The 52173-nt window shown below is 50.9% G+C and overlaps 1 protein-coding gene across 1 annotated transcript; it reads left to right on the top strand.

Annotated features, from left to right (window-relative positions):
* The first annotated feature begins 11457 nt into the window (after positions 1 to 11457).
* ELAVL1 (ELAV like RNA binding protein 1) lies at positions 11458 to 51794 on the top strand. The gene is made up of 6 exons (XM_082621362.1): positions 11458 to 11620; positions 25925 to 26112; positions 34888 to 34991; positions 38859 to 39012; positions 43682 to 43907; positions 46682 to 51794. The coding sequence occupies exons 2-6, from the start codon at positions 25941 to 25943 to the stop codon at positions 47004 to 47006; spliced, it is 981 nt and encodes a 326-aa protein (XP_082477488.1). The 5' UTR covers positions 11458 to 11620; positions 25925 to 25940; the 3' UTR covers positions 47007 to 51794.
* The last annotated feature ends 379 nt before the right edge of the window (positions 51795 to 52173 follow it).

Below are 52173 nucleotides of genomic sequence, written 5' to 3'. Positions count from 1 at the left end.
ACTCAAGACGTATGGCTATAAAAATGAGATGTTTTCTCCTAGGGAGGAGGGGAAAAGAATTGGTCCAGGACATGTTGAAGAATGTGGGAAGCCTTTCAAAGTCAACTACGTGAAGCAAGGATTAGGGCTTTTCAGTCTTTACGTGCGTAACTTTTTTTTAAAAAATTCGGTCAGAAAAAGTGATCATTTTGTCTGTTTCTCCATCTCAGTGTTCTAAGCCTGAGAAGGTCTGGTCCACCCAAGCCCTGACTCCTGGTATTCTCTTACAGTCACGGAGGGCAGAAGTCCTAAAATAAAGGTGTCAGCAGGGCTGGTTCCTTCTGGAGGCTCTAGGGGAGAATGGGCTTCCTTGCCTTTTCCAGTTTCCAGCAGCCGCCTGCATCCCTTGGCTCCTGGCCGCTTCCTCCATCTTGAAAGCCAGCAGTATAGCATCTTCAAATCTCTCTCTGACCTCTGCTTCTGTTATCACATCTCCTTCTCAGACCCAGACCCTCCTGCCTCCCTGTCATAAGGACCACCACGATTGACGCTGGGGCCGCTGCATAATCCAGGATCATCTCCTATCTCCAGGTGTGATTAACTTAATCACACTTGCAAAGTCCCTTTTGCTGTGTAAGGTCACATATCCCCAGGTTCTGGGGGTCGGGATGCAGACATCTTGCAGGAAGGGCATTATTTGGCCTACCACAGCACCCATGGGGGTCAACCTCCTGGGGGGGCGGGGAACACTCCTGGGGGCAAGTGATATGTAGACTCAGTTCTGGAAGATGGCAGGTAGGGAGGGGGATGGGGGGCAGAGAGTTCCAGGTAGAGGGAATAGGGCACATAAAACAGCAGGCTCCCTGAATACCTGACCTGGATGTGACCTGAGGGCCCTTAACATCAGCACAGGAACCTGGTTGAGGGGACAGCTGCCCAAGTCCGGAGAGATATTTGGCTGTCACAGTTGGGGTGGGGAGGTGGGGGGCCAGAGATGCTGCTACACATACTGCAATACACGGGGTTCTGTCTCCACCAGGAAGAATCCTCTGGCCCTAACATCAGCGGGAAGCCCTACTGCGGCCACTTTCTGGCCCTGTCTCTCCAAACCCAGAGGGGCTTCTCCTCTTCTCTCCACATGGAGGGTTTCTGCTCAGCAACCTGTGGCCCGTCTGCCCCTACCCCACCTTTCTGGGGAAAAGCTGTTTCTACTTCCTCCTGACCCTTGGCCCGCCCCAGAACAGAAAGCCTGTGTGTGGGCTGAAGGCTGATACCTCTGGAATGTGAGGCCCTGGGAGCAGACAGAGCTGAGTAGTGCTTTCTCCCTGAGCCCTGCTCCGCAGCCCCACCCCAGGCCTGACCCACTCTGACCTCTGGGTCCCTGCGCACCGGGAAGGTGTGCTAAGGACGCTGCATCTGTCATTGGACGGGGGACAATCTAGTTCACCCACGGGACACTAGAGAGCAGGTGACAGGGCTTGTGACAGGAGGGGTGAGTTGGGGCAGGGGATCCCCCCTCCAGCTCCTTGTTACCGCCACCCTGCAGGGCTCAGGTCGGTGATGTCCCTCAAATACGGGCCCCTTGAGTCCGACGGGTCTTCCTTGGGTCTGGGCAGGAGTGGGTGCCCATCTCACCCGCTGAGGATGGGACCCCTGTTGAGTTGGGGGGACGGAGTCGGGTGGGCTCTGCCGCGACATGTTTGAAACCGGGCTGGTGTCTTACTGCCGTTGGCCCTTGAGAGCAAGCTGGCTTCTGGTTCATTAGATCAGCAGACCTTTGACACCTACTGGGTGCCAGGCTCCGTGCTGGCCGCTGGGGGTGATAAGGCCAGCAGTTCCCTCAAAGAGCCCGCAGAGGCTGGGGAGGGCAGGGCTCTCATTCTGCTGACGGCTTAACCAAGAGCCAAACCCTGTGCCGGCGCCCCATCTCCCAAGGTGGTGTGGGAACAGAGGGACTGCATTTCTGGGGGGAGGGATGAGGGGGTGGGAGGAAGGGGCGGGGGTGGGAGGAAGGAGGGCTGCGGTGATCTGGGTAGAGGAAGCCCCGGCGCAACTGCACAACGGCCCGGGGAAAAGGGGGAGGCGAGCATTCAGTGGGACTTCCCTGGGTTGAGCCCAGGAAAACCGCTGCTCCTGGAGCGGAGGGCTGGTTTGGGGTGACAGCCCACCTCTCCCACCACCACTGGCTCCTGCCCCTGCTGTGGCTAGCCTTTGGGCATTTCCACGTGGCCCCTGGCTGTGTCAGAGCCCCTAAGGTATGGCTCCCCATCCACCCACTGGAGCCCCAGGGCTGCTCCATCCACCAGAGAATGCGGAACCCAAACCCCAGAATCCCCTTGACCTATGGAAGGCTGGGCAGTGCCTGTGTGTGATGAGGGCCACCTGAGCTCCCCTGCCCACACCCAGTGGGCTGTGGCAGAATGACATGCTCCCCCAGTGTTATGAGCTGGATTGTGTCCCCCTCCCCCAAATTCATGTTGAAGCCTTAGCCCCCAGGACGTCAGAATATGACTGTCTTTGCATTTAGGGTTTTTTTTTTTGGTGGTATGCGGGCCTCTCACTATTGTGGCCTCTCCCGTTGCGGAGCACAGGCTCCGGACGCGCAGGCTCAGCAGCCATGGCTAATGGGCCCAGCCGCTCCACGGCATGTGGGATCTTCCCGGACCGGGGCACGAACCCGCATCCCCTGCATCGGCAGGCGGACTTTGCGCCACCAGGGAAGCCCCCCCCCTTTTTTTTTTATAAATGTATTTATTTATTAATTATTTTTGGCCGTGCTGGGTCTTTGTTGCTGTGCGCGGGCTTCTCATTGAGGTGGCTTCTCTTGGTGCAGAGCACGGGTTCTAGGCGCACAGGCTTCAGTAGTTGTGGCTCATGGGCTTAGTTGCTCTGTGGCATGTGGGATCTTCCCGGACCAGGGCTCGAACCTGTGTCCCCTGCATTGGCAGGCAGATTCTTAACCACTGCGCCACCAGGGAAGTCCCTGCATTTAGGGTCTTTAAAGAAGTCTTAGAGTTAAAAATGAGTACAGGGTGGACCCTAATCCAATATGCAGTCATATGTGTGTCCTTATAAAATCGGGAAATTAGGACACACACAGATGCACAGAGGGAAGACCACGTGAGGACACAGGGAGAAGACGGCCGTCTGCAAGCCAAGGAGAAAGGCTTCCGAATGAAACCAACCTTGACCCTGGACTTCTCGCCTCCAGAACTGTGAGGAAATGTGTTTCTGTTGTTTAAGCCCCCAGCCTGTGCTTTCTTTTGGCAGCCCTAGTGAACTCACACACCCAGGATGCACCTGAGTAAGGTGGCAGCCCATTGGGTGCCTAGGGATGTGTGTGGGGGGACAAAGATGAAGATGGACCCTTTCTCCATGGCCTTGGTTTCCTCCTCCCCCCGTGTGAACCTGAAGCCATCACTTTAACTGCACCACAGAGGATGCCTGCTTCCCTTCATCCTCGAGCATCTTAAGCCGCTGGACCCTGGCTGGGTGGAGGAGTGGAAATAACACCCCACAGATGCTACCACGAACCCACGACCCTCCACCCCAGCTGGGTTGTCCTTCCCCAGAGTGGTCCATGAAAACCACCCCCCGGCCCCTCCCCTCTGCCCAGCTCCCACGCCCACCCCTGAGTTATCTGCATCCTGCTCAGTCCTTCCTCCTGCCCATCCAGCAGTACCCAACTCACAGGCTTATGATGAGGATTAAACTCCGTCCCCATAGTGCTCAGCCCACGCCTGAGAGGCACTCTTAATCCACGTGGTTGCAGGGCTCCTGCCCATCATTTCTAGAGGATGTGCGATTCCCCAAGCCAGCTGCGTCACTGGGCGTCTAGATCACTGCCAACCTTTTACTCATTGAAAGGAGTTGCCCGGTAGCCTAGTGGTTAGGACTTTGGGCTTTCACTGCCATGGCCTGGGTTCAATCCCTACTCATTAAAGGCTGTAAGAATAGCCCTTCCACTGGGGGCTCAGGACACTTTTCAGTGGTTTCACCAAAGGGTGAGACTATGACCCCTGTAAGATGCTGGGTAAGTATCTTCCAAAGGTTTTGGAATTTTCTGATTATCACGGCCACCACCCTGAGGAAAGCCAGTGTCTGGGTCCCGGCAGCCCTGGAATGATCTTAACCAGCCTGCACCCGAGGGCCACTCTGGGGTTTGTTGACTCTCCCACCCCCCACCACCACCCCCGTGAATTGTCTGTTTCTGATCTTTGCTCCTTTGGTTCTTATCAATTTGCGTGAGCTTTTAACAGCTGATAACACACCTGGCTTTTCCTCTGGCGCAACTTGCTCTTAACTATGTACGATCAGAGGTTAGCACGTGTGGAGCACTCCGAGACATGCCACCGGCTGTGCTTTTGGACCTTTCGTCTGGGGAGCTGGGTGGTTTGAGGGTTTCCTGCTACATGGAATGTGGGAGTTGCCAGGGTGGGGCAGAGGCCTGTAATGGGAACACCCACCCTTGGTTGCACTTGCCCGGCACATCAGGACAGGTGGGAGGCACCCTGGCAAATCCACGGGCCCCTGGCCTGCTTCCCATGGGAGGCTGGACGAGGAACAGGGCTGGAGAATGATCACAGCCAGGTGAGCCAACGACTGACAGGCACGCAGCCTCCATCTCATTTACAAAGAAAAGATTTGGGAAAACAGCCTGGCAGTTCCTCAAAAAGTTAAACAAAGTTATTCTGTCATCCAGCCACTCCACTCCTAGGTATCTACCCAAGAGAAATGAAAACATATGTTCATACAAACACTTGTCCATAAACGTTCACAGCAGCATGATTCACTAAAGCCAAAAGGTGGAAACAGCCCAGAAAACATCCATTGATGGATGAATGGACCAACAAAATGTGGTCCATCCAGACAGTGGAATACTACACAGTCCTAAAAATGAATGAAGTACTAAATCACACTACAGCACAGATGAACTTTGAAGACACGATGCTCAGGGAAAGAAGCCAGGCACAATAGGCCACATACTGTATGATTCCATTTATATGAAGTGATCAGAACAGGCAAATCCATGGAGTCAGAAAGTAGATTAATGGTTGCCAGGGGCTGGGGGAGGGACTGCTAATGGGCATGGGGTTCCTTCTTGGAGTGATGAAAATGTGCTGGAATGAGATAGTGTGAATATACTAGAAACCACTGAATTTCTGCTTAATTTTTTTTTTTAAGCAGCACTGCAAAAAGCCCAGCAGAGACATGTAAAACATCTAGAGACAGAGCGAGAAGGAGAACCTGTATGGCGTGAAAAAGAACAGCTGGGTTTTTAAAAAAAAAACCCAGAAATCTTAAAAATGGAAAAAAAAAAAAAGTGACACAGCGGTTACTACCTGGTCACTGGCAGAAATGGGGAGGGTGACATGGCGGAAGTGAAAGTGATCACTGTCAATAACACGGTGACCCTCAGAATCAAAGCTGTGGGGCCTGTTCTAACCTTTGACCCAGTGTGAGATAAAACGCAAAATGCCACTGCTGTTCTTGCCGGAAGGTCACCCGAGTGGAAGGGGCATGGGTCAGGTCCAGAAAGGTAATTCTGGAAACCAACACTCGCCACGTTCACTCAGGTCAGTGACCCACGTGATCTCATGCTGGGGCATTTGGGGACCTCGCTTCTCAGACGAGTTGGGGAGCCCTTCCTGCTCTCCCGGGCACTAAGCATAGAATTTCCTTTATGGGCCTGCGCCACAACGGTTGTCCCAGGCATCATCTGCTCTGCTTGGGGCCTGCTCTACGTGTGTCCCTGGTGCCCCGTTTTTTCCAAATAAGCACACGGAGGCTCGGGGAGGTTATCAGTACAGCAGTTCCTGGACGAAAGCCCTGTGCTTCTGTGCCCGCTCCAGGGCCAGGCTCTTACGATGAGAAATGTGTACAAGTAGGAAGCACGGGTGACCCACACCCGGAAGGAGCCAGCGCCTGTGGCGACCCACTCTTCCAACACTGAAGTAATCAGGGCCATGAGCTCCAAAGGGTTGCCCACCCAAAAATAAACTCAACCGTCCAGGGAAAAGTCAATACAGCTTTCTGGTTTTCTAAATAACTCACCTATTCAGCACTTGCGATGGAATCAGGTTGAAGTCGGGCCCCAAAGAGCTCAAGTGCCAGAAGGTTCTTTGGGCTCGACCAGGCTGCTCGGCTTCTGTCCTCAGGGTGGGTGCTCGGCTTCAATGCCTCGGCTCTGTTTGGGGGCTGACCAGTGAACGGCACCCCTGACATTTAAACCTATTGTTTTGGCCATGCTGCGCAGCCTGCAGGATCTCAGCTCCCCGACCAGGGATCAAACCTGTGCCCCCTGCAGTGGAAACGCTGAGCCCTAACCACTGGACCGCCAGGGAGTTCCCTAAACCCATTTCTTATGTCCCCAAGATACCCACACACACACACTCTGAGCCCTGTAAGTGGTCCAGATGTCATGGCTTCCCCATCGCTGTGCCTAATGACTCGGGCCACCACCTTCTCCACACGTGACTGTCACTAAGTCCCAGAGATCCCACCTCTAAGACATCTGGAGTCCTCCTCCTCTCCATATCCCGCCCCATGCCTGCTTTGACAGCTCTCCCGAGGGGTTTTCTTGACAGACTTCCTCTTTTGAAGAGTGCACACCCCGCTTGCCTCTGGGTCCCTTCCTTCTAACAAATAAGCAAAGAATCATGTTAAGTGTCTCATTTAAAATTCTCTTTGGCTGAAAGACAAATTCTTTTAGGTGCCCCCTGCCTATGGCAGGTATATCAGGGTCCTGTGGCTGCTACAGTAAATAACCACAACCTTGGTGGCTTAAAACAAGACACATTTATTATCTTACAGTCCTGGAGGTCAGAAGTCCAAAGTTAGTCTTACCGGGCTAAAATCAAGGTGCTTGCGGGTCTGCGGTCCTTCTGGAGGTGCTAGGAGAGAATCTGTTTCCCTGCCTTTTCTGGCTTCTAGAGGCTGTCTGCATTCCTTGGCACATGGCCACTTCCTCCATCTTCAAAGATGTCGATGGCATCACTGCTTATAGTACTGTTGTATCTCCTTCTCTGCCCCTCCTGCCTCCCTCTGATAAGGACTCTTGTGATGACACTGGTCTCATACAGATAATCCAGGGTCACCTGCCCATCTCCAGATCCTTAATCCCATCTGCAAAGTCCCTCTTGCCAGGTCAGGGAACATCTTCACAGGTCCAGGAGACCGGGATATGGACCGCTTGTGGGGTGGTTATTCTGCCCACCACAGCAAGACCAAGCTACTTTTTCTGAAAAGGGCCCCAGGGTAAATATTTTAGCCTTTGTGGGCCATCTGATCCCTGTTGCCAAGATTGGCTACACAATTTATAGAGCCCGGTGCCAGATAAAAACATGGGGCTCCTCATTCATAGATTAGGAATTTCAGAACAGTGACAGCAGAAGTGCAGGGCCCTGTGTCACTGCATCGTTTACGTGGCCAGAAAGTGGGCCCTGCCTGAGCAAGTCCACCTCTGCTCCTGCAGCCTGAAAGCAGCCACCAGCAACACGTGTGGCCGTGTTACCATCAAACTTGATGGATGCTGAAACTGCACTTCATGTAATTTTCCCATGTCACAAAATGCTATTCTTCTTTTGTTTTTTTCCAGCCATTTAAAAATGTAGGGACTTCCCGGGGGGCCCAGTGGTTAAGAATCCGCCTGCCAATGCAGGGGACACGGGTTTGATCCCTGGTCAGGGAAGATCCCACATGCCGCAGAGCAACTAAGCCCGTGTGCCACAACTACTGAGCCTGCGCTCTAGAGCCCGTGAGCCACAACTACTGAGCCCTCATGCCACAACTACTGAAGCCCGCACGCCTAGAGCTCGTGCTCTACAACAAGAGAAGCCACCGCAATGAGAAACACGCCCACCATACAAAGAGTAGCCCCAGCTCTGCGCATCTAGTGAAAGCCTGGGTGCGGCAACAGAGACCCAACGCAGCCAAAAATAAATAAATAAGACAAACAAATTTATTTAAAAAAAATAATAAAAAGTGTAAAAATCGTTTGTAGCTCACAGGCTGTACAAAAAAAAAGGCGTGGGTGGAATCGGGCTGTAGTCTGCCGGCTCCTGGTCTGATGGATAAAATCCCACCTTCCCTGCCTGAGTCTCTAGGGCCCTTTGCAGCTGGAGACAGACACCTCTCCAGTCCCATCTCACCGTCCTCGTTCCTCATGACCTGCATTTGGTGTGTCCCACCGCTCCCTGCTCCCGAACCACGCTCGGGAACAAAAGCTATGCCTCTGCTCTGGCTGGTCCCTCTATGTGGAAGCCCCACTTCCCACATCCTCTGGCTGGTAGACCCTTGCTCCTGCTGTCCTCTGGCCCAGACGCTGCCCTCATGAGAGGTGGTGCTCTGTGCCTGGCCCTCGTCACACTAACTGGGTTTATGTGTCTACATGTCCTCTTCTCCCTTGCAGCAGTGATGTCCTCAAGAGCAGGACCCCAAGCTGAGTCATCTTTCTGTCTCCTGATCTCATGGACCCTCAGAGCATGTGCTTAGAGAGATAACAAGAATAACCTGGGGACTTCCCTGCAAGTCCAGTGGTTAGGACTCGGCACTCAGTGCTTTGACTGCCAAGGGCTGGAATTCGTTCCCTGGTCGGGGAACTAGGATCCCACGAGCTGTGCAGCATGGCAAAAGAAAAAAAAAATAGATTGGATAAACTAATAAATGGGGGGAAGAAGAGGTAAGTCTTTCATGCAGAAGAATTCCATATAACTTAAGTAGATATCCACCCTTGAGAAGGGGAACAGACATCTCCACTCTCTGTGTGGGCTGCATGTAGTGACTACCTTCCAAAGGAAAGGGGGGAAAAGTGACTTTATAGTGGAGAAACCTGACAAATACTAACTCTGCCAGGTGATGAAAGCCAATATCAACATGCATAAATAAAGTTGATAGTATGTATCCTTGATATGATGTAATAAGGATGGCACTTTACCTCTTTGATCTTCCTCTCCCAAACCCATCATCCCAGTATTACCACGAGAAAAATACCAGACAAATGCCAACAGAGGGACATCCTACCAAATATTTGACCAGCCCTTCTCAGAACCATCAAGACCATCAAAAACAAGGAAAGTTGGAGAACCTGCCAAAGCCAAGAGGAGCCTAAAGAGACAGGACAACTAAGAGAATAGATTTTGGGACTTCCCTGGTGGTCCAGCAGTTAAGACTCTGCACTCCCAATGCAGGCGGTCCGGGTTCAATCCCTGGTCAGGGAACGAGATCCCGCATGCTGCAAGCTGCAATGAAGATCCCGCGTGCCGCAACTCAGACCCAGTGCAGCCAGATAAATAAATTTTTTTTTAAAGGGATTTTTTTTTTTGGCCGCACCATGGGGTATGTGGGGTTTTAGTTCCTCAACCAGGGATCGAACCCATGCCCACTGCCCGGGTTCTTAACCACTGGACCTCCAGGGAAGTCCCAAGAATAGATCTTAAAAAGTTCTCATCACAAGGGGAAAAAAAATTGTAACTATGTGTGGTGATGGAGGTTAATCATTAACCAAACTTATTGTGATCATTTTGCAATATAGACATGTATCAAATCATTATGTTGTATACATAAAACTAATGCAATGTTGTATGTCAATTATATCTCTTTTTAGAGAGAGAAGACAACTAAATGTAATGTGGTATCCTAGATGAGATTCTGGAAGAGAAAAAGGACATTAGGTAAAAGCAAAGGAAATCTAAACACACATGAACTGTGGTTGAAATAATGTATTGATATTGGTACATTAAGTATAACAAATGTATCATACTAATGAAAGATGTTACAAACAGGGGAAACTGGGTATGGGGAAAATGGCAACCCTGTATCTTCTATGCAATATTTCCGCAAATCTGAAATTCTTCTAAGAAATAAAGTCTATTAATGATAGCAAGGATAAAGCACAGATGAATGAATGAAAGACTACATTATTCATCATGGTGACAGTGACTATACTCCCCTCTCACAGAGATATTGTAAGGACTCCATAGAACCCACATAAAGCATTAGCACACAGTACAAGCTCAACTCAGAGCACTGGACTCATCAACATTCTACTAAATCTATGCCATCCACTCTGGGAGCCACGAGCTCTAGGTGACCAAATTTAAATTAAGTAAAAATTAAGCACATTAAAAACTCAGTTCTTCAGTGCCACCAGCCACATGTCAAGGGCCCAAAAGCCACATGGAGCTAGTGGCTATTAAATTAGGCAGTGCTGATAAAAAACAAAACAAAACATGCCCATCATCACAGAGAGTTCTACTGGACAAACACTGCACAAAACAATAAATGACATGATTATTGGTTCAGTGTTCTTGACTCCTTGGGGTCCTTCTGCAAATCCTATCTTCTCAACCTTCCTGACAGCCCTCTTTCAAAGTGCAACCTCCACACCCCACCCTTGCCCTATGTCCAATTTACTTTTCAGTCTTACCACTTTTCACCACTTGGTGTGGAATCCACTTGATTTCTTTCCTGCCTCCCCATCTAGCTCTGCATGGTGCGATGCAGTAGCCGCTATCAGTTGTGGCTGTTGAGCCCTTGAAACGTAGCCAGTCTAACTTCAGATGGGCTGTGAGTGTAAAAGGCATACCAGATTTCAAAGGCATGAAAAGAAAAGAGAATGTAAAAAGATCTCATACCTTTTTATATTGGTTACACGCTGAAATAACATTTTGGACGTAAATTGGATTAAATAAAACACATGATTAAAATTAACATCACCTGTTTCTCTCTCTCTCTTCCTCTCTCTTTTTTTTTCCTTTAGTATGGCTACGAGAAATTTTAAATTATGCACGTGGGTAACATTTGTGGTTCGCTTACATTTCTCATGGACAGCGCCAGTCTAGAATGTCAGCCAAATAGAGGCAGGTATTTTTGTCTTTTCACTGTCCATACAGTGACTGGCACATAGTAGGCGCTCAATTAAATTTTAACGAATGGATGTTAGGCAGAGCCTCTGGAAACCCGCTAGCTCTAATAATCAACACTGATGGAACACTGATCACGTCCCAGGCCCCACCTCCTCACTACATCTGATAAGGAAACTGAGGCCCGGCGAGGTGACGTCAGCTCATGCCCAACGGCACGTAGTGCGGAAACGTCGGGGCCGGGATTCGAACCCGGGTTCTGTCCCCAGAGCCCTGGCGTCCTTACCGTTCCTACCTCGCAGGGTGGTGACGGCGGCCGCCGCGGCGGCGGGACAGACAGGAGCGAGACCCACAGCATGCCCTCGACAAGGGGCATGGCTCTTCGGCCACCGCCTTCCATCGGCCTCCGTGGGCCAGGCCCCAGCCAGCCCCCTCCGCGGCCATCGCTGGCCACCCGCGTCTCTGCCTGCCGCCGAGCCCTTCTCAGGCGGCGCCAGACGGAAGTCCCGCCCCCGCCGTGCGCCCCGGTTCGCCTCGACAGCAACGCGGGCCAATGAGGAGCGCGCCGTGGCGGACGCCGGCCAATGGGCGCGCGCGCCGGGGGGGCGTGTCCGGGCCGTGGTCCGGAGCGGGTCGTGCGCGCTGAGGAGGAGTCGCCGCTGCCGTTGCCGTCGCCGCCGCTGCCGCCACCGCTACCGAGGCCGAGCGGAGCCGTTAGCGCCGCGTCGCCGCCGCCCGCCCGCCCCGGAGCAGACCCGGGCCCGCCCGCCCGCTTCCAGGTGAGGCGGGGGCCTTTGGCGGCGCCCGACTGGGTAGGCCGCGGCAGGCCTGAGCTCGCCTGGCCGGGCCGCGGGCGCTCGCGGGCCTGCACCGGTCTAGGCCCAGGCCGCGCTGGGCCGGGAGGGGACGCGCGCGGGCCTTGGCGAGCGGGCTGGGGCCGGCCGGTGTGGGCGCCGGCGACAGGCCCCGGGCCGGATTCCAAGGCCACCGGGAGGGCCGGGATGGGGGGCATGGCGTGGGCACGCGCCTGGCGGCCGGGTTCCGAGGCCGGGCCCGAGTAGCCTTGCAGGCCGGGTATCCGGGGGCGGGAGAGCGAAGCCAGAGGCGAGGGAGTGGGGTGGGCGTCTTCTGCGCGCAGAGGTCACGGCCCACGGGCTCGCTACCCCGGGAAATCCTACACATTCTTTTGTGGTCGTTGTCAGAGGACCGCGGCCGATCTGAGGTCCTCCTAGAAGTGTGCAAACCCTTCAGTATGTATGAGAGTTCTAGAAAAAAAATTTTTTTTGAACGCCATCTCTAACAAACAATTTTTGGGGCGTGGGACGTTTGGATTTGTAAAGTGTGTGTGTGTGTGTGTGTGTGTGTGTGTGTGTGGAAAACACAGACTGCACGCAATTGAACAATGGGGGATGGATGCTCTTCCTTTTCCGGCGTCCTTTGCTGCTAGGCTTATTAAAATGGGTTCTGATACCTATCGTGTGTAGGGCAGGTGGGGAAGGACTTCTGCAGGTGCTGCCCCTGGAGGAATAGAGCACACACACACACCCCCTTGCTGAAAGTATTCATGGGGGATCCGGATAGCCAACGCTCCAGAAGTGGGACGATGGGGAGGAGGATTCACTAGAGAAGGGTTTCTCAGCCTTGGCACTACTGACATTTTGGGTCTGATCATTCTTGGTTTGGGGTGGGGGGAGCTGTCCTGTGTGTTGTAGGATGTTGGGTGTCATCCCTGGCCTCTACTCACTAGACGCCAGCAGTGTCCTCATCCTCCAGTTGTGAAGATCAAAAATATCTGCAGACGTTGCCCAAAGTATCACACACATACACACTCACACGTGTGAGAACCACCACTGGACTAAATGATCTTCCACTAAAAGGTCCCCTAGCCCCATCTCTGATACCTTGGAATCCAGTGCTCCCGAGACGTTGAACAAACTCAACTGTGGGAGCCTTAGTTTTCTTATCTGTAAAATGGGATGGATGAGAATATTGCCGTGCAGATTTAAGGGTGTGGGAAGCCCCTTGCATCGTGCGTGACCTATGCCTGGTAGACACTGAATTTATAATGTTATGAGTAGTCGACAGTAATATTTAGTGGGGATTTACTGTGTGCTTTCTACTCACAGATGTTTATCTCCAGCCCTGGAGATAGGTGCTGTGTGTTGTAATTTCCATTTTAGGGACAAAGAAACTGAGGTTTCGATGGGTCACTTAATGAGACCAGTCTCACACAGGAAAGTGGCTGATGGCAGGATTTGAACTCAGGCCCTCTGACTCAGAGTCCTTACTCTTTTTTAACTACTGGGGTTTACTGTTCTTATAATCCCAGGGTCTGGGGGACCCCGAGAGACATTCCATTCAATTGTCATTGAGCATTTTCAGTGTGCAAAGCTCTGCGGTGGGGTCTGTTATAAAATTCTGCGACTTCAAGAAGAAGAAGCCAAGATATAAGAACATCTCAAAATGTGGAAATAAATCACGTTTATGTTGAAGCACTTGGTTTTGAGGAGGCGGAGTTTCAGGTTGGATGTGTTCAATCTGAGGTCATGGGGCAGCAAGTGGAAAATGAGAGAATTATGAAAATTCCATCTTCCTAATGCCTTGCTTTTGCCTCTCTCACTCCCGCCTCCCATCTCTATCATCTTTCCACTCTCCAGCAAGAGCTGTCTTTTTAAATGCAGATCTGATTATGTTACTCCCAATTAAGAGTCTTTGGGTAGAAAAAAAATTTTTTTTTTAACCTCTTTAGGTGGCTTAAAAGCTAAAGTTTGGGGTCCCAGGTCTTGCACTTTCTAACGCTCCCCTCCTTTCTGAGTTCACCTGCACATAGGCCCTAAACTCTGACACTCTCTGCGTGTTGCCCCCACTGCTTGGAATGCCGTTTTCCTCCACCTAGAGATCTCTTTCTCATGCTGTGTGGCCCAGGTCAGAGCTCACTCACCATTTGAAGCCTCCCCTGACTGCCACTCTTTCTCTACCCACGCTGGAGTCAACTGTTACCTCGCCTGTGTCCCCATCTCATTCAATGGAATCAAATTAAATGCCGAATGGTGAAAGAAGTGCAGTTACCTCCTTTCACCCCTAGGTGGCAGTAGTGAAGCAGCGAGGCCGACCTGAGATTTTGGGTCAGGGGAAGACCAGAGGAAACCAGCCTAGGGAAGGGAAGTTAGTCTTGCTTCCCACCTTTAACCAACTCTCTCCGCTCCGCTACTGTGTCCCAGGTCCTGTACTAGGCTCTGGGGAGGCACTGGTGATTGCGATGTGTGCATAGATCGTTTTAGCCCACTCTGTTGAGTGTGGTGATTCTTATGCGCTGCCTGATGGAAGCACAGAAACTGTTAACCTAGCCTTGGTGGGCAAAGGAGATCACAGAATGCTTCCCAGAGGAGGTGAAACGTGAGGAGAGGAGTTAGCAAGGCCAAGACTGTGGGGAAGGGCTTGGCAGGAGACTGGGACAGCATCCGCAAAGGCACGGAGGTGGGAACATCTAGGTTTGTTCAGGGAACCACATGGGGTCTGGTATCTCAGAGGTAAGAAAGGTGAAGTGAGGGGCGGCAAGAGGACTCGCACAGCTGGTGTGCAGAGGGCTTGGCTGTTGGCCTGTGGGCCAGGCCAAGGGTGTCTGTTGGACAGTTTCAGTCCACAAAGTGAAGGGGTCAGTTCTGCACGTTGGAGGGGGATATTGCTGAAGGCCAGCAAACCATTGAGGAGGTGATTACTTTCCCATAAAGCAGAAAAGTCGCTAATATGACCCAGGGCTGTAGTGGTCGGGAGAGAGAGGGGGTGGGTTGGAGACATGGTTAGGGGGTAAAGGACACAGGGCTCAGTGGGTGTTTAGCTGTGGGACGTGAGCTAGAGAAAACATGGTTGGATGATTCTGGGTCCCTGCCTGAGTGCCTGGCAGATGGATACAGTCACTCTGTTAAGAGAAACAGAGAAGGCAGGAGAAAGAGCAGTTTAGAATGTAGACGTGGACAAAACAGCACATCACTCGAGTAGGGTGTGCGTACGTGGATATACAGACAGGAAGAGGGAAGGTGGCAGAAGGTACTGCCTGTGTCCATATGTGTTGACGGTACTTGCTCATATGATCACTGTCCATCCTCACTTGACCCAGGGCCTTCCGTGTACTGGCCAAGTCAGTGAGCACAGCTTTATAGACTGAGCGCACGTAACCTTACTGCTTGCTCATTGTTGTGGGGAACGGGGAGAAGTGGAAGAAATTGCCTCCTCGAGGAATTTACACCCTGAATTTGGGGAGAAAAGACATAGATGTGTGAGATTAAAGTAATGAAAGGAGGAAGCCGTGGGTGGTGACAGCATCGAGACTATTGAAAGAAATGATTGTCCGTTGCTTGGGTTTTGTTCTTGATGAAAGAGCCGGTGTCCAAACTGGTCGCTGTGACCAGAGAGGCCTAGGCAACAGTTTCCAGGTGCGGCCAGCAGCCCGAGTGAGTAAGAAATGAGGCGAGCGCAAACAGGTCCGGAAGCCTGAGGGGACCAGTTTGGGCAAGCAAAGGGTCAAGAAGGTGGACTTGGAGATAAATCTAGAAAAGTATACCATGGTCAGGTGGTAGAGGGTTTCTGGGCACAGTCAAGAGGTGAGCTCAGAAGATCGCTTTTCTGAGTGAGAGGTAAGGATGGACAGACCAGTCAGAGGCTTTTGCGGTACTGAGATGGTCTGGTACTGGCCTGAATTTGGGGGTTGGGACTGGGATTGCTTCTTTATCTTATAAACACTGCCTTGCTCGTGCTGGCACGTGGTCACACTCCTTGTGTGCTGGGCAAAGGAAGAGTTAGAAAGGAGCTCAGAAGTGACTGGATGCAGCTACCCATCAGACAGGCATTCATGCCAGAGGAAAGATTTACAGGAGAGGGAACAGTCCAGAGCAACCCAGTGGCAAGACTGATGTCACCACGAACAGAAATGGGGAGACAGAAGGAATAGGAGTGATCTGGAGGGAGAAGACCAAATGACTCTCAGTTCGAAATAATCGTGTGGCGGGGAGACCAGTTAGGAGTCAGTCTAGTCAAGAGGTGACAGGGACCTGAACAAGGATGATGGCAGTGAGATGGAGGGAGAGTGAGACATCTTAGGTGTAAAACTGGCAGAACTTGGTGCTTACTTAGGTTTGGGGGATGGACAGAGGTGGCCTCGGGGACAAGTGCATGCGTGTGCCACCAAATGAAGTAATTTGAGGGAGGAGGAGGTTTGAAGAGGGGGGCGAGGACAGGCGGAGAGGAGATGAGGGTGTTTGCAGCTGGAAGTGGGGAGGGCAGGGAGACACGCGCTCACCTTTATTTTGTTGATAAAGAGTAGGGGGACAAGACTTGAATAAGGTTGATATCTTTGGTGAACAGATAAGGAGGTCCGCTCATTCGTCCAAGGTTATGTGTGAGACTGATGAGTGATTGAGCAGGACTACCAGCAAGATCTTCCACGTTCCATGGGGCGCTGCGCTCGTGGGCCCAGGCTGGTAGAACCGCATGTGGCTTCCATGGAACCCAGGCCCATTAGAAATGGCCTCAAAGGTGTGGATCGGTTCCAGGGTCCCAAGGGGAAAGAGTCAAAATGTTCTTTAGTAAACCTGAGGTGAGTGGTGAGGTGGGCACTCACCAAGTGTCGGGAAGTGTGCTGAGAGCTGCAGAGCAGTGGGTAACACCCCAGTTTGCAGGCAAGGAAACGGAAGCTCAGGGAAAGGAAGTGACGTCCCCACAGTGGTTCGGCTGATTAGCTGTAGAGTTAGTGTTGGAACTCAGGTCTGTCAAAGCCCGTGGGTTTTTCCTGCTGTGCCATGTTGCTTTGCAGTTCCCTGTGAGAGCCCTGGAGGGCCCTTGACCAGCCAGAAAGAAGCCAGGACTCGTAGCAGGGCTCTGGGTCTGATCAGGTCCCCTTGGGACCCATGGGGCACTTTGACTGGGCCAGACACCGGGCTGCACCGATGGGCACCTGCTCTGCCCCTCCCCTGGGCTTCTCAGGCTGGCAGGCGTGGAGTTGCTGTGACTTAGATGAGCTGCCCCCACTGGGCCTCTTTCCCCTCTGTGGGCGGTGGGAAGGGACGAGTAAGGAAACGTGGACTGAGTCGACCTGAATGAGCCCTCACCTTGCGTAGCAGTTATAATTGGGTCAGGTGGTGCCTTCAGTTTCTTTCTGGCACCACGTGTTTCTTGGGTGACCTTGCATTCCTAAGACTTTTACCTTGAACAGCTCAGGACTATACACCTGGAAAGAACTGCAGAAATAATTGAGTCCAAGCCCTGTCGTAGGATGTGTGAAGTGTCAGGGTTGAGCCTGAGGTTATATTTGACTGTTCTAGTTTTGTTCTGGCCCAAGTAGTTTAGAAAGCCTGCTCTGTGACTATGAAATGAGACAGATTCTCAGGGGTGCCTGATGGAATCCGGTCTTGGTCCTTTACATACGTACCATCTACACATGTTTTTATGTCGTTTATATTTATATATATACATACACACGTACACATACAGAGATATCGTATCTGTTCCTTATATACATAGCAGGTATACTACTGATGTGAAAAACATCTCTGAAGTCACACAGACAACCAGGATTGTTTAAAATAGTGCAGTAGGGCTGAAAACCCTCGGAGATCATCCTAACAGAACTTCTGCATGGTATATCTGTTACCAGAAACATTTCCAAATCAGCAGGAATTGCTTTGCTAAACTAAGTTTCCCTTTTGCTCCCTGCAGTTGACTTTGATTCTGTGGGTTGGGATGGGATGGGATGATTCTAAAAAAGTAAGGTACTAAGTGTATTAATAGATTGTCAGTACAATTTCCAGCCACCCTTCTTTAATGTAAAAGAATGCACCAAATACACATGATTCCCAGGTGAGTCTGAGATCCTGTGTCTGTCCCCCTCTCCTGTGTGTACCTGCATGATGCACCTACATTTTGCCGGGTACCTTGGATTTACCTGGGGACCCTTGGCCTTGAAGCCTTGGGCCCCGAGGCTTTTGCCAGTGCTGTGGGTGAAAAGCAACTAATTACGAGTTGGAGTGATTCATGCAATAATAAAGGTTCACACCAGTGGTATACGAGCACTGAGAACTAGAGCAACCAAGCGTCCTGGGAGACTCTTTAAAGACAAGTGAGGAGGTGGTGGAGACGGCGGGCAGTCCCTGCCAAGGGAGCAGCCATAACAAAGGCACAGGAAGATGAAGGTCTGCGGAGTGCTGGGGGAGCTCAAGTGAGGGGAGAAGGGGGACAAGCAGGGGCCATCGCAAAGGGCCTGGTGTTTCATCCTTGAAAGACTGCTCTGTAGCCACAGCTCAAGGCCTGGCCCTGCCACTGATTAACAGTGTGAGTACTGCCCCTGAGCAAAGTCATGTAACCTCTGAGCCTCAGCAGGTGGTGACCCCACTGACAGGGAGAGCTGGGGGAGGGACTAGCTTGATGGGGCTGAGTGCGACGACCTGGAGGAGTCCACAGGACTGCCACGCGGAGAGACACGCTGAGTGAGAGGTGACCAGAGGTGGCCATGACTGGGAGTCATTGATTGTCAGGCAGATGCCAAGGCCAGGTCGTAGTTGGTACTTGTGGGAACAGAGCTGGTTTGGCCCTGGATCAGATATGCAGGTTTGGAAAGGTCAGGGGAAGGGGCCTGGTTGGCAGGGTGGCACTGAAGCACCGAGAAACTGTGCTCTTGGTGTTTGGGTTCTTCATTGTTGCCAGTTGATCAAGAATGGGGCCCGCAGCGGGCGGCTCAGCCTTGGCTGGGCCCGTCAGTCATGAGGAGTCAGCATGCCGAGGAGCAGGGCAGTCGTGCAGAAGCTTCACTTTTTAAATCTTTTAAAATTTACTTTTTAATCCAGTTTTTGGTGTAGAGTTGAGTTTTGATAAATGAGTAGAGTCATGTGACCACCACCATGATCGTGATATTGGAAAATTTTATCGCCCTGGAAACAAAAATATTTCCTCATGCTCCCCCTGTGTAGTCAACCCTTCCCCTGCTCCCTGCACCCGGCAACCACTGATCTATCCCTGTGGTTTTGCCTTTTCCAGAATGGAATCATGCAGTAGCCTTGAGTCTGGTTTCTTTCATTGAGCAAAATGTATTTGAGATTCATACAAATTGCGTGAATAGTAGTACCTTTATATTGCTGACTAGTATTCCATTGTATGGTGTGCTATAGTTTATCCACTGAAGGTTTGAGGGACATTTGGGTTGTTCCAGTTTTTGGTGATTATGAAGAAAGCTGCTCTGCATGTAAATCAAAGAAGTTAAGACACCACCTCACACCATACACAAAAATAAATAAAGACTAAATAAATAAATAAAGACTAAATAAATAAAGACTAAATAAATAAATAAATAAATAAAATATTAGACATGGCACCATAAAACTCCTAGAAGAGAACATAGGCAAAACATTCTCTGACATAAATTGTACCAGTGTTTTCTTAGGTTAGTCTCCCAAGGCAATAGAAATAAAAGCAAAAATAAACAAGTGGGACCTAGTCAAACTTATAAGCTTTTGCACAGCAAAGGAAACCATAAACAAAATGAAAAAGACAACCTACAGACTGGGAGAGAATGTTTGCAAACAATGCTGCCGACAGGGCTTACTTTCCAGAATATACAAACAGCTTATACAACTCAATAACAAAGAAACAACTCAATTGAAACATGGGCAGAAGACCTAAGTAGACATTTCTCCAAAGAAGACATACAGATGGGCAATAGGCATATGAAAAGGTGCTCAACATCGCTAATTATTAGAGAAATGCAAATCAAAACTACAATGAGGTAGCACCTTACACTACTCAGAATGGCCATCATCAAAAACTCTACACATGGGACTTCCCTGGTGGTGCAGTGGTTAAGGATCCACCTGCCAATGCAGGGGACACAGATTCGAGCCCTGGTCCAGGAAGATCCCACATGCCGCGGAGCAACTAAGCCCTTGCGCCACAACTACTGAACCTGCACTCTAGAGCCTGTGAGCCACAACTACTGAAGCCCACGTGCTTAGAGCCTGTGCTCCGCAACAAGAGAAGCCACCGCAATGAGAAGCCCACGCACCGCAGCAAAGCGTAGCCCCCGCTCACCGCAACTAGAGAAAGCCTGCGTGCAGCAATGAAGACCCAACGCAGCCATAAATTAATTAATTAACTTAAAATATATATATTAAAAAAAAACTCTACACATAATAAATGCTGGAGAGGGTGTGGTGAAAAAGGAACCCTCCTACACTATTGGTGGGAATGTAAATGGGTACAGCCACTTTGGAGAACAGTATGGAGGTTCCTCGGAAAACCTAAAAACAGAGTTACCATATGATCCAGCAGTCCCACTCCTGGGCATATATCCAGACAAAACTCTAATTCAAAAAGACATGCACCCCTATGTTCATAGCAGCACTATTTACAATAGACAAGATATGGAAACAACCTAAATGTCCATTGACAGATGAATGGATACAGAAGATGTGGTACATGTATACAATGGAATACTACTAAGCCATAAAAAAGAATGAAATAATGTCTTTGCAGCTACATGGATGGACCTAGAGATTATCATACTAAATGAAGTAAGTCAGAAAGAGCAAGACAAATATCATATAATATCACTTATACGTGGAATCCAAAATACGGCATGGGGACTTCCCTGGTGGCACAGTGGTTAAGAATCCGCCTGCCAATGCAGAGGACACGGGTTTGAGCCCTGGTCTGGGAAGATCCTACATGTGGCTAAGCCTGTGCGCCACAACTACTGAGCCTGCACTGTAGAGCCCACGAGCCACAACTACTGAAACCTAGAGCCTGTGCTCCGCAACAAGAGAAGCCACCGCAATGAGAAGACTGCGCGCCGCAATGAAGAGTAGCCCCCGCTCGCCGCAACTAGAGAAAGACCGTGCGCAGCAGTGAAGACCCAGTGCAGCCAAAACCAAATAAATAAATAAATTTTTTAAAATGATAAAATATGGCATAAATGAACCTATCTACAAAACAGAAACAGACGTACAGACATAGAGAACAGACTGTGGTTGCCAAGCGGGAGGGGAGGGATGGAGTGGGAGTTTGGGACTAGCAGATGCAAACTATTATATAGAGAATGGATAAACAAGGTCCTACTGTATAGCACAGGGAAATTATATTCAATATCCTGTAATAAACCATAATGGAAAAGACTATGAAAAAGAATAAATAAATAATAAAAACCGAGTGTTAAAAAAATGCATAGGGCTTCCCTGGTGGCGCAGTGGTTGGGAGTCCGCCTGCCGATGCAAGGGACACAGGTTCATGCCCCGGTCCAGGAAGATCCGCATGCCGCGGAGCGGCTGGGCCCGTGAGCCATGGCCGCTGAGCCTGTGCGTCCGGAGCCTGTGCTCCGCAACGGGAGAGGCCACAACAGTGAGAGGCCCGCGTACCGCAAAAAAAAAAAAAAGAAAAAAAAATTCATAAAGTTGCTATAAACGGTATTGCATAGGTTTTTATATGAACAAAACTATTTCTCCTACGTGAGGACTAGGAAAAGGTTGCTGGGTCATATGGTAAGAGTATGTTTAGGCATAAGAAAGTGCCAGTCTGTTTCCCACAGTGGCTGTAACGTTTTGTTTTTTGTTTTTGGGGTTTTTGTTTTGCGGTACGCGGGCCTCTCACTGCTGTGGCCTCTCCCGTTTCGGAGCACAGGCTCTGGACGCACAGGCTCAGCGGCCATGGTTCACGGGCCCAGCCACTCCGCGGCATGGGGGATCTTCCCAGACCGGGGCACGAACCGGTGTCGCATGCATTGGCAGGCGGACTCTCAACCACGGCGCCACCAGGGAAGCCCTGCTGTAACGTTTTTACATTTCCACCAGCAGTACATGAAAGTTCTAGTTTCTCCACATCCTCACCAGAACTTGATATTGTCTGTTTTGTCGTCATTTGCTTGCTTGCTTGCTTGCTTGCTTGGTTTTAGGCCTCCTAGACGGGTAGTGGTATTTCGATGTGGTTCGTTTGTTTGTTGGCAGCACCGCACATCTTGCAGAATCTTAGTTCGCTGACCAGGGATTGAACCCGTCCCTCGGCAATGAAAGTGTGGAGTCCTAACCACTAGAGCACCAGGGAATTCCCTTGATGTGGTTTTACTTTGCGTTTTCCTAATAACTGATAATGTTGAGCAACTTTTCATGTGTTTATTTGCCATGCATGTATCTTCTTTGGCTCAGTATCTGTTTACATCTTTTGCCATTTTAAAATCGGGTTGTTTGTTTTCTTATTGTTAAGTTTCAAAGGTTTTTAAAAAAAATATGTTCTGGATACAAGTCCTTTTTCAGATATGTGATTTGAATATTTTCTTCCAGTCTGTGGATTATAGTTTTCCTAGCAGTGTCATTTGCAAGAGCAGAAGTTTTAAATTTTGATGATATCCAGTTTATCAATTTCTTTTAAATGAATTTGGCTTCTGGCATGGTATCTAAGAACTCTTTGCCTCACCTGGTGTCGCAGAGATTTTCTCCAAGAAATTTTTCTGTTTTTTACATTTTAGAACAAAGGTCGGCACACTTTTTCTGTAAAGAGCCAGATGGTAAATATTTTCAGCTTTGTGAACCATATGGTCTCTGTCACAACTACTCAGCTCTGTCACTGGAGTGCAAAAGCTGCCATAGACAATTCATAAACAAATGAGAGTAGCTGTGTGCTAATAAAACTTTATTTATGAAAACAGGAGGTGGGCTGAACAAATTTGGCCTGCAGGCCATGGTTTGCCAACCACTGTTCTAGGAAGCTAACTTTTTACCAGGCATAGAGGACACCCCACTCTGGATAACGAGAATGGGGTAATTACTGCCCAGTTTATCTTCCATGAAAGCAGGGCGAGGGAAAAGGCAGAAGAGTGGATGCCTAACTCAGAACAAGAGTGAAGAGAGAGGGGGATAAAGGAAAAAAAGAGGAAGGAGGAAGAAAAATGTTTGAGTCACATTTTGAGCAAACTTCAGCGTGCATTAGAATTCTTTAGAGTTAACCCTTGTACTTTGGTTCGGGCTTCAACAAATGTTTTTGTTTGTTTGTTTGTTTTTGAGCTAATGATCTATCTTAAAGTCTCATGGCCACAGAAGGTTTAATAGATTTGTGGAGTTTTTCCTTATTAAACCCGTTAATGCCATGCTTTCTACTGAAAATTGTTATTTATTAACCATCCCCCACTAATAACATACTTAGATTGTGTCCAGCACTTTACCAGCCATGGGGTCGGTGTGTTCCTCGCACATATTTTCCTGCATATATATGATTATTTCTGTAGAGCAGTTTCCTACAGCTCTCAGTCAGAGGGTAGCATTCACATTAAACATTTTGATAGGACCTGCCATGTTATCCTTCCAAAAGGTTGTACCATGTCACACTCATATCGATGGTGAATAAGGGTGTTTTTTCCCCCTTATCCTTACTTACACTGGGTTTTATCCATCCTGGATTGTATTCCATCTGACTGACACAAAGTAGCATCTCTTTTTATTTTGCATTTTCCTCATTGTTTGTGACATGAGCTTCTTTTCATGGCTTATTAGCTCTATGAATTGCCAGCATCTATTAATTGCAGCTCATGTATTTTGTCCACTTCTCTGCTAGTGATATGTGGGTTTTTTCTTTTTAATTTGCAGATGCCCCAAATCAACTTTTCTCAACCTCAGCAGTACTGACACTTTGGATTAGATAATTCTTGGTTGGGGCTGTCCTGTCCTGTGCTTTATGGAGTATTTAACAGCATCTCTGGCCTCTACCCACTAGATGCTAGCGGCCCAGCACCACCCCCCAGTCCTGATAGCCACAGTGTCTCCAGACACTGCCCCTGTCCCAGGGGCTGGGGGGCGGGGAGGTGGGCAGAATCACCCCATGTGAGAACCGCAGCTCTAAATAGGATGATAGAGAGCAGGCATTTTCTCCCAGTCTGCTGCTTGTCTGTGTGTGATGCGTTTGCCGTCCAGAAGTTTTTAACCTTATGAAGTCTAAGTTTACGATCTTTCCTTATATGGCCCTTGATGCTGAAATATTTTATAAAGAGCAGGAAGCATAGAACATTTTCAAATAAATAAAAGAAATACTGGGAGACTGGACTAATTCTGCATGTTGTGTACGGTCTGAAGCAAGTGATAGGGTGGGAAGGTAGAGAAGACCTGAATGTCTCCACCAGGAAACAGGGAACCAGACCTGATTCCTCTTTGCTTCTTGATTCGGGGCAGGTGGGAAATCCTGTGCAGGAGATGTGTTCAGGTTTCTATATAACCGCTGGCAAGGCTATTTTTAGAGGAGGCTAAATGCTCCTGACACTGGGCACTGGGTTTTTTGTTGTTCTTGTTGTTGTTGTTTTGGCTGCTCTGGGTCTTTGTTGCTGTGCGTGGGCTTTCTCTAGTTGCGGCGAGCGGGGGCTACTCTGCTGCAGTGCGCAGGCTTCTCATCGCGGTGGCTTCTCTTGTTGTGGAGCACGGGCTCTAGGTGTGCGGGCTTCAGTAGTTGTGGCTCGCGGGCTCTAGAGCACAGGCTCAGTAGTTGTGGCTCACTGGGCTTCATTGCTCCGCGGCATGTGGGATCTTCCCAGACCAGGGCTTGAACCCGTGTCGCCTGCATTGACAGGTGGATTCTTAACCACTGTGCCCCCCGGAAGCCCTGGGCACTGGGTTTTGAAGCATAAAATCAGGACTGGGCAGTAGGAATCTGGAGAAAGGAGTGGGCTGCTCCCCTGTAACCTACCCCGACTGATGGGCAACAGGGCCTTTTTCTCAGTGATGACATTTCAGCCCCACGGGGTGCCTACTTCTTTAGAGGCAGAGACACAGGACATCTTGGACGAGGCAGCCACAAAGCAGTGCCTGTGAGCAAAACCTAGAGTGAGTGGCGCCTCCAGAAGAGTGGTCTTGAGCTGACTCTAGTCCGAAGCCATCACTGTGCTCGGGCATTTGTCAGTGAAAGTAAAGATTTGTGCAGGCGGCTAAAGGTATTCCAGAGCCTGCCAGCTTTGGAGACCAAGCTCCTCTAACAGGAAGAGAAATCTTAACCTCTTTCTTGGCTCAGTTGCTCTGTCTTGGGAATAAAGGGGCGCAGAGGACCATTACCTGCCTGCTAGAGTACAGACGTGGTGCCTGGGTGGGGTGCTCAGGTGCACCTCGCAGGCTCCTCTGGGTACAGCTGCATCAGTAGTGCACATGGAGATGAGAGAAAGCAGTCAGAGATCTTTGGAACGTTCTCAAGACAACCCACTTTTCCCAGAGGCTTGAACTGTGGTGCTGGAATTGTTTGTAGGTTTGTTTCTTTAAAGCCCTCTTGGTAAGTGGAAATGGTTGGACTTGGGCTTGTTTTATTTTTGTTTCGGTAGACGTTATTTTTAGAGCAGTTTTAGGTTTACAGAAAGATGGCGAAGAAAGTCCAGAGTGAGTTTCCATAAACCCCTCCTCCAACACAAAGTTTCCCCTATTATTAAATCTTGCCTTCGTGTGATATTTTGTTGTAATTGATGAGCTATTGTTATTACACGCTAGCTAAAGCCCAGGGTTTGCCTTAGAGGTTACTCTTCATGTTATATGTTCTGTGGGGTTGGACAAATGACATGTATCCACCATTACACCCTCATACAGAATGGTGTCACTGCCCTGTAAAACCCCCTGTGCCCTGCCTATTCACCCTCCCCCCCCCCACAACTCCTGGCAACTACTCATCTTTTTGCTGTCTCTCTAGTTTTGCCTTTTCCACAATGTCGTATAACTGAGACCCTCTAGTATGTAGCCTTTCAAGCTCTTCTTTCACTCAGCAGTGTGCATGTAAGGTTCCCCCATGCCTTTGTGGCTTCCTAGCTCCTTTCTTTTTGGCACTGAATAACACTCCATTGTGTGCATGTACCAGACAACTGGCGTGTGTTTCTCCATTCACCTACTGAAGGGCATCTTGGCTGCTTCCAGTTTGGGGGAAGTTATGAATAAAGCTGCTATAAACATCCACATGCAGGTTTTTGTGTGGACATAAGTTGAACTTCTAGTGTTGAAAAGAAAAATGTCTAAATGCAACACAGTCACGAGCGTTGCCTTAATATCCTGCATTATGAACATTTGGGATTTACTTCCCCTTTTTTTTTTCCCCTGCAGATTAAAAAAAAATACAATGTCTAATGGTTATGAAGACCACATGGCTGAAGACTGCAGGGATGATATTGGGAGAACAAATTTGATTGTCAACTACCTCCCTCAGAACATGACCCAGGATGAGTTACGAAGTTTGTTCAGCAGTATTGGTGAAGTTGAATCTGCAAAACTTATTCGGGATAAAGTAGCAGGTAAAGAAACAAGAGCCGTTTTTGTGAAGGGGGTACGTGTGGCCATCCTGCTAAGCACTGTCTTCTTTGCCTGTGACCCTGTAGTGCTCCTCAGCCAGGAAGAGCCACAGCCTTGAAATGATAGCTGTGAAGTTTCATTTTTAACTCAACTCTGTTTTGCCCCCACCCAGGTGTAAGATTGGACGTAGGTTCCCCAAAGAGAAAAATCCATCATAAGATGGAGAGCATATACAAAACACAACGGTGGGAGGGGAGGGAAAATGAAGAGACAGGAGAACAGGGGCACTCTGAGAGCTGGAAGGGGCATGGTGCCACGTGTAGAAGGGACTCTGGCCAGCGCCCTGCCCAGGGCAGGCCCAGGCAGGTCCACCCTGTCTTCCCAGGCTCATATACAAGATCAGGCCCGCAGCAGAACACTGAGTCCCCTGTGGGCTGTCCTTCGTTAGGTTTGGGCCACCCTGACTGTCTGCTGTTGTGCTATCAACTTAACATCTGAAACTGAGGTTGCACTCTCAGGGGGGCTTGAGCAGGGCAGTGGGTCATGGGCGGGCTGTGGGGTTGGCAGGCTGGCTCAGAGCCCCACCCTCCCACCCCGTCTCAGTGTCCCCATCCATGAAGTGGGGATGGTGGCTCCTACATCGTGATGCTGCCAGCTGCCTAAAGGTTTGCACAAGGCCCGGTGCCTGGTAAGGCCCTCCCTACAGAGAGGCCTCTGTTCTGAGAGCATGGTTTCAGGGGCTCTGGAGGAAAACATGGGGAGACCAGGTGCTCCGAAGCACTTCTTCCTTTCTTTTCTCCCCAGGGAGGAACGTTTTAGGGAGCCCTCCTCCTCCTCTCTCTCTTCCCCTCTTCCCTCCTCCTCCTCTTCTTCCTCCTCTCTGCATAACTGTGCTGAGGAATGGCCAGTCCTCTCAGGAGGGCTCTGGCTGCCACTCTGGCTTGTGGGACCAGGATTCCCTACACTGAAAAATAATTTCAAAGTCAAAAGCCGTATTTATTATAGAAATGTAATATTTTATTGTATTTCAATTTACATTAAAGTAGAGTAATATTATTGAACCCCATGTACCCATCATCCTGCTTCATGGACTTTCAGCCTTTGCCAATAACGTGAAGATGCCTGTACCTGAGGTGATTCCTGTAGAGGCTGGCTGACTACTATACAGGGAGTTGGTTCATCAGAACGGGACTTTGAACTCAAAAGTCCTTTAAGGACCCTTCCAATTCTGAGAGTCTGCAATGTAATAAATGTCTTCAAAATAGAATCTTTAGATAATACACAAAATTGAAGTGTTGGAATGTTCTAGAAGCCACACTCTCTCCAGTTCCAGGAGACCATCCTGAATAAGAGAGTCCTTGTTCAGAGGGGTTTGAAATTCTCCTGCACTGCTACTAAGTCTTTCCTTTCTCCTTTTGTGTTCTGGTGGAAGGGAATTTTCAGTCCTGTTGATATTCCTGACTTCTTTGTCTGTTGGCTTGTTGTGGTTTTCAAAGGAATGTGAGCTATGTTAATAGGAACACCTAGATTTGGCAAGATCAGTCCGGAGAGAACTGGTTTTGAGAACCAGCGAAAGCAGCAAAAGCGTAATTTGGAAATTATTTCAGTACAGAAATAGTCCTTTTCTGCTCTCCGGGCAAAGTTGAGTGTAATGCACCAGGAGTTGTGGAGTGGGTGGGCCTGGGTTTGTATTTCAGCTCTGCATCTTGCTAGCAGTTCTTTAAACTGAATGAACTTGACTTTATGGAAAACTTACTGCATTCACTTTTCTCTTCCTGCCACCGGTGTGTGAAAACTAATTAGAGGCTGGTCCCGGGCTGTGGCCTCACATCTCACTCCCTTTTGTCCTTTATTACACCGCTCTGCTGAAACCCCGGACTCGGTTATGTTCGTCTGACTGCTTTCTCCTGGCCTGGCTCAGGTGCCCACCCCAGAGAGAGTCTCGCACCCCAGCAGACAGGCACCCCGTCTGATCAAACCCCCAACCGAGTTCACAACACGGGCATCCCCGTGGCACAGCAGCCACTTCAGCGCATTTTCTCCCCTGAGGCCCCCTTTCCTCTCACATGATGACCGCTTCCTACTTCACAGTGAAAATAACAGCTGTCTCACCTCTGTGCTGGATCCCTTCCCTTCTTGGCATCCCAGGAACCTCAAGTTATGCAAGTACCCACTTTCCTGGTGGGTCTTTCCAGGATCACCTGCCAGCATTCAAACACGCTCCAGCCTCTGCGCTCTTTAAGAGATGCCCGGACTCCCTCTAGCTCAGGGTTTCTCCGCTTGAGCACTGTTGACGTTTGGAACTAGATAACTCTTGTGGGAGGGCCGTCCTGTACATTGCAGGCTGTTGAGCAGCATCCCTGGCCTCCACCCAGTAGATACGCCAGGGGCACCTTCTGAGTTGTGAAAACCAAAAAATGTTCCCAGATGTTGCCATGTCCCTGGGGAGCAGAATCGCCCCCAACTGAGGAGCTGCTCTAGCTGATGTCCTCCCTCTCCTCCCAATCACAGAGCCATCTCCTCTGTCTCTTCCTTTTGGAAGCTTCCTCTTCCCTCGGGTCCATGAACCTGGCTTTCTCCTACCTCTGAGGCTTCCCTCTGTCTCTCTTGCAGCTCCTTCCCAGCCGCTGACCTAGGCAGTCCTCCGCTTATTCCCATGCCCCCTCTTCTTTCTAAGCCAACCCTCGGGTCAGCGGATGCACACCCACAGCTTAGCTGGACATTCAGTTTGGCCACCTCTCTTTCAACCAGAAAGTTCTCCCGAGCTCTAGGCCCTTCAGCCTCTCAGTGTTTCCCAAACTGACCTTGACTCTCCCACAGCCAACTCCTTATTTCCCAGGGTCCCCATCTTAGCAGATGGCACCACTGTCCACTCAGTGGCTCCAGTCAGAAGTCTAAGCATGAGCTTTGACGTGTGTCCCTGACACTCGTCCTTCTGGTTGCTTCCATCCTTTTTCCTCCATCTCCTCTGCCACCGTCTTAGACCAGGCCACATGGTCTTCTGCCTGCCCTGTTGCTTTAGGCTCTTAACTGGCCAGCCATGCTTCCTCCAGCCCATTCTCCCAACTGCGGCAAAGGAATCTCTTTTTAACATACCAGATGTACCCTGTCACTCACCTGCTTTAAAAGCCTTCACTTCCTGGGCCCCGTTTGCTTTAGGATGTCTTTCCTGGCCTGATTTACTCGGCGTTAGATGATCTTCTCTGGGTCCCCACAGCAATCAGGCAGACCTGCAACGTGGATTTCCACACTGCACTGGGGTTGCAACTTTCTGGTCCAGTAGGTCCTTATGGTTCTCGGAGGCGAGGACCCTATTGTATTCCCAGATGTAGCCAGAGTCAGTGTTTGTTGAGTGAATGAATGAGTAGATCTAGGGATTGGGGGAGAATGCAGATCAGCATGGACATTCATTCATTCAGCAAATATTTATTGAGTGCCGACCATGGGCCAAGCACCAGTGATAGGAGGAAGCGGGGACACCATGGTGGCTGGGATGCTGAGAATGTTTGATGTGCTGGCCTCGAGATTCAGAGTGTTTCTGGCCAGCCAGTCCCCCCTGTGGGAGACATGCATTTGTTGATGCCTGTTCCATCCACAGTCACTACCTGGCCTTACTGTGCAGCCCTGCCCTGCTCTCTGTCCTGGTGTCTAGCCCCTCCTCGGATGACATATGGCCCACGTGGGACCATGAGCCAGCCTCTACCTTGCTGCATTACATCATGCTGACCACTTGGTCCCCAGGCTCCAGCCTACCTGCTCAGCTTCTGTCTCATCGCCTTGCACCTCTGGTCAGGATAAAGCCTATACCCTGGCCTGCAGCTCCCAAGTCTCCTTGAGACCCTGTCCCCTTCTTCCCCAGCCACCGCACCCCCCCCATTCACCCTCCTCTTGGGCTAGACTGAGCTGCTTGTCATTTCCCAGACACACCCTGCTCTCACACTCTTGTGATTTCTCCAGTACTCTTCCCGCTGCAGGGATGCCCTTCCACACCTACCCAGCTGACTACTTTTTTTCTTAATGCGAATCACCTCTGTTCCTTTTAGAAAAAAATTTAACATGAGACAAGCAGGAAGAAAAGTTTAAGGTACCCGTAATCCCACAACTGTTAGCTTTTTGGTTCACGTCCGTCCAGAGCGTTTTCTTTACATATTTATGGTTGTGAGCAGCCATGTGCTTTTACAAAAATGGGCTCGCACCTCCCAAGCTGTGTGGGAAACTTTTCTTCCTGTATCTGTGAACATTTTTCCCTGTCACTGAACACAGCTGTCTCATGGTCACAGGGGTTGCGTGGTATTCTGTTGCATGCAGGTTCTGAGTTTACAACAGGTTGTAACTGTTTTTCCATAGTTACAAGCCCGGTTGAGATAAATATCGTGGCACAAATCTTTACTCACTGGTTATTTCTGTAGGAAGTCTTCCTAGAAATGAACCGGCAGAGGGGAGAGAGTGTAGTTTCTAAAAGCTCTTGACCCTTATTGCCAACTGGCCCTCCAGGGGTCTGCGGTTCACCCTCTGCTCGGCCCTGCCATCCCCTAGGCCAGGCAGGGTTTCTCACCTCTTAAGTGAAAAATGACATCTGATCTTGGTGGCAGTTTGCATTTCTAGTAAAGTTCATCTGTTCTGGCTGTTTGTACTCTTCTTTTATAAAAGGACTCTTGTCCTTTGCCCATCTTCTTTCCTTTGGGGACATTTGCTACTTCTTATTTATTGCCTAATTAATTCACTCATCCCCCCCAAGACCCAGTATCTCTCCATCAGTGATGTCTTCCCTTGAGCCCCGTGGACCTTTAGAGAAAGGACTCACGTTGCAGAGGAGGGCCTCGTCCACGGGGCGCTCACCTTCCTCAGCTGTGCACCCCAGGTCAGTGTGAGGAACACTAAGGGATTAAAACATTATGTCTGGCTGCTCTGGTCCACGAAAGCAAGGCGAAATGCCATGGAATCGTCTCTTAGTCTTAACCCTTGTCTAAAGAGAGAGCAAGATGTTTGGCAATGCAAGAGCACTGGCCCAGGGGTCACCCAGCCAGGCATGCAGAGTGCCCCTTGTGGAGACAGCCTTGCCTTCTCCAGGGCAGCGGCTCCCGGGTGCCAGCCCTTGGCCAGCCACAGCACCTGGGGACTGGGAGAAGTGCCTCTCAGGCCCCAGTCAGACCCACTGAGTCGGCCAGTCTGGGGTGTTTGAACCTTTCTGGAGGGAGGGCAACGCCGGTGCTGGGCATAGTCAGAACCAGAGCTGAGAAGCAGTGCCCTTCCTACGGTGCAGGGAAGTGAGAGCTGGGGGGCGCTGGCCTCATACATCCCTAGACCAGGCCCAGGGTTTATTCATCCTCTGTCCCCGTCCTTCTTTCCCTCATCTCTTGCTCCTCCACCCTCCACCATATCTCCCATCCTGGGCTCTGGTTGCCCCCACCCCTGACCCTGGCAGGCCTCGACCTCCTCAAGCCCCAGCGGCCTGTACAGGATCCACGCACTGACCGGGCTTGTGCCTGAGCACCACCCCCCTGCTCCCCCACCAGACCTCAGACCCCCCTCATTCAGGGCTGGTCTTCCATCGCCCCTAAAGCAGGAGGGGGGCAGCAGCTGACCTGCCTTCAAGGCACTGACTGCAGCGGGCCTGCTGCTTCTAGGGGGCAGGATCATCAATTAGGGGCTTGGAAGTGTGGATCCCGACGCCTGGGCTGAGGAGGGCCCTGGGGAGCTGCATCATTACCCCGTGTGGCTTGTGGCCCCTGTTAGAGAAACAGTAACTTGGGAAGTGAGGGCCTTCCCGCAGGCACCTGCTCTGAGCACAGCCTGTTAAGTGGGGGCTCTTCTGCATAAGCACGGGGAGCCCCGCTCCTGTCGTGCACTTCCAGTGACCGTTCTCAACCTGGGCTCTGAATTGGAATCATTGGGAAGCTTTAAAAACTTCTGAAGCTGTCCCCACTCCTGCCTCGCCCACCCCCATTCTGATGTCATTGGTCGGGACGTGGCCTGGGCAGTGATAGTTTTTAGCAGCCGCCCTGGTGATTCTAACAAGCGGTTAGAGTTGAGAGCAGTTGGTTTATAGTGAAGGAAAGGGTGGAGGTGGGCACTCAGCACTGTGTGTTAACGCTTTAGTCACCGGCCTCATCCAGTGGATGAAACCAGGGGCTCCCCTTCATTCCTCACCCGCCTTCCCTCTTGGCGCACACAGCTGCCTACCACAGAGAGTAGAACACACTGGAGGACAAGAGCCGGTCCCAGCCTGAGATTGCTGGCGCTTTAGGGACCTCAGCCCCACTGGAGCTCCCTGCTGCGTCAGCGATTCTGCAGGTCCTCTTGGTGACTCTTCCATCGCCACCCCTGCCCGGGCGCGTGGCCCCCGTCTCACACCTGTCTTCCCTGGACCATCTTGTGAGTCCCTCTCACACCACCACGGAGATTCTCCTTGTAGCACCTGTGTATGGTTTTGTTTTTTGGTTTCTTGCTTTGTTATCTGACTCACGCAGTGGGATGTGTTTATTAAGGCAGGAACTGTCCTCCTTTGTGATTATCATTAACCACCACCCCACCCCCACCCCCCGGCCAGCCTGACACGGGGACCGACACGTAGTAGGTGCTCAGCTAATACATTTGGGCTCGTTGAGGAAGAGTGGAGGGGGAGCAGGACTGGGGAAGGAGCCAGTGGCTGTCTGAGGGTGTGTGACTTCCTAGGTGACATGGGCAGGCAGCCCTTCCAAGGGCTACAGTGTGGAGAAGGTGGGTGGGGGTAACTTTACAGTGGAGAAACCTGGCAGACCAGCTGCCTTGGCCACGGGGTGAAGGCCAGCATCCACGGTGATGAGTCATGTGGACAACCTGCACCCCAGTATGATGGCACTAGGAGGGTGCTTCACTCTGTGGTCTTCCTCCTAAAAACCCATTATAACCCCAGTCCAACCATGAGAAAAACATCTGATGAACCCAGATTGAGGAGATTCTACAAAATTCCTGGACCAGTCCTCAAAACTGTCAAGGTCATCAAAAATAAGGAAGGTGGGCTTCCCTGGTGGCACAGTGGTTGAGAGTCTGCCTGCCGATGCAGGGGACACGGGTTCGTGCCCCGGTCCGGGAAGATCCCACATGCCGCGGAGCGGCTGGGCCTGTGAGCCATGGCCGCTGAGCCTGCGCGTCTGGAGCCTGTGCTCCGCAACGGGAGAGGCCACAGCAGTGAGAGAGGCCCGCGTACCGCAAAAAAAATAAAATCAAAAAACAAGGAAGGTGTGAGAAACTGTCCCAGCCAAGAAGAGCCTAAGGAGACTTGACAGCTAAATGTCAAGTGGGATCCTGGATGGCATCCTGGGACAGAAAAGGACACTAGGGGAAAACTAAGGCAACCTGAATCAGAGGTGGATGGTAGTTAATATTAATATATCAGTATCGGTTCACTAATGTAACAAATATACCATCCTAGGATGAGATGTTACTGATAGGGGAAACTGGATGTGGAGTATATGGGAACTCTGCATTACCTTTGTAATTTTTCTTTAAATCTAAAATATAAAGCATTTTGGTGTGTTTGTTTCAAGGTGGCAAAACTGGGTTAGGCTCTCACTGGGTCTCGTTATTGGCAAGATGGGCCTGGGTTCAGAGTCAGCACATCTGCCGTGAGGATCTCTGCCTGCCTGTGGCTCAGGCCTCCTCATGTTTTTACCGTCCAGTGGGGGGAGGGGGTGGTGCAGAGCTCAGAGAGGGCGGGCCTCTGTCCCACTCACCCCTCTGTCTCTGTGCCGAGAGCACTGGCCGGTGCGCAGGGGCTGCCCGCTCACACAGCGTGTGGATGGGTAAGAAGCAGCTTGGCAGCGGTTCTCTTCCCTGGGCCGCCTCCTGCTCCTCTGCAGTGAAAATGCAAGGCTCCTTCCACTCCGACCCTCATCCATTGCTTCTCTCTGGGCCTCCCGGGGACCCACAGCCCCTCTCCTGCTGTGCGTGTCCCTCCTGTGTATCCAGTTGGTGGTCACTCCCGCCACTTCTGAACAGTTCCCCAAGAGGGAGTGTGGACACCCTGCCTGTAACCCTGGATTTCTTTGGGAAGAACTCAGGTTTGCACCTGCCTTACGACTCCCCCAGGCTTCAGCTAATGAGGCTGTTGCTGCGGGAGCTGCTCCCAGGGGGGCTCTGGATACCTGGCTGGGGCTGTGGAGGTGGGGCCCCGGCTTCTCCCTGTGCTTCCTCCCTCCTCCTCGAGCTGGGCGGCAGGTTTGGGAAAGTGAGGGCAACCGACACTGGGTGGCGCCAGAGCCCAGCAGGCCTTCCCACTCTGGGCATGGAAGTAGCCGAAAACAGCTTGGACACTGACAGCTGATCGTAGTCAGGTTCTCCCCACCAGCCTGTCCTGTGTGCTGCTGTGACTGTCCTCCTCCTCACCCCCCCACGCAGTCCCCCTCAGAGCCACACAGAGCGGCCGGCACCAGTGGGACGGCTCCTTGTCACTGCTTTGGTGATGGGTTCCCTAGGATGCTCTTAGTAACACAGAGTTTCTCTTTAAATAAACTTTTTTTAAAAAAGTAACATTTTGTAAATTTGTTCCTTGCAGAAAATGTACAGGTTTGCCAAGGGAGTGTAACAAATAAACCATCAATATAGATTGTAACCGTCGATCTCTACCTCCCACCTTCCCAGAGGCCACGGCTCTTAGTGTTCTCTCTCGGTCTTCTCTCTGGTCTTGTCCTTTTGAGCCCAGCTGGACATAGTCCTGTTCATCCTCCCCATCTCTCTGTCTCGCTCACTCACTGGCTCTCGGTGGCTCACCCATGTCCCTGTGTTCTCCCACACAGGACACAGCTTGGGCTACGGCTTTGTGAACTACGTGACTGCAAAGGATGCAGAGAGAGCGATAAACACGCTGAACGGCCTGCGGCTCCAGTCAAAAACTATTAAGGTAAGGAGCTGCAGTCACCATCTTGTTCATTCCTGGCTGCACAGAGATCTGTGCTGAGCCCTGGCCTGGGTGAGAGACCCCCCACCCTTACTTCACCGGCACCATCACCGCACCATTAGCACAGTCGCGCCTTGAGGCCTGCCGCTCTTTCAGGGCATCCGGGGGGCCTCCTGTCTGCTCAGAAGAGAGACTGTGCGTGTCAGATGTGTGTCGGGTGGTGACCGTCCCAGGCCTTGTGCCTCTGGCTCATGTCCTCCTCAGCCCCACCAGCAACGGGAGGGTCCCCTTGAAGGACTTAGGCTGGGACAGCCCCCTCCCTGGCCCCGGGTGTCCCTTGTGTGTTGGCTCACAGCAGCCTCCTCTGAAGGCCTCCCTGCCGGTCTCTTCTACTGGCCAAGGTGCTCCCGTCCTCTTGCAGCTCCCGACCTCATGCCGAGCGGGTGTTGGGCCAGCCCTGCCCTCTTGCTCGTGCCCGGTCTGCTGTGGCGGCGGCGGCAGCAGCAGCATCCCTCCCGCCTCCTGCCCAGGCTTCCATTCCTGCTCCATCACTGGTATAACCCTTCTCCCACCAGTTCATTCAGCATTCATTTGGCAAATGTTTATGAGTGCCTACTATGTGCTATGCGGTGAACAAAACAAATTCCATGCCCTTGTGGGGCTGGGCCTGTGTGTGTGCGCACGTGCGTGTGCACAAACGATAAAACAGTGAAAGCCAGGTGTGGCAGAGGTAGGCGTCCCAGGGGCGCTGTGTCCTGGGGGGGTGGTTCATGATGACTTGAGGTGACTTGAGGGGAGTGAGGGAGCCATGCAGCACCAGCTGGGAGGGCCTTGGGCAAACCGTCATCAGCGTCATTCCCAGTTCAAGGGCTGTGGCGGCTTCCTGGGACAAGTCGGCGAGTCCTCCAGGCCTCAGGGTGGCTTCCCCAACCTTCACGCTCCTCTCAACCTGCCACTGCTAACCATGCCCTCCTTCTCTCAGCCCGGAGCCCCACCTCCTCCCCACCCCAAGTGTCTGTCTTCAGGCTCTGCCTACCCCTGGACCAACCTTGGGTTTTCCCGACCATCAGTCCCTGCCAAGCCCTCCTGTAGAATATGCCTCGTACCCCTGCCCCACGCAGGACCCTGACCTGGCTTCCTGCAGCAGCCTCTCAGCACTGTGCCCACTGCCCCTCACCTGCAGACTGGTGAGTCAGCCCTCGTTCCTGAGACACACACCTGCCAGAGTCACCAGAGTTGTCTCCCTCGACCCGAAGCCACTGGAATGAGATCATCCTGTTGAGCCTTTGCATCTTCCAGTTCCTCACACCTAGTTCTGAGGGCCGGAAGTCCAAGATCCAGGTGTCGGCAGGTTGCATGCCTTCGGAGGGCTGTGGGCTGTGAAGGAGGATCTGTTCCATGCCCCTCTTCTGGTGCCTGGTGGTCACTGAATCTTGGGCAATCCTCGGCTAATAGAAGCATCACCCCAGTCTCTGCCTTCATCTTCACACGGGGTTCTCCCTGAGTGCATGTCTGTGTCCAAATTTCCCCTTTTTATAAGGACCTCAGTCATTGATTTGGGGCCATCTTATTCCGCTTTGGCCTCATCTTCACTAATCGCATCTATAATGATCCTGTTTCAAATGAGGTCACATTTTGAGGTACTGAGGGTTAGGACTACATGTGAATTTGTGGGGGAACGTAATTCAAAAATTCCTTGTTCTTCAAAAACCTCTCACAGGAATGTTTCCTAAGAATAGGACAGTAGGGCTTCCCTGGTGGCGCAGTGGTTGAGAGTCCGCCTGCCGATGCAGGGGACACAGGTTCATGCCCCGGTCCGGGAAGATCCCACATGCCACGGAGCGGCTGGGCCCGTGACCCATGGCCACTGGGCCTGCGCGTCCGGAGCCTGTGCTCCGCAACGGGAGAGGCCACAACAGTGAGAGGCCCGCGTACCACAAAAAAAAAAAGAATAGGACAGTAGACCTGATTGAGGCAAAGGAGCAGGTGGTGCCGGGAGCTTAGAAAAGAGGGTTCTGGGCCTAGTGTCTCAGAGTGGGGCCAGGGGCACCTGCTGCGTCATCACACACCTGCCGCGAGAGGGTTCTCTAGTGCAGTCTTCTTGGATTCTGATTCGACTCTGAGCTTGACAGTGGCTGAAGAGAAAAGGAAAGCTGCAGTGGCCATCAAGGTCCTTGGAGACACCTGTGCTGAAACGAGCTGAAGCTCACTTGGCTTTGAAAGCATTGCCTCTCTGGGGCTTTATCAGGGGACAATTGTAACTACAGTCAGTGCCAGCCTCCACACCACTCCCACGGTGCTAATTTGAGAATGTTCTTTCTCACAGTGACCTTCACCAAAAGCCAAGGGCAGACCCCAATGCAACCTGTTCTGGACAGATCTGCAAGGGACCAGACAGGATGGTCCTAGGAGGCAGCTCCCTACTGGCCCAGCCTGATCCTGGGAAAGCACAGACTAGCCTGGGTCCCAGCAGGCCTGCCTCCTTCCTTCAGCTGTCCTGCCTGAAATCGGATGCCCCTCATTGGGACATTTGATAAAATTGGACAGCAGACGGTTGGAGTGACCCCCTCTGGCAGGAGTCTGAGTGGGGTGTTCTGTGGGGCTGGTTGACGTAGCTCCGGAAAGTGGAGGCCCAGAAGTGGGGCCAACGTCCTTCCTGGTAGTCAAGGAGCATGACCACGCCCACCTGGGAGGCCCTGGGGAGGCCCCAGGGGCCAAGGTGGCCTCTTGGGGACAGTGCTGCCTCTGCCCCAGGTCGTGAACAAACCATTGGGTGGCCCCAAAGTGTCCCCAGAGTGCCTTAGGCCTGGCTGCAGTGCAGGGAAGCTTCCAGGGTACGTCAGCTTGTACAGTACTGCTCTGTGGAGGCCACCAGCCCCTGACGGGACCCGGTGCCCTGGGGCACCCTTCTGATCAGCATCATTTCTATTCCACTCTCCTCTGACACTCACTTCCATGAGCCCGGCTCCTTTTTGGGTGGAGTTGGACTCTGACCACGCCACACGGTTTCTCCTTCCATCCGCCGTCTCTCCCGCTAGGCTGCATTCTGCTTTGCAGGCAAAGGTAGTGTCTGTCTTCTCCTTTTCTGGAATGTCCCAGGTGCACCCTGAATGTTTGAGAGTCAGCGAGCACATGAATGAAGGGGTGTGTGTGTGTGTGTGGTCTTAGCATGTAGAATTACACCCCTGCCCTTCCTGGCAGGCCTGAGTGTTGTGGTGAGAACACAGCTGTCGTCTTGCCCTTGTGCTGCCCCCTTGGCCTGCAGGGTCCACCCAGCTGTCGCCCCAACCTGGGAGAGCGCCAGAGACCCTTTCCTTGCTACCAGCCCCACACACACGCACCCTCTTATCTAAACCACTGCACAAGCTCCTTTTAGCCTTTCTTCAGCTTTGCAGAACATAAGCCTAAAAAGCATGGGGTCATTTAATATGTGTGTACCCCCAGCGCTCGGGTCCCATCTGGGCTCCCATGGCGAGCTTGCCTGTTGTCAGGTGGGTGTCACGGTCCCAGAGCACCCAGCCCGCTGTCCCCTGGGCTCCTCACAGGCAGGACCAGGTCCCCTTCCCAGCCCTGCTCATTGTCCAGAGAGGCCTGAGGCCATGGTTGGAGCACAGGCAGCTGGGGTTGGCTCCCTGCCCTGCCCCTGATCAGCCATGGACCCTCAGACTCTCGACTGTGAAACAAGAATAATGTCTTGTCATCAGGGTGTGTGAGGGTCCTTGCCTGGCCCATGGGGAGCTGCCAGCACGGGCTGCTCCAGGTGACCTCCTTCCATAGGGTTGGCTTTTTCTCACCCGAAAATTTAACACCCTCCCTCGATGCTTTGGCCACACACCTGCCCTAACGCCAGTGAGCGGTTTTGTTTTCAAGGTGTCATACGCTCGCCCGAGCTCAGAGGTCATCAAAGATGCCAACTTGTACATCAGCGGACTTCCGAGGAACATGACCCAGAAGGATGTGGAGGACATGTTCTCTCGGTTCGGGCGGATCATCAACTCCCGGGTCCTCGTGGATCAGACCACAGGTACGGCGGGTGGCCCGGGATACGGCGAGGTTTTCCTCCAGGCAGGGGCTGGGTCTCCTAGGGAAGACAGATCGCTGTCATTAGTTATTCCACCAATGAGGACAGAATCAAAATGAGAAGACGTTGGTTTTTGTTTAATGAGGCTGGGGAGGTTAAGTGGCATAAAAGCAGCCCTGACATAAAAGCTTAGGCCTGTTATGGTGAAAACACCAAGAGATTCTGGCACTTTCTGCAAACACCCACACGTCCTAGCCTGGACTACGAATGTTGCCATTCTTACTGCAGGCAGTGGTGTGCTGCGTGAGACAGTCTTTAGCTGAGGTCCAGAGTCCCCACCTTTCATTACCCCAGAGCTCCAAGGGTGACTGTTTCTGAGGAGCTGTTCTTCAGTCTTCATGACTTGGGTACCCCGCCCGCCTCAGGTAGCACATTCAAAGCTCAGAGCTCGAAAGCAGTGACTTCCTCAGGCAATCCTGGCCACTTTGCCAGCCCCTCTCAGGTCGTCTCAGTTCAGGACACGAGCAGCTTGGGCGATGGGCTTTGCATAAAGCAGTAAGGCACTGCCAAGCTGAGCCCTGCGTGCCCCGGAAGCAGCCCCTCACTGTGGCCACCGGCCCCACTGGCCTCACACCTGGGGTCGGGCCGGCCCCGCCCAGCCCTGTGCATGGCTCCGTCTGGGGAGCAGCGAGCTCAGGCCACCCTGCTTTAGGGCCCTTCATCTCTGTTCTCAGCAGGAGTGGGAATTTACTGACCAACTAGCAAAAAAGATCACTGCTCAGGGAGCTCAGCGAAGCCAGTGGAATTGACTGCGGTTGGTTTTTATGTTCTTCCAGCACAGAGCGTGTTCACCACCCCCTTGGCTGAGGTAGTCAGACACACACTGGGTGGTCGGGCCAGAGCAGTCGTGGCTCCGAGGTGACCTCCCCTGGGAGGCTGCAGAGCCACACAGAGAGCAGGTGGGCAGGGTATCCTGGCCCATGACAGATGGGGGTGGAGGTGCATGCCTGTTTTCCCACATCCCCCCTAAGCTGTGTGCTCTGGGGCCCACAGTCTTGTCACCTGCACTCCCTTGTCCTGTCCCAGCTGTGGAGGCTCATTTTGGCATGGGCTGGCCCTACCTGCTGCCCAGGCTGCAGTCCTGGGCTGGGGCCCGGCCTGGAGACGAGTGGACAGCTCGAGTCTCCCAGGGGCCTGAGGAGGAGAAGGGGCTTCTGGACCCCAGGCTCTGCTGGAGGGACATAGACTCCACCCACCCGGCCTCCTCCTTTCTGCCCCTCGGCTCTGGGCGGGGGGATGGGCATGAGGTAAAGATGCCGTGTACTTGGTGTAAACCCCTGTTCTGTGCCAGAATACCTTCCTGTGGTCCCTAAATTTCCCCTTACTTATCTTCAAGTGCCAGTTGAGAGAGTGATCCCGTCGGCTGGTCAGCACATGTATTTATCCCCAGCCCCACCTGCACAGAAGCGCCTGAGTGGGCCACCTGGAGACCTGGCGGGGGTGACGGTGCTGGCCCGTATTCTGCCTCCATGGCCCTGCTTTTCCTGATCCTGTACGGACTGCTATGCCTCTGCTCGTCTCTGTCCAGCCCAGCACCGCTGAGCAGGGCCCAGCTCTCAAGTTGGAGTCCACCCACCTTGAGAACGCACCCCCTGCCACATAGCTTTTGTCTGCATCATCCTGAGGGAGGTCTCTCCTGCAGACAGTTCCCTCACCCCTTAGCTGGGACTTTGCCTCCTTTCTCTCTGCAAGGCTGGTGTGTCCTAGAGTTTGGGGGCACCTCAGGGTTGTGCCCTCAGGCCTCCCCGCCAGCTTCTGCCACTTAGGCGAGGGCACAGGGTCCCTACCCCACACCTGTGTCTGTGCTCAGGAGCTTTGCGAGAGGGTGGGGGACGGAAGCCGTGAGGGAGCCCCTGGGGCTCCTCCCTCTCCACAGCCCTCCCCTAGGCCGCGTGTCGAATTGGAGAGTAGAAAGGTGAGCCCCCGGGACTGTGGGCTCCCCTTCCTTCCCTCTGCTCCGGAGGAGGCCACCATGCAGGGCTCCTCTGCTGGGACCCCATGGAGCCCCGGTGGCTGTGGCAGAGAATAGCGGGGCAAGCAAGTTTGTGTGTCAAGTTTGCCTTCGTATGACGTGCTTTTTGAAGAAACAGAGAAGCTTTCTTAAAAAACCTTAATCTCCTGAGCTGACAGAACTTTTTCAAAGAATGTCTTTGCTTCTTTATACATTTTAATTGTGAACTTCGTAGTTGACTCATCTGGAGATCGTGCCACTTATTGGTCTCTGCTCTTAATCCTAAAAACGCTAAAGGAAAAAAAAATCCACAGAGTCATCTTCAAAACGTATACATTCATCCAATCATTGAGTGAGTTTATATTCCCTCACTGTAAGTAACATTCTCTCTCTTACTCGGGTTTTCTTCATTTCACTCGGGCAGTTTTCATTTGATAGTCATTTTGCAAAACCAAACAGGGAAACCACACTTGCGCGCACACACTCTGTCTGCTTGATTGCAAGGTCTTTATAAATAGAGTGGAACCGTATCCTGCAGGCAGCTTTCTGTAGCAGCCAGCCAACCACAGCTTCCAGTGGGATTTGCCTGCAGTTAGATCTCGTTCGGGTTCCCATCTGTCTAAGCTGTCGTTCGTGCCGTTTAAGAGTAAATAAAAACAGTGTATGCCAAGTACGTTTTCAGGTGTTCCTTCTGAACCGAAACTTTAAAATGGGCTCAGGCTCTAGAATTTTCCTGGCACACGTGTGAATTGCTGGGTCTGATCTCACTAATTCAGTGAGCATCTCTGGCTGTGTCAGTTTTAAATTTATACTTAAATAGTGATGGAACCAATCCGGGGGCAGCCCTGAGGCTCTGAGGAGCTGCTGTGCTGGGGGCGCCCAAGAAGGGAGAATTTCCCAGTTGGAGAATTGGGGTGTGTGCTTTAGGACTTGGCGGAGGGCATCCACAGGATGCTCCTGTTGTAAAGAAAGAGCCCCTGCCTGAGGGCCCCTGACTACTGTCTGCTTGTTCACAGGGGGCCCACGGTGTTGCATCCAATTCAGGACAGAGCTTGGGATTCTAGGCCCCGAGGGGACGACCGCGCCTTGCAGTGACACTTGTCATCTCCGCACCAGCCTGATGTGCCCGAGTCTCCCAGGCCCCTCCAAGGCCTTGGGGCCAGCTGGGGATACCCACGCCTTGTTGCCCATCATGGGGACGATGGGTGGGACCCTGCGGGAAATGGCGAGGAAAGGTGCCAGGGTGTGGGAGCTGACTGGGGGACGTTCCTCACGCTCACTTAGCCGGTGGCCCGAGGCCCTGGGCTCTTCTGCTCTGATGGTCGTCACTCACCACATGCTAAAGGCCTTTGTCTAGAGAAGAAATTGTGTCTTACGGCTGTCTGCCTCAGCCTCCCCTACCAGGACACACTGTGCCTCCAGCCCAGGCCTGTCACCCCCAGGCTGGCCCTCGGCCGTCACCAGTACACTTCGACCTTCACACTTGACCCCTGTTTCTTCTCCCCAGGAGAAGGAGCCAGTTCTCTTCCGCAGCTCCACATTCCCTCACCTCAATCCCACCCTATTCCTCGAGTTCTTCAAGGGACGAGGGCCCCCATCATTCCCCCCAGACCCAGAACGAGACGGCATATGGGGCTAGAGGGTGACTGAGCCCCCTACCATCTGGTTTGTTCAGGTCTCACACTTGTGCCAGACTAAGCTGACCCTGCCTTCAGCAGTTGGGCCTGGGACTTAGGTAGCCTGGTCCTGGGCCATGTCCTTGCTCTGTTGAGGGATGGGGTTACAGCAGGCCCAGGACTTGCCTTTGGTGGCTCAGTCCACGTGACAAGAGAAGGTGTTCTCCCAAGGCAGCTTGAGGCGGCGATGAACGGGTGCAAGACAGGGACTCTTCAGCTGCCGGGGAGTCTGTGGGTGGGTGTGTCAGCACCATTGTCGGCAGTTTTCTGGGGAAAGAATGCGTGGCCTCACTTGATTCTGAGGGCAACTTGGGGCCCACAGGAGGTCCCAGGACCTTACAGTGGAAATATCCAAGAGGTGAGTGAGGTGTTGGTGGCAGGAAAGAGTCATCAGGGTTCAGCTTGGTTACTAGGATTCCACGCCCTTGAGGGATGCAGGAGGCTGAGCCAGGCACCGAGCAAACAGGGATTCGGTCAGGCCAGCCCAGGAGGCGACATACTGCAAAGGCTCAGCTGGGGTATGTGGCGAGATGGCCGGGAAGGCCATGGGAGGGAGCTCCCGGAGCCCAGGGACAATTCCTTATCACCCACCTACCCCTCAGCACGCCATGCACCCACACTGCGGTGGGCACCTGGCATCAAAATGGTGACGGAGGACATAATCTCTTCTAATGTGGCTTCTTTTAAGAAAGAGGTCTGGGGTGTCTTATTTGAGACTCCTGTCACCAAAGTATCTTTTGGCACTGAGGCTGTGGAGTCGTTGCTTCAACTCAGAAGAAAGTCTGAAACCTTAATCTTTTATTAGTCATTGTTTGTTTTTTTTAATTTGTTCATGTTTCCATATTTAGGTTTAATTTTTGTTTATCTCATTAACCAAGCATCCAGTTTGAACCACAGTAGCCTGACTGACTTGACTTTTGCTTTTCAGTTTAAAAAATCCTTGCAGTTTTCCCCCTAACTCCATTTTTGTTGGTTTGTTAAAAAGGTTTGTCCAGAGGGGTTGCGTTTATCCGGTTTGACAAACGGTCGGAAGCAGAAGAGGCAATTACCAGTTTCAATGGTCATAAACCCCCAGGTTCCTCCGAGCCCATTACAGTGAAGTTTGCAGCCAATCCCAACCAGAACAAAAACGTGGCGCTGCTCTCCCAGCTGTACCACTCGCCAGCTAGGCGGTTCGGAGGCCCCGTTCATCACCAGGCGCAGAGATTCAGGTGGGTCAGGAGGACGCGCTCTTCCCACCACGGCCACTCGGGCCCCTTCTGGCCGCGCGGAGCCCTGCTGGTTGGTGACTGTGCAGTGGAAGCCTCTGGGCTGATCACATCAGAAAGTCGCGCTCACCGCCATTTCATGTCCCCATGTCCCCCACCTCCATCAGAAAGGTATCTGTATGGAAGCTGTTTATTTCCATCCAAGTGTTGTCTTTAACTAGAATGAAAAAGGTAGTGCAGCTCCCACCAGCTCCCAGGAGAGTGAGTGCATAGCGCTGCAGCCTGCAGTTTCTAGTGATACGCGAGTAGACCCACGAGTTTAAAAGATCATCCCGTATCTGGGAGAGAAAAGATACAGCTTTAGGGGTGCTTATGCAAGAGCCGTTCTTCCAGAGTTTTAAACAGGTTTTAGACATTTGATCAGCGGCCCTAAGGCAAACCTTTCTCATACACCTACCTTGTGGAGTCATTTGGTGTCTAACTATTATTATATGCCTTCTGTTTAAAAGCCACATCCTAGAGGTGAACTGTTTTCCCACCTTCCTTAGTCTTTCCATATAAAATGATTCTAGTCGCCAGGATCTAGCAGAACAGAGACAAGTAGAATCAGTAACTTGGACTCTGAAATCACGCGTGTTACTGCCTCACGAACAGCTGAGATCCCACTTCTCCCAGTGTTGAGAACTGGCATGAGGGCTAATCTCAGGTATGTTATGGATTTCTCTCTGCGACTTTTCAGGGTTCCCGTCTTTGTTTTAAGCGGTGAGGTTGGGTAACACCCTGCTCATTTCCACAGATGCTGTTTTTCAAGGTCTTATTTTCACAGTACAATAATCCAGGGTTCTCAACTCAGCTCAGGTTCCAAAGCTGGCCTTCCTTCATTGGCTTTTCTGGTTTAAAGGCAAAGCAGGGGAAGCGTCTTTGGACAGAAGTGAGCTAAATCCAGTTTTGAAAGTCAGCACGGTCGGCCTCACTGGTGACCTGGTGGGATGTGTAGATAGCCAAGTTCAGTGAGTTACCCAGGAACTCTGGAAAACCAGGAAGCTTGGAGGAGAAGAGAAAGGAGAGATGGGAGGTGCAGAAGGGGCCAGGCAGGAGAGGGACCGTGACCTCCAGAGATGGAAGGAAGGAAGGGGCGGGCGGGAAGTTTCGCCACCAGAAGGCAGACTAAGATAAGAATAAGAAGAAAGAAAACCCAGAAGAGGAGAGGGTTTGCAGTCAGTTCTTATCATGTTGGGAAAAGTCCCCAAATCAAGGAAGAGTCAGTTCTCTTGCACCATCAGAGGAAAGAATGGGGGTGGGTTTCATGACAGTTGAGATGAAACAGATCAGCTCCAACTAGCAGGAGAAAACTCACAAGAATGTATAAGAATGAGAATCATGTCAATAAAAGACAGTAAAATATTACCTCAGATTATTTTCAGTATAATATCTATGTCAAGATTTAGTTAACTATGGTAACTTGGGTCCGTGTCCTACAAAACTTGGAGAAAAGGAGGTCCTTTTAAAAGTCAGAATGTCTTTCCATTTCTCACTGAAAAGCAGCTCATACAGATACTTGGGTGCCTTTTCCCACCCCCATTTCAATGATACTGTGGTCTCACCACTAACAAGCCTCCTGAGTCATCTAACCAATTCAGACATTTGGTACGGGCTGTTTAAAATTATTCTCACAAATTCAAAACCATGGCCCACAGTGTGCCTTGATTCTTCTGTACCTGCATCAGCGATCACCGTTGTGTCAGTGGTCTGCACCTCGGGGGCTGGCCACTCTTCTCCCGTGTCTGCTGAGGGTGTGAATCTGTTTAGTGACACTTGAAGGCACCCCCCACTCACCCCTGGATCAGACCCACAACTCGAACCTGATTTTATTTCGGAGCAGGTAATACTTCTCCACTTGCATTGTGTGGCTTCAGAGATGCTGTATCGTGGTCAAATACTCTTAAATTGATCCTCCAACAGTTACTTTTGAGCTTGTGAAACATCTCAAGGGCCACGTGGCTTCAGTAACAATCTTGTCATCTCCCTTAATCCTTATTGCCCACGACTTGTAGAAGGCTTATTTTTGATGTGACTAATAAGTGGCGCTTTAGAAAGGGGCTCCACATTTTTGGTAAAGCTTGGTGGACTTAGAGTTCATAGCCCTGGCCCTTCTGGGCTGTTAAGAGCCAGCAGCGGAAGGGTGTCTGGAGCTGTGCCCTGCCGGCAATGTCCCTTCACGGGAGTGTGCTATATGCAGGCACCGCTCAGACGTGAACCCTCGGAGAGGGAGGGTGCCGATGGGGGTGGGGCTGGGGTATAAAATTCAGAGAAAGAAAAAAAAATTCAGCCCTCTCCCCACTCCCACCATACCCCCGCAAACACACATACAGATACAGACACAGGATGAGGAACGGTTTCCTCCAGGGAGAGCTGGGGGTGTAACGGCACCTCGGAGGATGTGGAGAAGCTTCCATCACTTAAAATGTGGGAAGTACGGGTGTGACTAAACAGGACCACCCCACCAAGGTGGGAGGGGTGGAGGGAGCGGCTGGTCAGAGGCCACTAGAGGCCATCGCTCTGAGGCCTGACCCCCTGTAGGCAGCAAGCGTCTCTCCTTGGAGTCGACTCCCTACAGAGCAGGGAGCCCATGCCCTCCCTCCGCCCCCATATTGAGTTCCTCTCAGTTGAAAAGTCCTGATTTTGACTGAGTGGGGTGTGTCAGCCCGAGCGCCTCACATGGGCTGCGTGCAGCTCGCTGGCCCGCACTGACCTTGACCTTGCTCTCTGTTTGCTAGGTTCTCCCCTATGGGTGTAGATCACATGAGTGGGCTTTCTGGTGTCAATGTCCCAGGCAACGCTTCTTCGGGCTGGTGCATCTTCATCTACAACCTTGGTCAAGATGCCGATGAGGGAATCCTCTGGCAGATGTTTGGCCCCTTTGGTGCAGTTACCAATGTGAAAGTGATTCGCGACTTCAACACCAACAAGTGCAAAGGCTTTGGTTTTGTGACCATGACAAACTATGAAGAAGCCGCGATGGCCATAGCAAGTCTGAACGGCTACCGCCTGGGGGACAAAATCTTACAGGTTTCCTTCAAAACCAACAAGTCCCACAAATAACTCGCTCATGCTTTTTTTTGTACGGAATAGATAATTAAGAGTGAAGAAGTTGAAACTTTTTTGTTAGTGTACAACTCATTTTGCGCCAATTTTCACAAGTGTTTGTCTTAGTCTAAATGAGAAGTGAAAAGGTTTTTATACTCTGGGATGCAACCGACATGTTCAAATGTTTGAAATCCCACAATGTTAGATCAATTTTAAGTTTCTTAAGTTATTTCCTTTAAAATATATATTAAACAGAAATCTAAGTAGACTGCATTGACTAACCAGTCCTTCGGGATGGTGGTGAAACTGAAGCATGCTTTAACTTCTGAGACTGTCTAACACGCGTTTCATTCGATGTCTCCACAAACTGGATAGAAACAAACAAAAAGAAATGACCTTTTAGTTTTAGTTTTTAAACTAAAGATGTTAGACAGATGCCTTGTGTGCGTTTTCTCAACCGCTTCAACATTTTAAGCGATTTCTGCTTTGGTTGACAGGAAATTGCTTTCCCAAGCAGGTCCCATTGCCACCTCCTGCTCACTCAGCCGATTGGCCCCGGCAGTGGCAGCGGACCCGTCTGCCGTGGGCCACAAGCGGGGAGGGGGGCCACACCAGGCCGGGCCAGGCTCTGCCGAGGACACAAGTGGGTTTCCTAAGCCCAGGCGCCAATGGGAACGGACCAAAGAGTTTCAGGGAAACTCCAGTATATTCCAGAGTCAGATCTCAGCTCCAGGCACGCCTGAAGACGTGTCGCTCCTCTGACATCCCGATTCCTGTCCACACGTTGCATGCATGGTGCCTCCACACATCAGATACTGTTGTTCACAATCATCTCTCCAGTTTCCAAGAGCATTGAACACGGCCCCAGTGCGTAAAATAGCTCTATTTTTTAATGACACAGAAACATTTGAGCATTGTATTTCTCGCATCCCTTCTCGTGAGCGCTAGGCTTTTTTCTATTTTAGTCGGATTTTGTTTTGAAACTTTGCTTTCCTATGAACACTCAGCAGAAAAGTACTTACTTCCTGCCAGTTACCTATTAACCAAAAAAAAAAAAAAGAAAAAAGAAAAAAAAAGAAAAAAAATCCTTTGATTTGTAGTTTTAAAGATTAACCTTCAAAGTTCTCTTCATAACTGCCTTGACATTTTGGGTTGTTCTGTTCTGTTAATTTTCTTTTGCTTTTTTGTGTTTTTCGTTTGTTTTTACTTTTGCATTTAAGACCATTAAATTTGATTTTGTTTTGCTCGAATTTTGTTTTGTTTTTTATTTTACCTTTTCTTTCTTTTTGGCTAGGTAAGGTACAGACAGCCCAGCATTCAGGGAGGATTTATAAGATCTTAAGAAACAAACATATTTGCCTCAAGACAAAGCATTTACAAATCTGTGACGTTAGGATTGTGCCATCACAGATGGTGTTTTTTTAAAATGGGGAGCCGGCAGGGAGAGTGTAAGAGAGGGCCAGAGAAGTAAATAGGCAGGGCCCGATCTCCGGGCAACTCCTCAGGAGCGTGATCTGATTTTTATAAATAACCAGTGTGCAAGAGAATCAAAAACACAATAACTTAGTACCAGCAGTTTTTAGCCTTGACATGAGACTAAAACATGTAACAGTAAGCTGCTTTTTAGTTATTGATGTCATGGAATTGCGGCATTATTTATCTATCTGTTTATTTAAGTGGAAGACATTGGGCAGTAGGCACAGCGTTCTCCAGAGCGGGTCTGTGTTCTGAGCAACCCCTGGACCATTTGAGGCTGCCCGTCCCCCCACCCCCCACTGCTTCCCTCATACTTCACTGAGGGGCTGCCAGCTGCTTGCGTGGTCCTCCTGAATTTCCCATGTTGCCCTCTTCTTCTCCCACAAAGGGCCAAGCTCATACCTTGAAGCCTTGTCTCATAAGTTGGCCAAGTGCCATGGAGGACCTGTCTGCAGCAGAATTTTCCAGATGCTATGTCAAAGCTAGCTTGCGTGCCTCTTCCTGGAACCAAGGCCCGTTTGCCCAGATTTGATGCAAAGAGGGTCCCCACTGCATGTGCCCCGGAGTGGTCTGCACCCCGGGGCTGGGATGTTTTCCTGGAAAAATACGCCGTGTAGGTTGTGCTAGCTTCAGGCCAACATTTCAGTGAAGATGAGGTGCCCAGTCCTGAGAGTGATCCTTGAGTCTCCTCGCTGACACACCATCCTGCCAGCCTGCACTAGTGTTCCATTTCCTACGAGAATTCTGTCAGAGGCCTAAACTGCGAAGTGATGGGCTCACAGCCAGCACCGCAGCTGATTTCCTCCCCTCTGTTTTATTGGAACCACACTGATTATCCTGGTGCTGGCACAGATGAACAGGAAACGTGAAGCGCATACGGACCTTTGAGAGTTGCCTGAAGTTTCTCAGTAAAATTCTCGTTTTACATGGTCCCCACTCTTTGAACATCCTTCTGGCTGAAAACCCCAATGTGCTTCTTTGGGAGTTTTAATTTGTGAGCGTGCGGGAGGATTTGGCCTTTGACGTGTTTTACTCCTGAGAAGTAATTGTCACTCCCATGGAAGTGCCAGATGCTGGCCCTGTGTCCAAAAAGTTCATTACATCTTCTCTCTAGGCCTGTTTGCAAAAGGAAGATCCCATTTTTTTTAAAGTTTTAAATCCAAAAGAAACCGTGTTAAAAAAAAGTTGTGGGTTTTTTTTTTTTACATCTTATTTGTATTTCGTAAAATGAGTGATCTTTTATTTGGGAATTTTGATGAAAAAGTTAAGAGTAGATGATGTTAATTTATTGAAACTTTGGTTTGGTACATAAATACCAAAGAATTCTCTTTTGATTGAATTGAATTATCTTTTGGCCTATGTAACTTCCCCTCATAGTTGTTCACTAAGCAGCTCCAGATTTGTGAACCTGGTTCCAGTTGAGTTATCCATTGTTCATTACCCCGTGGCTCTGCCTTTCTTAGCTTTTCGATGTGATATGGCAAGCTGTGGTTTTCTGCCCTGGCTGTGCCTCTGGTCACACGTCCTATGACTGTGATCCCCCGGCCACCACGGCCACCCTCTTGCCAGAATAACGGAGGAGCTGGGCTTTCTCAGCCCGTGGGCACGTGGCACCGGGTAGGTTTCACCTTTGTCCCCCAAAAGGTGAGTCTTTCCCTTGCCAAGGGCAGCTGCCTTAACCTCCGAGAGTCTGCACTTGGTGTTAGTGCTGGAAACCCAGGGTCTGAACCGTGCTGCTTAGGGAGCCGGCCCCTTGGGAGCTGGCAGCTTGGGGGGAGCCCTGCCGGGTCAGGCAGACAGATGAATCCCAAGACAGTTATTGGCAATAACTTATCGCTGGTTTGCCTCCAGACTAGGGCCATGGACTGACCCCAGTCGCTGTTGGCCTTGAAAATCAGAGTTCACGTCTCCCAGCTGCCCCATTTCCCATCCGATTCAGCCTGACCGGACTTCTCTGTGCTTTCTGCACCCGTCCTGGGTTGGATCACAGAGAGTGAGAATAAGCTGCCGGGGGCCTCTCTTCCCCATAACCCCAACCCTCCACCTGAAATCCTTCCCGTCTTCCCAGGACCCGCGGTACCTCCTGGGCCCTGAGGCAGCTCCTCAGGAAAACACCTGCTGCTCGTCAGATTCCCAGGCCCGGCCCCCACCCGAAGCCCCACGTGCTTTCCGTCGAGGGGCATCGAGAATGGACAGTCCTACGGTAGCTAGCGGTAGGGCTCCCGGCAGGGTTCATATTTCCACACCTTTTGATTGGACTCTGACTTCTAATGATTGTATTTTTCCACAACCTTTTGGTGACAGAGTTCAGTTTTCCGCTTGGTCGTTAAAATAAATAAATAAATGACTCCTTGTAAGTCCCCATGAGGACCGAAGTTAGGCTGACCGGTGGTTTGCAGCGACTCGGGAGGACTGTTTTCACTTCCACCAGGAGAGAAGGCTTGTCTGTTGGTTGCGGCCACCTCTTTATCATGTAATGTTCCGTTTACAGTGATTTGCTCTGGGGGGCACTTTCCCAGCTGCTTCCCATGTTGTACAGTAGATGGGTAGACCTTTTGTATATTAGTGTGTTTTAAGTTATTGATTTGTTTTATATAAAATAATTTATTTTTCAGGTACCATTTTTCATTTTAACTTTGTTTTTACATGGGTTTGTTTTCAATAAAGTATGACACTGCTGTCCAAAAGTCAACAATAAAATGAATCCCATTGTGTTCTTTGGAGGATGCTTATGTAACTAGCCTTTTTTTTTTTTTTGCCTTTTTCTTTTTTTGCCTTTTTTTTTTTTTGCTTTTCAGAAGAAAAAAAAAAGTCCTTCTCAGTTTTCCATCTCCCCAAGTTTGCCTTTTTATCCTTGTGAATAAATGTTCTTTAGTGTTTTAGGAGGAAAAAGCAAACCTAGATTTTGATAAACCAGAAGATTTCAGATTAATAAAGAAGCTTTGAAAGAAGACCATTTTTCAAAATTTTAGTGAAGTGTGAATATTTTTTGTCAATGGCTTTCTCAAAGAGAATGAAACTTTTGCACCATTTTCAGAGTTTTTATAGAGATGCCAAATTGATATATTTACATGTAATGGAAACATGAAAAAGTTTTATTAAACAATTGTTCATAGCTGTGTAGACATTTTAATTCAGTTTCCAAAGCTCTCAAAGTGTATTTTTGGAGTACGGAGTGATAACGGTTTGGGGCGTTATGGTTCCAAACGACTCGATTGTCCGAATACTTAGTTCTTTTCACAGGTATTAGGTTTGTGTTAAACGCTGTATGTTAACTATGACTGGACCTCTGTGATATTTTGGTAATAAATGAAGTGGGATTGTTGAGACACGGTGGTGTAGGGGTGATGGTGTGTGACTTGTAAGCAGCCATCGCCGAGTGACGCGCCAGCCAGGGCCACAGGTGACTTGCTCCTTCCTAGGTGAGCGTGGGCTGCCCCCTGCCAGGCGCTGTGCCAGGCCGTGGCCTTGACCCATGTGGGGAAGGAGGGAGCCCTCAGACAGCCCAGCCTGGAGGACAGAGAGGAAGGCACCAGGACATGCCCTGTGACTGGCTCCCCCACCTCCCTCTGCCCCGCCCAGATGCTGGCCTCCCCCATGGACGCACTCACAAATCAGCCCCCTCCCGCTGGAGACCCAGGGACTCCTCTTCTCCAGGTTCAAAGGTTCCTGGGCCTCCTGTCTTGTCCCTGAGTGTTGCCTGTCT

This window comes from Mesoplodon mirus, assembly GCF_964341445.2.
Source record: "Mesoplodon mirus genome assembly, chromosome: 5".
Taxonomy (NCBI): Eukaryota; Metazoa; Chordata; class Mammalia; order Artiodactyla; family Ziphiidae; genus Mesoplodon; species Mesoplodon mirus.
Note: the sequence above shows the minus strand (reverse complement) of the source record. Positions and strands in the feature narration are given on the sequence as shown.

What these genes read in the sequence shown, in the direction of transcription:
- ELAVL1 (XM_082621362.1), top strand. Translation starts at nt 25,941, where the DNA reads ATGTCTAATGGTTATGAAGACCACATGGCTGAAGACTGCAGGGATGAT. An exon ending in TATTCGGGATAAAGTAGCAG is followed by an intron (nt 26,113 to 34,887) that starts GTAAAGAAACAA and finishes TCTCCCACACAG; the next exon opens with GACACAGCTTGGGCTACGGC. An exon ending in TCCAGTCAAAAACTATTAAG is followed by an intron (nt 34,992 to 38,858) that starts GTAAGGAGCTGC and finishes TTTGTTTTCAAG; the next exon opens with GTGTCATACGCTCGCCCGAG.